A 72,089-nucleotide genomic window follows, 5' to 3' on the forward strand; every position below is an offset into this window, starting at 1 on the left:
ATTGAAAACTAGGTGATGATGATTAAAAAAACAAAACAAAACATAAAGCCAACAAGAAATTTATGGAATCTACCCTGTGTTCATTTTGCTTGCCCTGTCACTGTGTTTGCCTCCCTGTGGCAAGCCTGGCAAACATTCGTGGCCAGTGGTATGGAACAAGCTATCCAGTGCCATGCAAAGGAAAAGCCATTTATTTGGTGACATCTCAGAAGGTTTTTCTCTAGGAACTGCCCAGAGTAGGTGTTTCTGTAATAGGGAAGAATAAATCTGACTCCATATTGGATCTGTTTCTTTAGCTCCAGCCCTGTGCTCTGTTTCCTAAGCTTAGTCAACTGGTTTTGCACCTGTTGTAAAAAACAGTGTTGCCTATAGCCTGAAATATACAGGATAGCCATTCTTAACTTCTGACCTTTAAGGGTATAACACTTTCCCATGCATAGAAATAAAAAGTTGCAGAACAAAGAATAACATTTGTCTTGTTGGAGGTTTACAGGAACATCATGACTCAACCTACGTGGACAGCTGCAAAAACAAAGGATTCTGATGCCAAGAGGTTTGCGACAACCAACCACACCCCTTCCCCTTTTTAGTATAAAAGGAGTCTGAATTCTGACTTAGGTTAAGATGATTATCTGAGACATTAGCCCCCCGTCTTCTTGGTATGCTGGCTTTCTGAATAAAGTCATTAATCCTTGCCCCAACACCTTGTCCCCTGATTTATTGGCCAGTTGTGGGACAAGCAGAACAAATTTAGACTAAGTAACATTTGGAGAAAAGAAATCCAATTTAGTTCATACCATCCACTCGCTGAAGTCTTCCAGAATTAGTAGTGTATATATATATATATTCATATATATATGAATGAGATTTATTTTTAATAAGAAGTTGGCTCATCCAACTATGGAGGTAAAGAAGTCCCATGATCTGCAATCTGCAAGCTGGAGACCCAAGAAAGCCAGTGGTAAAAACTCTAGTCAAATTAAAAACATGAAAAACTAATTACCATAGAGGCTTTAGAAGGAATTGTATCATGTCTTATTTTCAAGTTAATCTTAGATTTCTTTCAAGAATTGGCTCAATAGACATCCAAGGAGGAGGATCACTAGGAGAACAGAGAAAATCCCTGCCTTCAGTTTACACGGCAGACAGTAGTTTTCAAACTTCCTTTCTTGAACAGCAAGCTGGGGGCTGCTACTGTCCACAGGAGGCCGGGGTTATCCACTTTGCCCATAATACTCAAGGGTTCAGAGGAAGTATGGAGGCTGCCCTCTCCCCGATCTGATCCCACTCAGAAATGCCTATGGGAACACAGTGAGTGAGAGTCCTCTAAAATTCATCATTTTTGGAGTAAATGAATGTCAACAAACAGAGTCTGTACTAGAATCAGGTTGTATCAGTCTAGTCACGCCTGCAACCCAACAAGTCTGCCTTGAAACTGGAGTTGGGAGTCACTGGATAGTCTCAATTTTTACAAAATCATGGTCTAATCGCACTTTCATCACTGATACTGCCAAAGTGAGTAGAAGTTAATTAAGCACAGTGGAGTTGGGGCCATGTTTCAGAACCGTGAAGACCAGAATTAAACCCTTCCCAAAGGCATGGCCCTTAGTGCTGCGAGTGGGTGTAGCTGACAGAGCTGCCAACACTCTGTATTGGATGGTAAGGTCTTCAAAGACGTGTCTTACTAGGCAGCTTTCTGAATGTGGCAAGTTATTTAAACATTCTTAGCCTCAGTTTTCTGTTCTGAAAGTGAGACTGCTCTTATTTTCTTGGCAGGATTTGGTAGTAATAAAGGAGATGATCTATGTCAAATCTTTAGCATTGTCCCTAGCATGGCTAGCTCTATTATTGGCAGAGCACATTTTCCTTTAAGTATTTGTTCATGGGCATGATGTCTATGATACGATCAATGAAGAATGATTCAAAGGAATGATACCAGGAGAGGGCATGTAATGTTCCAGCACTTGTGCAAACTTGCTTTACATTTGTCATCAAATCTAACCCTCATCACAACTCTCCCCAATAAATTTAATTATTTTAGTGCTTTGTATTGAACACTGAAGCTCCAGGAATTGAAGTAATGGACCAAGTAAGGATGTGGCATGGGTGGGATTTGAACCCCGGTTTGTGCAAGCTCAGAGCAACTGCTTTTATTATCACAATAAGAAAATGAAGCAGTTGCAGCCTGACCATTGCAAGGAACCTTCTGGCAGCACACAGATGAGCTTCCCTAAGAAAAAGGCTATTATTATTTTTCAGTCTGGAATCATGTTGCTGAAAAATAACAAAACATTCTCTTATGAGAGAAGTCACAGAAGAGAATCTGAATCACATTCTTAGTAAAAATGGATTTTACAAAAATGCCTACCTTCGAAAAAAAAGTGCTAAAAGAAGTAAGCTCCTGATTTGAGATTTACAAATGATTACCACTATACATAAAACTAGATTTAAAAAATAAATTTCTTCTGTATAGCACCAGGAATTATATTCAATACCTCGTAATAACCTTTAATGAAAAAGAACATGAAAACAAATACATATATATATATATGACTGGGACATTATTCTGCACACCAAAAATTGACACATTGTAACTGACTACACTTTAATTAAAAAAAAAAAAATAAGCTCCTGGTGTACAGACATAGTAACAAGCCTGCAAATCGGAGGATTGGTCAGTAGGAGAGCTAGGAGGCCCCCAACCCACCAATGTTGAATTAAAATAGTTCACATAAATCAACAGGCCCTGTTGACTGGAGTTCAGAGCACATCACACACAAGAGAAGGGTAACGTTCAAGCCCTTCTCCATCCCTAAGTCCAAAAAGGACCTTGATTAAGTGTGAGTAAAAGGGAGTACGACGCTAATGAAAGATAAACAAAGTTACTATTTTTATTCTGTTTTGGAGAGGTGAGGTGGGACTGACAACCCAAAATCTCAAACTCTGCCCTGCTCTCTCTCTTTACTGAAGGCTCAAGAAATGAAAAGATGGCTTTGTTGACAGGCCGGCCTCCTCCCCCAACCTTGGCAGAGGCTGGTGTGAGAAGGAAATGAGGGATGGTGTGGACACCCAGTGTAAACACTTTGGTTCCCGTGAGTTCCTAGGGCTAGAAGTTAATGTATTTCTGACTTTAAAATGGACTTAGTCACCGTATTTCAAATGATCCCCTTTGCAGCACCTATAAAAACCTCATCTTGTTAGCGCTTCATCTCTCTCTCATTACCTTCCTGTAGTATATTTTAACTGCTTACATGATTTAGGGAACATTTCTGATCAACACCGGTTTCTTTCTAGGAGATTTTATCAAGTGGATTGAGAACCACATTTACTTCATGAGGGTAACTAAAGGAGAGTAGATAGAGCCATAGATTTTTTCTCTTTCTCACTCCATGTTCTGGGTATTATATAGTACTAAGATACTGCTCAGTTAGTTTTTATCAAATCACATAAAATCTTTCATATTAAATTTTCAACGCTTTCCATTTTTAGCATGCTGAAAACATTTTGCTTCTGTAGTTTGGATAGCTTTGTGTTTTGGATTTTACATTTCTTATTTAATCTGCTTTAAGAGTAATCATTAAAATCCCTCATTACATTAAAACCATTACAAATAAAAATTAGAAAAAAGTCAAACAGAATGTCAAGGGTGCTGACTTAAGGACTACCTCTTTGGATGCTATGAGAAATTGCTAATTTCCACAAGAAATTTAATTATTTTGTCTATAGTTGTCCATAGAGCTGAAAACAGATAGAATAAAGTTCATTCAGATAACTTTGTTATTGTGTTAATAACCCGATTGAAATGAACACAAAACAAGGACCTAGCTTTTAACTGACTGATAGTGAAATTTGATTTTTCTGTTTGAGATTTATCATAGTCAAGATCCAGGTCTAACATACTTTTGTGACAGGAAGATTAAAGACATGGAAAGCTGCCATAATTTTCTCCAAAGTTCTTAAAAGACCACTGTAACTCAGAAAGCATCCACTTTATATTCAAGTACAATGCTAATGGCTTACAGTTTCAGAGATTAAGAATGGTTAGAAAAAATATTACTCCCCAGCTCTCCGTTTGTGTGTCAAGGGGAGACAGGAAAATAAATTTATTCTAAAATAAGCAAGCTTTCTTTCATCTTTTCTCCAGATGCCTTAGCCTTGTAACATTTGCTTTAGACTGAGGAACGCTGTGTCACCAAATTGCTTACATCTTACATTAAAATATTCTCTTCGGACACACAAAAGACTGCGAAATATAAAATGCTTATTTATTGCTATTATACTGCAGCACAAGAATTAACATGAAACGACTTGGTGGGGGAGGAGAGACAAGGCTTGTGCTCGAATCTCTTCTTTTTGCATTTATATTCACTGCCCGATGATGTCATTCAGCTTCATGGCTTTACATGGCATCTGTATGATGACAACTCTCAAATTAATATCTACAGCCTAGACCTTTTACTTGAACTCCAGACTCATACATCCATCTGCCTACTCGACATCACCACTTGGATAACAAACAGGCGTATCGAATTTACTTGTTGAAACTGATTTAACCCCTCAATCTTGCTTTTCCTGCCGCCCTTTCCATCTTAGTAAATGGGAATTCTAGCTCTCCAACTACTCAAATGAGAAAAAAGATCTTGGCTTCCTTGAATGTTTCCCTTCTCTCACTCTCCACTTTTAATTTAGTAGCAAATACCACTGACTGTAATTTAAGAGTAAATCCAAAAACCCATCAATGTCTCATCGCCTCGGCTGTGACCACCTTAGCCCAAGCCTCCATCATCTCTTGCAGGCGTTACTGCAAACCGTCTTACCTTTGTGCTCTGCTTTCCCCCTCGCTCTGTTCTCAACAAGAGTCAGTGTGCCCCTCCTAAGACTTGCCTAATCAGGTCACCCCTTTGCTCAAAACTTCCCAGATGGCTTCTTGTATTGTCTAGAGAAAACAAGAAAATTATTTCAACTGTCTACCAGGCACTGATTTTTTTCCAGCTCTCTCCTTTGCAACCACATCAGCCCTTTGTATGTGCTGAATACAACTTAGTGAAATATTTTTTTAGCACATAGTGAATAGCTAGTGAATGTTATTCTTAGTGAATGAATGAAGGGGAAAAAAAGTCAGGATTGCCTTTAGAATATTTCAGTTGGTCCTAGTCCCTAATATGTTCTCAATTGCTATTCTTTAACTTGTATATTTCTGGTATTATAGTGTACAGATTTAATTTTATACTTTCAATAAATATTTATTGCCTACTGTTTACCAGGGAATGCATGTATTAGCCCTAGTATACAAAGTTGCATCCCATGTGCTCAGTTGACTCAGGAGCTAGAATCTTACACCTGCCTTCTATTTGTACCTTCTTTGCATATGATGCAGAAGAGAAGTACCTACAATGTGTCTAATTATGGACTAGCAACAATTTATTTTAAACAGAGAGGTATACCAGAGCTCCATGGGCTCTTGTTGGCAGCATCAAAATTAGTTTTGTTTGTTCTTCAATCTGACTTGGTTACCAACATTTAAAACTGGGCGGGGGTGGAATGGAAGTGGAGGAGAGTCGTACAAAAATGTGTATCTCCATTTTCTCTTGAAAGATCAGCAGGCCTTGCAATTTGGGGCCTGCTTTGTAGCATTCTGCTGCAAATGAATAGCAGCTGCCTACCTTCAAAGGAGGTTCCTGGCTCCAGATTGTCAAAGGGGCTTGCAACCCCAGGGGGAAGAAGAAAACATGATACAATAGCAATTTTTTCTTTCAAAAAGCTGCTTTTATTTTATAAAGCTTTCACATATTTTGCTTCATGGTATCCTAAAGACTATTTCTTTTTTTTGGAATAAATGGTGTTATCTCCCATTTTACAGCTAGAGGAGCTGAATCTGAAAGAATTTAATGAATTGTCTTAATGACTCAGCTTAAAAGAAACTCATCATCTTCTTCTTCTTCTTAATCACGATCATTTATATTTATTGAGTGCTTACTATGAGCCAAACACTGTCTTAAGCGTCTTTTGTATGTAGATGCATTAATCTTTCCCCAAACTCTGAGAAAATCACTATTCTTCTTCTTATTTTGCAGTGAGGGGATGAATGACTGGTAACAGCAGTAGCACGCCCAAGCCTCGGAAGCTGGCAGTGACTGGGCCAGAACTTGAATTCCGACAGTCAAGTTCGGAGCCCAGTTGTCACCACTGAGCTACAGTATCAGGTTTAACATAGCCAAGCTCTGTCTAGCTCCAAAGACACTGCTCTTTTCACTCACTACAGACAGTGGAGGGCACAGAGTGACACAGTGAACCAAATGTGGATCTTCATAAACACGAGTGGAGAAAAGAGGTTCCTGGAGACAGTGGAAGGACTCTTAGTGTCTTTGTTTTTAGGGGCTGTGACCCTACATGGGACCGTTCCCCCCATGCCCCCACCAGGCCTTGGCCATGCAGTCTGCCTTAGGACGAGCCCAGTCTAAATACAGTGAAGCATCTCTTCAAGGAAACTGCCTCAATTAGAATGCTTTTTTTCTTTCTTTCACCTCTCAATCACCAGTGCCCATATCTGTACCAAGTACCTTGTTGAATTCTGCTTACAGATGATTTCTGCACTGGTTTGAAAATTCACTTTTACAAAACCTCTCCCAAGTTTCTTGATTTGACCAAATTGAATGCTGTTAAAAATGAACACAAAGAGAAAAAATGGGTGTCATGGTCAAGATAAAGATGAAATTGGTGTTAATTGACTGCAGATCCTTGTACACTTAGGAAGAAACAATACGCTCCCAGGTGAGACCATCTTACTTAGGATGGATGTGTCTGGTAACAGATGCATCCTTAATGACGTCTCTCAGAACACAGTTTAGCTGCTGTGAGCCCCTGTTTTCAGTAGCTTGCCTTGCTGATACAGGGAATCTAACCAAACATAAATGCATCATTTTTATAAGCAAGGTGGGCAATATGATACCCCAATCACTTGGTACAAACTAATGCTTATGTTTTCCACCTCCCACATCCATCCAGTAAGGTTTCCCTGCCAGGGCTGCCAAAAGGGTAGAGGTAATTTTTAATTGGCGTAACTCCCCCTAAAGCTCAATTAGAATAGTAGTCTATTTTTTAGCTCAATTTCTTTACCGTGTTTAGAGAGTCAGGATTTTTAACATGTAATAATCAAAACATTCTTCAAATTGGGTCACTCTAGTTGGTATTAATTTTTTCTTTGTTTTTTTTTTCTTTCTTCCTTTCTTCTTCTTTTTTTTTTTTATTTTTTGCATGTCTTTAAACAAATAATGGTCAAGAGATGAACCAAAACCTCATCCGTATGACTTTTGCTTCTCCTTTATCTCCCCACTGCTGCTCATCTCAACTGGGAAATAGATAATCCTGTGAAGAGTCTGTGAAAAATCCTCCAACTCTTACATTTTTCTCTAATTCCATCTTATTCTCCAAATTATGGACATTATAAATAAAACTTTAAGAAATCATCCCTACAATGCTCAATAAAAATGTAATGAATAAGTAATGCATATGAATGAGGATTTCTAATTTCTTCCAGGCATCTCCTGAATCCACATTTTCACCACTGGGAAAATCATTCTAAGTTTGAGTAATTCTATTAGTATGATTATAGTGGCATTCTTAATTAGATGGTTTATTAATTATCTGGGGAAGTAGTAACAAAGTACTATAATCCAGGTGATTTAAAACATCAGAAATTAATTCTCTCACAGTTCTGGAGTCTGGAAGTCCAAAATCAAGTTTTCAGCATCACCTTGCTCTCTCTGAAGAATCTAGGGAAGAATTTTGCCTTCCTTCTTCCTAACTTCTGGTGACTCTCAACAACCCCTGGTGTTTCTCAGTTTATAGACTCAATCTCAGCCTTCATCATCACATGGCCTCCTTCCTTGCATGTTTCTCCTTCTCTGTGTATTTCTCAACATCTCTTTCCTTTTTTTGAGAGGACACCAGTCATTGAATTTAGGGCCCACCCTAAAGTGTGACTTCATTTTAACTCTGTTAACAAAGACTCTGTTTCCTAATAAGGTCATATTTTGAGGTTCTGAGTTGACATGGATTTTGGGGAGACACTATTCAATCGACTGACTATAGATGGGTAGCAGGAAAAGGCATACTAAATTTAAATCTGAATTGGAGATTAGTTAGGTATACCTTCAGTGTGAGCTTTCATGTTTATGTGGCTGGGAGTTTCCAGTGCTTACTGTCCACTGTAGTTAAGGTGTCAGAGGATAAAATTTTCTCTACTGTCCTTGTTTTCATCTTTGTTTTAGGGTTTTCCTAAAGATCCTTTAAATAGGATCCAGCACCTTGTAACCCCCTGTAACACCCTGTTATTATACAGGACCCCGATTGAAGTTGTTTAAGATTTTAGGAAAGAGGAAACATTCTACATTCTCATGGTTAGTTTTCAGTTTTCCACTGAGCCCGCGTTGGGGAATTTCTTCCTCTATGCCAAAGGCTGGAGGGGGTTGGAGTTGCCTCTTTCCCTCCCTCACTAGGGAAGATCTTTAACCTTTAGGGCCTGAAGTGCAATATTTTCTTTCCCCCAGGATTGTTAGGCTTGGTAAAATCCTATTTCTTTAAGCTCTGGTACAATAGTTTCTCTCGAGGGCAGTACTAGTTGAGAACAGAGTGCTCTGGGTATATTTCAAAATGGTTATTTCTCCTCTCCTTCCCGCTAGAAGCATGAGGGTGTGCTCCACAATGAGAGTTTGACAGGGTTTCTAGAGGTAACATTCACAGGTGTGCCCTCCCTCAGTACCGTGTCCCCTTAGAGTTCTTAATTCTCACAGTCGTCTACACTGAGTGTCTAGCAGTTCTTCAATTACAATTTAAACTGCTCCTAAGGATACTGGCTATGCCTGTGGGCTTCTCTCCTTGTCGGCTGTGATTTTCTGTGTCTTCCTGTCTGTCTCTTGTTTCCAGAGTAGCAGTTTGCCTCATGCCCTCAATTCTCTGAAGGATTTAAGAAGAGTTGTTGATTTTCAGTTTTTTTCAGCTTTTTTCTTGCTGTGAGGACAGGAGGATGACTTCTAAGCTCCACATATTGGACTGGAAACCCCCGAGGTCTGAAATGGAGATTGTGATAATTACAGTCAATTTCTACTGTGTGTCAGACTTTCTTATCCTCATAATAAACCAGTCGTATTTTATTATCCATCATCCTGATTGTAGAACTTGAGGGTCTAGTCGGTTGTATAGCTTGTTCAAGAGGAAGAACCTGACTTTGAAACAAAATCACCATGTTCAAATTGTAACTACCGCACTACAGCATGTACACAAAAAGGCTTGTCTCTTGTCTCTACTGAAGAGAACCAGGCTAAGTCTCCTGACCTCGTATGGACGGGAGTTTAATATGTACTAATGTGTACATATGGCTCAAATGTAACATGACTAGATCAAACATGCCATCAAGCCCTTCAGTTACTCTTTCCAAATGCACTGTCTTCTATGAGTAATCATGGAACATGAACTCATGTTTCAGGAACACCCTGACCTCTTGGAAGCATCACACTTCCCCAGCCACAGCCTGCGGAGGGGAAGATCATCCTCACAGCTAACAACGGGAGATCTCCTTGTAGTCCACTTGGTCACATCACCAGCACAAATTAAATCAATGCAACTGTGTGCTGGGCATGGGAGAGCCCTGAGTGGTGATTCTGGAGACCTGGATTCTCACACTGTTCTTTCTCTTCCCATCTGGGCACAGAACACAGATCATAGTTACTCATCTGGGATGTAGATTTCACATGAGAAATATCAAACAATTGCTCAAGTTCTTTTTCAGTGTAAGATTTCTAAATATTGATCTGAAACAAACAATGCCCTTCTCCCTTGAGAAAGTAGGGAAAGCAGAGGGTGGCTTGAAGGGATCTGCAGAGGAAAATGTACATTTTGAAATCTTTTTTACTCGTTGGGAAAACCAAGTAAAGTCAAGGCATTTATGACTACAGTTCCCTGTTCACTGTGTCTAAATCCAGCTCATCACATAGCCACCTCATTCTCTCTTCACCTAACAGTGGATCCTAAAACATTTTACCCCTTTAGCCATAGCTGATATTTTTTATTTGCTTCTTAAAGCAAAATTCAAAACCCACCCTATATTCTAAAAAAAAATAATCCATGTTCCCTAAAGTAATTATCTGTGGTCATAGAGAAGATTGATGTCAAAGGAGAGCATGTGTGTGCTCTGACAATCTCTCCCCTCTAACATGCCGGTATGCAGACATCTAAGGATTCTGGGAAAGGAAGAGCTAACAGCGTGGGACTCAGGGAACCTCTCGAGTCAAAAAGGCTCCAGACCGCCATTTCTTTCCTTTTTTGAGCTCTGTGATTAATAGAACTTATCTCAAGATTGACGTGGTCTTAAGTGAATTCAGTGAGCAGTAAAAGACACTGATCTCCATGGCACTTTCTCATAAGAGAACTTAACAGCAGATGACTGAGTCACTTGAATTGTTGACCTGAGCTGTACATCCAAGCCTGATAATCATGAGGGATTGCTGATTCTCTTAACCCAGCCACTTGGTATTATGGATGCACTTTGTCATTACTGTCAGTGAATATAAATGATAAATGAAGTACTGTAGGAAAAGCAGAAGCGTGGGAAGAAGTTGGTGTGGTGCAATCTAGGGACCAAGTCTTCTCCTTGCTACCACTCTACTCCCTGAGACATGGAGACTCCAGTCGAGGTGTGAGCACAGCAGGACTGTGCCTGAGGCCACCCTGCTTTATCAGGGATGCTCAGGGCAATGACAGAGGATTTTCCAATTCTCCCCCTGCTTGGTCCCTGTTGGTTTCCTCTAGGTACCTCCAGAGTGGAGTCCTTGTCACTGGCCAAATTTCTTTAGTTATGACATGCAGATTCTTTCATGGTTATGAAAAATAGGGCAAGCTGAGAGCCTCGTTTTGAAGAAATCAGCTCCTACGGGGGTTTTAGTGGCCTTGAGTTTCCAGGTAGAACCCCTGATTTCTGCTTAAATCCTGATCAAGGCTGAACTGTATGAATATGCATCTCGAAAAATGGGGCTGACATGAGGATAAAAGGAGTATTCTTTTTCCTGATAGGAATACTGAGTTCAGTTATTTGGCAATTAAAAGATATGTGATTTAATTCACATCCCAGACCAATAAAGTAGGACATGCTCATTATGCTGCTGACCGTTATGTCTTTAAACCTTGTTGCCATCAATGATAAGAACCTGATGTTAATTCTGTGACTAATTATATTAAACATAAAGAATAAAAGGATGGATTCTGGGGCCAGAACACCGGAGTTTAAATGTTGGCTCTTCCACTTCCTAGCTTTATGACCTTGACCATATGTTAAATCTCTGGCCTCTCTGCTCCCTCACCCAACAAATGGGAAGAAGTAAGAGTCTCTACTTTGTAGAGTCGTTGTGAGAACGAAACAGGCTAGTGAACTTAGAACTGTCCCTAGTAAAGGGTGAAGTCCTTAATAGCTCAGTATTATTATGTATGTGCATCTTTTATAAACAAAACTAAGTTTTAAGGTGTAATTGCACCTTAGAATTGCCATTGTATGTAAATGAGCCTCTGAATCTGTCATCAGCAGAGAAGCACCGGCCTGTGGAGAATGCATTCCTGCTTAATGGGGCACCCCTGCATCACCGGATGAATCTGTTCTTTTTCACTAGGAAAGCAACTGGTGGCCATGGCCTGGGTCAGCTGGGACCTGACATCCACACGATCCTGGGTTCTCCGGAGACAGAAGTGGGAGCTCTTCCTTGTTGCCCTGTGCCCAGTATCTGTTAACTGGGAAAGAGGCAGATATATGAGATCCACAGCTCAGCCCTGAGCACAGATGAGAGATTCCCCAGGGAAGTTTTAAAAACCTATTTTCTTTGGAGTCAGGCCTTCTAACCCTGACTTCGTTTTCCCAGCTGCATCTAAATGGGTGTGTGCCTGTGTGTTTATCTTCAGACCTTTTCCCCCTTTCCTCAGAGTAGCAGTCGGGCCAGAGCTCACATTTTTCACCCTGTCTTGTAAAGAGGTGTTTGGGGCAGGATTGTTTCTCTTGTGCTCTTTACTGGACCCACTTTTGTATTTTTTATGATGAGTTCTCTTCCCAGGGCCTCTTCTAAGATGGCAAATTGAGTTACATTTCAGGAGCTGTAGCGATGCGCTTGTAAAGGAGCAGCAAGATGTCTGGGCTGAACTGCTGTCGGACTTTACCTAGCGAACAGCAGCATCAGAGTAATCAGCTTCACCAAGACCCTTGACATCAGCATGTTTTTCTAACATCAAGCTATGAACACCAGCAGAAACTCTGGAGGAAGTATACAATCATTTAAATGGAAAAATCAACAGCCATTTTCACGCAGTCAAGTTTCTAAGTTCTTTCTCCAGCAATAAAGAAATATAAAACATATGAAAACAGAATAAATTTTGTGATAAGATAAATGGTAATTCTTTAATGAAAAGCAATTCATAACCACCCCTTTCCTTTAAAAAGCAAAATGAGAAAGATAATATTTTAGGACTTAAAAAAAATCTTTTGTTAAAGGGCCAATTTTGTGTAAATGTCTGTTAATATGAGCTTTTATCATGCAAAATCCCAAGCTTTCTTTGGTCCATTATCTACAAGTTAGAAATAAAAATCACATGTCATTGAAACCAAACATCTGTTTTTAGGAACTACACTGTAAAACTCCAGAATTGCAATTGCCTTGTATTTTAAACAATCTTAGAATCTCTTGTATGACATAACACTTATTTGTTCATTTCCCAAGTGTTCTTTGACTGCCTGTTAGGTGCTCCTAGTCAGTGATCTAGCTGGAGATGGAAAAAAAAAAAACACATTAGTGACCCTCAAAAATTTCAGGACTGGAGGGAAAGAACCATTTCTTATGACACTTTTTACTGAACTATTTAGCCAGCTCTGCTTTGTCATTAATTTGTTGAAGGTGGGGTCACAGACAAGTCTTAATATTCTCATGGCACCTAACACAGTATGGCAAAGACTAGATGCTCAACTCATGTTGATAAACGCAGTGATAAAGAAATTCATCTATTTGATGATTAATTTTTCTTCAAAGAAATGTGTAATTGTAAGCAGTAATACAGAGATTGTGATCAAAAGCTAGTTTTTAAAATCTCCACTTTCTCTGAAACTTGATTCAGGCCCTCAGTGGAGGCAACTTCCCCCACTCCAGAATACAGCAGATCCCATGACTTTGTCTCATTATTCTTAGGTCCTGTCAACACTCTAAGCCATAAGTAGACTCTCAAAGCAGCAGTTAGCCTGTTCACAGTCAAGGGTAAGAATTTAAGCTTAGACTTGACGTGGGGTTAAATATTTCCTTCCCCCCTTCAGAACAGATTCAGTCTGAATAAGAGAGCACAAATGGAGTCTCCATCTTCTTTTTCAGGTTCAACTCCTGCCTTTCTTGCTAGTTGCCCCTTGCCCCCATCAAGGTCTCTCTAAGTCTGTGTGTTTTGAGGGCTCAATGGGGGAGTAAAGGTGCCCAGCTTGCCTGGCCAGGTTGCATCCTCTCTGGGTCATGTAGATCAGTAACACTGTCTGTTGTCTTCTCTTGTGACACCTGCATGGAATCTTTGCTTGTTTCCTGAAAGAATCTTCTCTACTACAGCTCTCCTTGCTCAGTCTTGAATGTCTGTGGTCTACCTCCTGCTGCTTTCTGCTGCTTCTCCATCACCTGCTCAGAGTCCACAGACAAGATGCAAAGAGAATTCCATACCAGCTCCCTCAGGAGTGGGACCTTCATCTGACTTCAACTGGACTTTTGTTCTTGTGCCTTGACGGTGTATGGGCGATTTTCCTCTACCTTCTTAGGTTCTGTGACTGGTGCCTTTGAATTGAACGGATGAAAGACAGATTGACAGAAGAAAAAACATACAAATTTTATTGACGTTAATATTTTTATGTGGCACAGGGAGCTTCATGGGAAGAAGTAAAAACCTCAAAGGAGTGGTTAGATTTGAGGGCTAATATAAGATCTGCACTATAACTTCTTTGTCTCCTCAATGCAGGAAATAACTTTCGGAGCTTTCTGAGTGTTCCTTTTGAAATCTCCCTTTCCTCCACCACACACACACACACACACACACACACACACACACACACACACACACAAGTGCACACACACGCACACACACTGGGATTGGGTTTAGAAGGTAGCAAGTCTCCCCCTTTGTTATGAAGGGGAAATGCTCTCCAAAGAAATCTCTCTCCTAACTGCCAGATTTTTTTTATATCCTTTATCATGCTGAGGGGTCCCCACGTGGTAGGACAGTTCCTACCTCACACTCATTTTCTTATCGACAGAACTTCATCCTAGGCCTCAGGGTGAACTGAGACAGAGAAGGTCCAGGTCTAAGATCCCCACTGTAGGACCAAGGCAGAGTTGGTCAGTTCCCTGCTTTGCTTTCTCTGAGAGTTACCGTGTGCACAGGGAACAATTTGGCCTTCTGTGCCTGGAAGGAAGAATTCTCCAAATGACATTTACTATTGGAAATGAGCTCTAGGGTAATATCAATTCAGGCCCCCTGAAAATAATGATTATAGAAACTGTTTTGGGCTTGATGATAATGGCTTATGAAGGAGCAATATAAACAGTCCTTCCCATTCATGGGCTGAGAACCTTTCATCCAGAAGAGGGGTAGGAAAATTATAGCCTGCGAGCCAAATCTGACCCATCATCAGTATCTTTAAATAAAGTTTTATTGGAACACACACATGCTCATGTTCTTATGCATTGTCTGTGGATTATTTTGTGCTACAATGGCAGGATTGAATAGCTGTAACAACATGGCCTAAATTGTTTACTATCTAGGTCTGTAGAGAAAATATTTGTGAGCTCTGATGTAGAAGGACTCCCAAGTTGATTACTATGTTAAGTACACAGAAAGCACATCCATGTCCATGGTCCTTCCAGATGCTAAAATGAGGAAAACAATCTATTCCATTTTAATAGTATTTCTGAAGAAGTCTTGCTGCTGCTTCTCTCCTGGAATCCATTTCAGTTGAATTTTCTTGGGTTGTAGTATTTCTGGATTCCTTTGAGTTGTAACTCTTTTTTTTTTTTTTTTCCTTCTTGAAATTGTGGATTTATTTTCTATTTATTTGTTCATGTAACAAATTTTGTTTGAGGACCTCATCAGGTAGGTACCAGCCTAAGTGTCAGGGCTATAACATGAAACGGATCAAGTGGCTTATTCACTCAGGTCTCTTTGGATCTAGTGGAGAGGTGGATCAGTAACCAGACAGTTATAGAACCCTGGAGTAATAACCAAGACAGAGTCAAGCACAGGACATTAGGGAGCTGATGAATGAGGCACCTCATGCAGTTTTGGGGGGCTGCACAGGGGGCACGTGGGAAAGCCTATGAGAAGAAACAGTGCTAAAGATGAGACCCGATGACTGAGTAGACGTTAGACAGCCATGAAGAAATTAGGAAAAGAAAATCTATTTTCAGGCAGAGGGAACAAGAGCTTGAAGATCTAGAAGAAGGTCTGCTACAGTGAATTTGAGAACGAGAACCAGTATTGCTACCAAAACTTCTTTACTTAGTGGAAATCACAGAAAATGATAACATTTATGTGCCACTGTATTACTCAGGGCTTTTCAGAGAAACAGAGCCATCAGGATGTAGATATAGGTATAAACATAGATATACATATAGAAAAATATATTATGAGGAATTGGCTTAAGCAATTATGGAGGCTGGCAAGTCCAAACTTGCAGGGTGGACCAGCAGGCTAGAAACCTAGGAGAGCTGATATGCCGCTGTTCCATTCTGAAGGCTGGCAGGGAGGAGACCTAGGGGAGTCAATGTTCCAGCTTGAATCTGACGGCAGTCTTCTACATAACCAGTAAAAGCTGGTAAAGCAATGAAGTCCAGAGGAAGTCTGCTGGAGAATTCTCCCTTGTTAGGAAGAAGCTAATCCTTCTGATCAAGTCAAGCCTTCAACTGATTGAATGAGACCCACTCACCTTGTGAAAGGTAATCTGCTTTACTCAAAGCCCACTGGTTTAAATGTTAATCTCATGCAAAAACACCCTCCCAGAAACACCTAGAAAGATATTTTACCAAATAGCTCAGCATTCAGTTTTCTGGCCAGGTTGAGATATAAAATTATCCATCACAGCCACCTGAGAGCAAATAAAAGAGGCTATTTCTGGCTCAAACCACTAGCCTGGATATTAGGTCCTCCAGGTTAGGAGGCCATTTGTATTTCAGCACATCTGTAATCCTCCTGCCAAATCAAAAAGGGCTTTATAAGCCATGGTGAGTGATTTGCATTAGAAGAAAAATGCAGACTCATTGAAGAGTTTTATTTTTTGAAATTTTACATTTTATTTAGTAGGAGAGTGTGCCTGTAGGTACATTTAGTTACTGAAAGACACACCACCACCAAGGAAATGCACTTTTTAAAAGTGTTCCCCATACCAGGACAGTCACTGTGTGCTTTACAATCTCACTTATGCTTCACGACACTATGTCCTTAAATAAAAGCAAATGGAACCATGCTTACTGTTGACTATACACTGGCCATTTTGAAGACTATTTTCTTATTAAACTTCACTACCACCCAGGCAGGTAGATACTATTATTCCTTTTTTCAGAGATGAGGAAGGAAGCTCAGAAAGGTTAATTAATTGTTCTAGAATTACAGTCTAGGAAGTGGCAGAACCAGGATCTAAAGGCTTGATTACAGACCTGAATGTATTGACCAGGTGGGGATGAAGTCACGGGTGTTCCAAGGAAAGGAGGCAGCACCGTGTGGGACTGGTGGCGAGAGTAAACATTTCACGTTTAGGGAACGGTGAGAAGTCCGTTTTAACTTTAGATTGGCGCTTTCCGCAGCGCAGCCAAGATATTGATGGATATTACATGACAGATGATTTCACGTTCAAATAAATCTGGAAGATGGGGAGAAGGAGGTCAAACAAATTTACTATTTAAAAAAATTCAGGACCCCAGTGAGAATCTTGATGCATTTTGAGTCTCTAAAATACGAAGTCTATGGTATTACTAAAACCTGTTTGACTACCAAGCTGTAGTGTTAAAGATCAGCTTCTTCCTACCAAGGGAGAAGTGGCTCAGGCAACTTCCACTCACATTCTAGTGCCAGGACTCAGTCACACGTTACTGCATCCCCTGGGGCACATTTTGAATAAGAGCTTCTGCTGAGAATAGGGAGAAAGTACAGTCTGATCTGCCACTGGTGACCCTCCCTGGTCAGGGAAAGTGAGGCACTGCTTGGCCACTTTATTATAACCAATTACCCACAAATAATAAGAGCAAATGATTTAGCTTTTTCAAAATTATTTTTACGATTTATTATGAAATATTTCAAATATTTGAAATTATTATTTTTTTTAGTTCTAAAATGTTGAATGACATGTTATCCGTATTATCAACCACCTATATTCTACAATCAGTGTGGTTTTTTTTTTTTGGTGCTTACTTTCTTTTATAGTTATCCATGTGTCTGTTCCTCAATCCGTCCATCTAAGTTTGTATTTTTCCCTTTTTTGGGGGGAAATGGTTGGCAGAGATGATAATTTATTTATGTTTGATCAAGCTGAATTTGAGGTGCTCATAGGGTACCCAGATGTTGAAATTCAGTGGCCAGAGGTAAAAGCAGATGTCAAAGAGGTAGGGCTAGAGTAGGAGGCTGGACCATAGGAAAAGAGAAAATTTTACAAGGATAATCTATTAAAATACTGAGGAGATAACTGGAAACAAGATCATAAGAAAAATCCAAGTTTACAAAGGGAGCACAGAGGAAAGAATAAATAGTTGCATTAACCAGGTTAGGCTGAATGCTGTTTTAAACTATTGGTGGTTTAACACAATAGGTGTTAAGTTTTTGCTCATGATACAATCCAATGCAAGTCAATAGAGAGCTTCTGCTTGACACAGTCATTGAGATAGTTTTCCTTCCTTTTTGTGAGTCACCTTCCTTTACCTCATCAGAGACCTTTCCATTTGACTTTCAGTAGAGAAGCAAGTAAGAATTGCGTATGGGAGGCTTTTATCAACCAGGTCTAGAAGTGGCTCAGGTAACTTCCATTCACATTCCAGTACCAGAACTCAGTCACATGGTCACATGTCATTGCAGGGAGGCTGACTATTGAGATGTGAGTGTGTGCCCAGGAAGAAGAGATGCACATAGATATACTGGAGTTCCAGCAATCTCCACCACAAGAAAGGATAGTCAGAGAGAAAGGATAGTCAGAGAGGAAGGAAGAGACCCAGTCTTGTCACAGAAGCCAAAGAGAGGTGACAGTTTCCAGTTACCTAAGTTTCACTCTATTATATTCAAATAGCATAAGTTCTTCAATGAAATTTTTGCATTTAACATTTAAGTCGTTATTGGTAATCTCAATAAAAGGAGTTGCATTGTAGTGGCGGAGAGATTGGATCAGGGGATTAAAGAATGAGTGGGAAAATAAGTGAAGAAGGCAGGTATAGATTTTTAACAATTGGCATTGAATGGAAGGAAATCAATGGGATTAAAGCTTTGATCAGTCAGCAGAAGAAAAAAATAATTTTTAAGGGTGTGATGAGCATGTTTTTAAGAGTGAGAAGAAAGGGGGAGAGGGTATAGCTCAAGTGATAGAGTACATGCTTAGAATGCAGGAGGTCCTGGGTTCAATCCCCAGTACCTCCCTCAAAGAAAAAATTTAAAAAAATAGGTAAATAAACATAATTACCTCTTCCCTCATCAAAAAAAAAAAAAAAAAAAAAGTGAGAGGAAAGACAGAGTGGAAATGGTAAGTTTAAAATGCAAGAGAAAATGAAAATGTGTACAGCAAGTTTCCAAACTGAAGCTATTTAAAGTCTAGGTCAACGAATCAACTTTTAAAGGCAAAAGATCACTTTTTTTTCCAGAGATATTTCAAAGCCCACACATAACTGGACATCTGAGATGAAGAGAGGGTAGCCTTTGTTTCTCAAATGAATTTGATTGGTGTTCGAGGAAACAAAAAGGGAAAGTGAGGAGGGTCAAACTTGAATTCTATGTTGGAGCACTGGGGGTTATGTCCAAGCTCTGTGAGAGGGGCCAGTGGAGCAGAGAAGAAAGTTAAGACTGTCTGGAGGAGCCTTGCTGAGGAAGAATAAGAAAGAAAAGGAGTCAAAAATGCTTTGAGATGCTTTAGAAGTTAGACATCCTACTTTTGTAAGATGACATAAAGCGTTTGGTGACTTTTTTGCAGAATCTTGGACCCAAAGGGATATAGGTTAGAGGTCTGGGAATCGAGAATAGGAAGCAAAAAGGCCTCGGAAGGTGAAGATGAAGGATGAATGAAAGGGCTCTGAGTTCTGAAGAGGTTCGTCCCTGAATAAATGACTGAAGGGTTGAGTGGAGATGCTGAGGCAGAAGAGAATGGGTGATTATGCTCTTGGTGTGTTAAAGAACAGTGTTGCTCTCAGTAAAAATGGAACTGCCTGCTTCAGAATGACTTGAATGCTTATTAGATGTATAGATGTCGGTCTGAGAGAAGAGCCTGGCAGTTTGCCTTGCCAGGAAGCTTGAAGGAGATTTTTAGACACTGAGATGGAAAGAGACCATGGTCAGATTCTGGACAAGTGCAGGAAAAGGCAATAAGATACATGGTCCCTGGCCCTTTCTTCCCACCCAGAAATGTGGCTTCCCTTCCCTTCCTGCCTCTCCATCTACCTAGTCATCGGGAACAGCTGCATGTGCTCTGACCACACACAAAGGCTCGTGTTGGCAGGAGATGGGTTCCCACCAAAAAGAGAAGAGGAGATTTCCAAAGTTAGATTTAAGCAAGATGTTTTCCCTTTGTTTTCTAAAATTTTCCAGGAAAAAAGAAAAAGCCCTGATTTAGGTGCTCAAGAAGATACCACACACATGGAAATGGAAGGGTGATAACTGAATTCCCTATGAGTCAGCATTCAGAGGGAAGGCAGGGATTAACCATTTTACAGGGGCTCAGTGGTCTTTCTCTGTTTGACAAGGAAGAAAAAAAAAAACATGCTTTGGAGCTCATCGCTACCCCTTTTCAAAAGGAGAGTGAAACCCAAGTGAAATTGAATGTACCTAGGTTTCTTCTTTGGAACTGGTAAAATCCAAATTGCTCAGTGTTGATCATCGATTCAACTATCTCCTCATGCACATATTTGTGCAGTCACTCAGTACCTTTTGAGTGCTTTCTAGATGCTAAATAACATGTTCTGTGCTTTGGACGAAAACTGGCATAAGGCATGCCCCCCCTCCCCTAGGGTCACACTCAGTCTGGGGAGGAGTCAGGGAAACACCTAAAGACCGCATAGCATGAACCAGCACAGCAGTCACGGAGGTGCATGCAGAGTGTTGAGGCCACCCACAGGAGAGGCAGGCACAGTGCCCTGGGCACGTCCTGCAGGGGGACAGCTTTAGCTTGGGCTTGAAGTATGAGTAGATGTTCACTAGGTGTTCCTTGCTGTTTGGAAAATAAAATGAATATGCAAGCAGGAACATAGTTCTGGCAATTGTGTAGTTGTTTCATCATTTGTGCAAGGATGATTCTTGAGAGGTTGTCATTTTATTATTATTATAGTTCCCTTGACCACAACTTACTGGAGAAAAGCAAGATTAAGATGAAGCAAAACAAACAAAAAGTTGGCCTTCCTTTATCCAATAACCAGCAGAAAGTCAGCTGGGATGTAAAGATTAGCCACAGAGCCAAAATCTAGGTAATGAATTTATGAAGCACCTATCACCTTAGAAGAGGACTCCAGGAGTGAAAGATGAACAGATTAAGTACAAATGGAAAGGATTCCACAACAGGATATAAAGGAACAAAGAACATGTACAGTGATCAGTGGAAGGACTTTGTGGATATAGTTCTCCATCACTTATAGGGTAGGAAGTCACACAGCTGACTAAGGGGAAAATCAGGACTTTAAAAAAAAAAAATGACCAAAGTTATGGAAACAGTAGAATAACCAAAAAAAAAAAAAAATGTAATGTGCTTCGTGAGTGAAATAGGAGAGGCGATATCAGAGTTCTTGTGTTTTCCCCAAAGAGATGATCAGGGTAGCTAAGTCACGCCGGCCAGGATGCTGGGGCCCGGATACCCGGAACTGCCTGCACAAAGAAGCTCACCTTTGACCTCTGCTCTGCGAATCTGGTGTCCCAAGGAGGGAAGCCTTCTTAATGATTGCTCTCAAATTCACGGGAATTGAACAGGAAGAAATTTTTCTTGGCATTCTCTAATATTTTCTCACTTTCTGGTAGATTTTTTTTTTTCCCACCAGAAGAACAGAAAATGAAGGGAACAGAGGAAGTCTCGCATGCATTTTGATTTCACAGCTGCCTACTTAGACGTGACCCCGGAGAAAAAGTCTTCAACACGGGAGCCGCAGGTAGGGGATGTATTTCAGTAACTTTCCCTGGGAAAGAGGGCACTTTATATCTGGCCCCTAAACTCATGTGTGTGTGTGTGTGTGTGTTTAATTGTAAATATTTTCCAAAGTGGTTCATTAAATATTTGCTGACTGGAAAACAAATATTTGGTGATCATATATATTGCAAAAGGGTATTTCAGAGAAGAAATTCATATAGCTGCAAAACAAATATATACACAAATAAAATGTGACAGTTTTTTTCTTTTCCTCTCCAGTAATAAAAACTGTGCTCGGCATCCAAACACAGAGCAGCTATCTTTCCCTCTTCCCATGAGAACCTTGAGGGCTAAATAAAACATCTTGCTCTTAAGAATTAAGGCCAAATAGCCCTCTGATGGAGTGGCTTGCCGTTATGAAACTTGATCCCCACAGGCATGAGAATAACAATTTGCAGAGATGCGAGGAATAAATCTTGGGTGGAAGCGAGGTCTTCATGTCCGTGCGGCGGCAGCAGGAGCAGAGCTCTGGTCCCGGGAGCAGTGAATGCTGATAAGACGGATGCTACCAATTACCTCTGAAAGTTCCTGGCATCTTCGGTTGGGATCAGTGGGGCTTTTTATTTCCCAAAGTGTTTCAGACCACTTCCTATACAAAGACCACAAGTGGATAATTATGGAAATAGATACGGTATTAGAGCTGGAAGGGATCCTAGAAATAATACAAGGCTGGGTCTTCAACTTCACAAATGGGTAACTGAAGTCCAGAAAGGAGTCCTGCTTCACTTAGCATCACAGAGTCTGGTTTTGGCCAAGCCAGGGACTAAGTATATGTTGTGTACTTATACCCTATCCAGGACTATTTCTATTGAATACCTTTTCTTCGCCCAGCAATGGCTTCTATTCATCAAAGAAAAAAAAATATATATATATAATATCCAAATTCAGGTATGTGGCCCTTCAAGATCTGCTGAAGCCTGTCTGTTTCTCTAACTTGATTTCCCTGTGTTCTGCCTTCCCACTTCCCCACCTTCCTGCACCAAGTACTTTTAGTTCAAACCACTTCCAATTTCCTACATTTCCTTTAATACACCATGAGTGAGTTGTTGCTTTTGCCTACAACCCAGGCAGAATTCTTCTCTGTTCAGCTTTTAAGACTCATATGACATCTTACCTCTTTCATGAAGCCTTACCTACTTGATGGTAAGTTGCTTCCTTCCAGGAGTCTCAATAAATATCTCAAAGTATCTGTTCAGGAGCAGTGGTTGGAACAATTTTTAAAAGACTGTTAGTCCTTCCCCTTGAAGGTCAAGATCTTGTCTTACTTATTTCTGTATTCTCTCCCCACTCATCCCCTTCCCTAGCACTTAGCACAGACTCTGACACAGTGTAAAATCTCAGTAAATGCTAAATGAAGGAAGGGGTGAGGAAACCAACTGACTCTGAATTGACAAAAAGAGTGTCATTGACTAAGACATTCATAATCGATTACCCATAATGGTCATAGAGAGAGCTTTTACTGATTATACAAAGTTTGGCCTAAGGTGGCCACATAATTCATTTGGTGTCCTTTTTGAGGTTGTAGCACTGGCTTTAGAACCAGACTTTTTTCTGCTACTTACTAATTAGTGTGTGACAAGTTCATAGATTAATTGCCTTTTATGGGTCTCAGTTACCTTTTCTGTAAATTGACAATAATAATATTATTTAACTCTTAGGGATTTCATAAAGATGAAATGAATATATATACATTGAATATGTATATAAGTTTTCACTCAGAACAGGCATTTGGCGAGGGTCACATAAAAATGAGTTTTTCTTCTTCTTTCCCTCTTTCCCCTTTTCCTTCTTAATATAATGTTATCACTAAGTTTCATAAATAAATAAATATCAATAAGTTTAATAAATATCAAACCTGTTATGGGGTGGGATGAGGGAGAAGCCAAAGAAACACAAGAAAATAAAACATATGTCATATGTTATTAATTAGGAAATATGTCAGTGGTTAAGAGTGCAAAATCTGAGAGATATACCATTTATTGGGTAGCAGCAACATGGTGGTTCCTAGATTAACCCCTTCACAGACGTTATTCAACCCTTGGAAGAACCCTGAAAAACAGACATTATACTCATTTCATAAATTATGTAGGTTCAGAAAAGGAATTTGTCCAAGGTCTTGAACTCAAAGCTATGCCCATCACTCATGGATATCTGACCAAGGACAATTTGCTTAACTTTTTGGTCTCTGTTTTCTCATCTGTCAAATGGGTATAATAATAGCCTATGTATCATGAGTTGTTAGGAAACTATATCAATTATACACGTAAAGTGCCAAGAGCAGAGTCCTGCATATGTGGTTGTCCCTGCTCCAGCAGGGCCAGGCACTGCTGGTCTAACTGCTCTTTTGATAAAGTTATGCAGAGTTTCTGAGAAGCTGCCCTTTTGTATTTCTTCTATTTAAAGAGATGAACAATTATATGAAACTTATATATAATAAAAAGGATAAAAAAGAAGAAAGGAAACTGATTTTGCTCCCTAGATTTAAAACAATACTCAAAACCATCCCTTCTCAAAGGCTGAGATTAGCTAACTGTGTGATTGCATCAATGACTCCCAGATAGAGCATTAAATAGAAATGCGTGTTTTGGCCTATGCAACTACTCAACGCCCAAGGAGAAGTATCTCTCTTTGATGAGTAGGAGAAGGCATCTGCAATGAACAAGTAAGGGCTCTCTGTCCTTACAAGCACATCCATTTAATTTGCCGGATAGAGCGTACAATTGCAGAAGGGACAACTGTGGCACCGAGAAAAGAGGCTCTTTCTTCAATATACTAGATGACCAGAGTTCAACGGCCCAGGTCTATGCCAAGTGCATATGCAGCATCAACTGTTGAGAATGGCTTTTGCCAGGGGGTCAGTTCATCTGTCCCCAAAGATCAACAGGGGCAGGAGAGAACACAACACAATGCCAACACGCACATAAGCGTCTCTGTAGTATGCACTCAATTCAACCAAGGTAGAGGGAGGGTTTCCAGAACAAATCTTTTACATCCGTACCACCCACTTCATTGAACTTGATCCATTACAAAGCTCTAAAACACTCTATAAAGGATGACATAATTTCTTTTAATTAGAGCTTATTAAAAGCTTCTGCTTGGAATAACTTGAGCAATGCAATAAATAACTATAGTATTGGATTATACCCAAAGAATTAAATATCTACAAATTCATACTGATATAAATTTGTAACTGAATAAATAAATGAAGGAAAAGAACAGCTCTTCCTTACTGAAAAATTTCAGTGAATAACTATGAAAAGATTGAAGACATTAGAAAATCACCATTAGAATTCCACAGTAATGATTTCCAAAGACAAGACCCACAAATGGATGCTGAAATGAGTAGGCAAAGTTTAAACAGTAACAGAAATATTTGCATAATATAAAAGTATCTTCTCCAAAATATTTAGTAATTACAAAGGAAAGTGAACAAGTTTACAGTGAGGAATCACAGTACACAGCATCTTAACCAAGTAATCAAGGTTAAGATCATTGCTACTACATATCAGCATTTTAAACTCCTTGTTGTATTGCACTGAAAAGGGCATGTCACCTCTGTGGTATCCTCTTCAATAATGCATGACCTCAATCAAATTATGAGAAAACATCAGACAAACCCAAATTGAGGAACATTCCACAAAATAACTGATCAATACTCTTCAAAAGTCTCAAGGTCATAAAAGACAAAGAAAGACCTGAGACCTGTCACAGATTACAGGGACCGACTCAATATAACGTTGAATCATGAATTAGATCCTAGAACAAAAAGAACACATAAGGAAAAACTGGTATAATCTGAATGAGTTCTGTACTTTAATGAACGGTATTGTCCCAAGTTAATTTCTTAGTTTTGATAAACGTTCTGTGGTTATGTTAGATGCTAATGTAAGAGATATGGAGTGTAGTTGATACGGGGTTCTCTATTCTATTTTGAAAATTCCTGGAAGTCTAAAGTGATCTTAAAAAAAAATTAACTGTTAAAATAAAAGGTTTCTGAAGGAACCATTTTCCATTTGTTATGTAATGTGCCTTCTCTCCCTGGTGCTGGGCTATCTATCAGAAAGGTATTAGTCTTCCTACTGTACAACTGCTATTGGAAGAATAATGTCTTGCCTTTCAAATGTATAGTTATTGAAGCAAAGGAGCCATATTGAAACCAAAAGCTGAGTGAATCATGTTTTCTGCTCTCCTACCCTAGCAAAGATTACTTTCTGTATGGAGCAAAGCGTGTTTTATTTGGTTTTTATGAAATAAGTCACTGAAACAAATACCGGAGCCATAGATAGAAGGGAGTGGGGTAGAGAACAGTGTAATTTTTGAAACAGGGCTCAAATTGGGCAATAACAGAGAAAAGACTTATTGGGCCCCTGAGAGTCTGTGTGAAAGTTTGACTTGGAAATTCCCAAAGAACATTCAACTGAGTGTTAACCTTTTAAGATGCCTGGAAAGAAGGGTTCCATTATAAGTAACTTTGGGAAACCCTTATATATCCCATTTCTTTAATGGTGAGAAGATATATTTGCAATTGCATATTCTCTCTTGGAGGCAGAAGACATATTGCTAATTGCAAGCTATAGGAAATCTTGAGATTAAGAAGACAAAGAGAAACACAAAACTATTTGGTTTTGCTTTTCTACTAAATCCCAAACATTTGAAGGAAGACATTCTTCCTATACCACCTATTAACAGTATGAAGGGCTAGTGTTTCCCAAAGCCTACAGGTTGCCATTCTATTACATAAATTTCCTCTCACAGCTCCACACAGTAAAGGAAGCAAAATTGGAAATGAGAAAGACAATGGTAAGGAGTGTGGTCCTTTCTTCCTATTCCTTTGAATTAAAAAAAAAAAAAACACAGATTTTAATATCCTGTGGAAAAGGAAGCTGAAGATCAAATATGTAGGGAGATGGTAGGCAGCAAAATGAAATTTCATGGTCTGGGAGCATTAATATGCTGTTGAAAAAATCTAATTTCTTTCTTTTTTTCTTTTTGAAGTAAGTGGTAAGAATTGCAATCCCTTTTGTATTCTAGAGTCACAAATTAGGATGGGAATAATGCAATTAATACATAGGAACTGCATATAGATAGGAATATTTTATTAAGCTAACTGACCTGAAATTAACAGCACTTCTCCCAATATTCTGGGTATTGTACCTATTTTCAGTGTTCTGAACACTATCATTGTTGCTATTTTTTTTACTTTACCCCTCCTTACTAAAAATGACACGTAAAATATGCACATTTAATATATTTGATATATACAAAGAAACTTAAACATGAACTGCTATTTCATATACATACATGAGCACATTGTTCAAGGTTAAAAACAGAGTATTTTGTCTAAACTAAAATCAGTGTATATCTTAAGTTGACTACAGGGAATTTTTATTTCCTTTATTTCTAATCATTTACAAGTGGTAGAAATATGACTATGATCCTAATGAAAGTCTCCAATTTTTCTGGAATTTTAGAGGTTATTTTAAACTTTTCTTAAATTTCATCTATTTGGAATAAGAGGAAATGAATAAAAGTTATTAATAACATGAGTTACATTGTCATGGCAACAAATTTTTCCAGGTACTCTGCTCTTAAACAACCATTAACCCTTAGTCTCTATTTATTATTCAAGAGAAATCATTTTTGGAAGGAAAAAAATTGCCTGCCTTCAAAAAGGACAAGACCCTCTATGTAAATTCAAATTCTTTGCCCACAATGGAAATAGCTTTCCAGTCCTAAAATGATTACAATTTGCATTTTTCATATTTTCTTCTTGGTTGTTTTTTATTCTTATGGGATGTGTAACACTGAAATAAAAATTCACCATCCTGGCTGAAGGATTAACTTGAGATTTTGACAAAGACAGTTGTACATCAAAATTTGTGTTCCCATTTCCACAATTTTGGCTGGAAAGTGGTCACATTCTCAGAATGCTTCCCAGCCTGCCTTGCATTGAGGTGGGACCAAGTGTTTAATTCTTATCTGTGGAGTATGAGAGAGGGTGATGTGTTTCGTTTCCATGCCAGTGTATTTATGAGCTACATATACTTCCTCTGTATGGCTTGCCCTTCCTCTGGGGAGATGCAAAGAACATTGAGGCCCCAGTGGACTGAGAAGAAGGCACAGAATGGAAAGAACTTGCATCCTCAAAGCATCACCTGAAGAACAGCCCCACTGACCAAGAACACCTGCATCAGTATATTACATAAGAGGGAAATAAACCTCTATTGAGTCAAGCCATGGGAATTTTGATGCAACTTTTTTAACACCAGGTATTGTAACCCTACCTATTGTTTGATGTCTCACTAGTTGATTGGTCCAAGAATTCATTAAATATGCTAGGAAATATTAGCCATGATAGAATGCATTTATCTATTAAAAGAAACAGGTGTTATTGCATATGGCGGGTGACCAAAACCAATGGGTGACTATTGCTCCTCTGCCACTTTTAGGTTGTGGGCTTCTAAGCCTCATGCAGTGTTAGATCCAATTATTTCAGTTTTGGTACTAAAGCAAGCCCCACAAATTTTACTTATCATACAGTAATCATTGTTAAGGGAACAAAAACATTACTGGCTAAAATTCCTTACAAAGAGAAATAACTTAGAAAGTGAGCAGATTTCCAATAAAATTTCTTGGTCCCCAAAGTAAGAATTTGTGTTCATTTTATGAAATTCAGTCCATTGTCTAGTCTTTCTGTATCATGATTGCTTTGTAACTGGTATCTGTCCTGTTGATCAACTCACCTGATTTAGGTTCTACCTGAGTCATTGATTAAAATATTGAAATAGATCAGAAAATGGCTGAGAAAAGAATTATGTGCTGTGATACTGGAGAATTTCTACAAACTTGGCCATGATTGGTTGGTCAACCCATCACTTCCAAAGATTGTTATACCAATAGGGCAGCCCCATCCACCAACATCTGGAATCTTACCTGCGGCCCACTAGGGGCAGTGTCCTCCCTTGAATATTCCGGAGGGTTCACAGACCTTTATCTCTTTTTAGCTCCCACAAATGGCATTTGCCATCTAATTTATCAGTAAACATAATTTCTCTAGTATCCTGTCTTTGTGTGTGTGTGTGTGTGTGTGTGTGTGTTCCCAGGCTTTTTTAAGATCATCCTTAAACTTCTGCATCGATAGCCCTGTATGGGCCCCGTAACAAGGACGAAACATAATTTCTGAATGCTGTTCTAGCCTCTGGTAATAAATATTTTGCCATATTTGCTGTTTTCAGAGCTTGCTTTGCATGTATGATATTGTATTAGCTTGCCGGGGCTGCCACAGCAAGACATCACAGACTGGGTGGCTTCACCAACAGAAATTTATTTTCTCACAGTTCTGGAGGCCAGAAGTCTAAAGCTGTCACCAGGTTTGGTTTCTTCCTTGGCTTGCAGATGGCCGCCTTCTGGCAGTGTCCTCATGTGACCTTCGCTCTGTGTGAACGCACTGAGGTGTTTCTTTGTGTGTCCCAATCTCATTTCCTTAAAAGGACACCAGTCCGATTGGGTTAGGGCCTGTCCTAAGGGCCTCATTTAACTTAATCACCCTTCAGAAGTCTTACTTCTGAATTCAGTCATATTCTGAGGTCCTAGGGGTTAGGGATTTAAAATGTGAATTTTGGGGGAAAGAGTTCAGCCCAAAACAAATATCTTAAGGATTGGGGTCTCCAGGGAACTCTTCTATAAATCAGTGTTTCCCATAGGTCGTTTTTGGATCATCTGTATCAGAAACATGCTTTAATATGCAGACTCCTAGCTCTCCATTCTAGATGCAATGATTACAAATCACTCAGGATATGATTTGGGAAACTATTTTAAATTAACATCAATGGTGAGTCTTATGTGTTTTATTTAAAGTTGGAAAACAACTGGAATAAAACATGAGATTTTCCCTTGTGGTCTGAACAAAGGGTGGGGGCAGGGTATAGAGTGATTTGTCTTTTGGCTACTGAGTTACTTACACCCATGTCTAAATATGGGTGGGATGACTGCCCACTGTCACTCAAGCTCAACCCTGTCTCCATTCTAACTGATAACTACTTGAGGAGGCCATTGCCTGTGTGCTGTTGCTATGGTAACCCAGAGAGGCCCACAGGCAAGGCTGAGAAGACAGGTAAGCTGCCCAGCTGAGCCTGCGCTGGGTGGGACCCACGGAGGCCTCCTGACCAAGTAACAAGTCAGATCAAGTCCCTCCACTCCAGAGGTGACAAGAAAGTCTTCTGGCAGAAAGTGTGTCACCATGATGCAAGGGAAAGAAGAACAATTAAAAGGAAATCAAAATGCCTCTCCTCCCCCAGTTCCCACCAATCATTTAGTAACAAGCAGGGCTTCATCAGTTCTTGATATCCGGGACCTGAAAACCTTAAGGTGGGTTAGAAGGGAAGTGGTACCTGATTGCTTGGGAGACTGACTGGCTGAGTGTGAGGTGCCTTTAGGCTTGTTCCCGTTCTGTTCCCTTCTCAAGGGTCTAGGGATTGGAATCAAAGGAGTATTAAGGAGGAAAGGAATCTTTTTATCCTTAGTTACAGGATGTCTGCTGTATGGTCTAATTTGGTCCTATCAGTAAAAAATAAAAATGCCTGGGTTCAAGTTTTGACTCGCCACTTACCATCATGATGACCTTGGGGGTCATGACCTTGGGCTGCTCATGATTTCTGGGGAGCAGGGCTTATTCTTTCTTTGGTCACAGTGGTGTTGGAGGGGTTGGGAGTGAATGATGGCTGGCTTAGATGTTTATTTTCTTTTTTATACAAAGAATTAATTTTTTAAGGCAGTCTTAAATTCATAGCAAAATTGAAAGGGAATGACAGAGACTTGCCACATACTTTCTACCCCTGCACGTGCATAGCCTTCTCTCTTATCAACAGTCTCCACCAGAGTGGGATATTTATTACAAATGATGAACCTACAGTGACGCATTGTTATCATCCAAAGTGTGTAGTTTATGTGAGAGTTCAATTTCGAGGTTGTACATTCTATGCATTTAGACAAATGTATAATGACATGCGTCCCTAAATATAGTATCAGCCAGAGTTATTTTCACTGCCCTACAAATCCTCTGTGCTCCACTTATCAGTCACCTCCCACCAACCCCTGGCAAGCTCGATCTTTATACTGTCTTCACAGTTTTGCCTTTTCCAGTTGTATGGTTGGAATCATATAATATGTAGCCTCTTCAGATTGACATTTTTCTAATTATGTAAAATATAAGTTGCTGGCACATGGCAATTTCTGGTCATCATCATTATTACCATTATTATCACTGTTATTATCACAAGTCATATTGAGGAAGCCACCAGTTGCTGGGCAACAGGTTTTAGGCTGCAGTAAACATGGGGAAATCTCCTTTCGGGGAGCTGCACTGATGGGGTACCTGAATAGGGTGCCTGAACTCGGAGCTCTGATTCATTTTGTCACAGTCCTCATGGAAGACATCCCGTGATAGGCACAGGCTGTCTTTATTTCTTTACTTTTCTGGGGAGGAAGTGGTAAGGATGGAAGTGAATAAACACTTGGATATTTCCAAGTATTACTGAACTTCAAAAAAAAAATTAACAGATCACTGTTCAGATTCCTGTAAAGGCTACCAGCAAAGCACAGTGTTCCTGCAATAGGATGAGATATATGCCATTATTTTATTCTATTTCCATGGAATGAGTGCTGAAATTTGAATGACACTTAGAAGGGCTGTTGCCTGATTTATTTCCCCAACTCTGAATTTTTAGGACCATGTTTGTATAGTTTAGTACAGTCTGAGCCTGAAGAGAGTGCCTAACTTGTTTATATGTTTTTTAACTTGGTCTTAATTTTTATGATGACCATATATTTACCCATTAATATGACAGAAACTCAGCGTTAGAATTCAAGGGCATGTAATGGAGAGAAAGAAGGTTCACTAAGGTCTAAGCCACTCAGATGACGAATTCTTGCTGAAGTTTCAGAGATGATCTCTTAACTGGGATTCCCTGAACACTGAGCCTGAAACTGAAGCTAATATTTCAATAGTTTATTTTAGAATATAAAATATTCCCAGGGAACAGAAATACGGGACAGTGAAAGTCAAATACAGAAGAAGCAAAGGCGAAAAAGAAGGTGTTATCCATGTATCAGGCTATGCCCATGGGCTACTGGGACCCAGTGCTGCGTGGACCTTCTACGAAGCTTGGGAGATACGGTTCATAATATTCCCTTAGGAATGAAAGGGGGAATACTTATCTGCTTTTGCCTCCTGCATTGGTTAAAAAATGGCTCCATGAGCATTGACCTCCACACTGAAACACACACACACACACACACACACACACACACACAAACACATACACATACACTTTAGCTACCAAGGTTTAAGAAGAAGGAGAGGGATTTGATGCAGAAAGAAGATTCCTTGTATGGGTGTACATATATGTACCCCTATTTTGCACTGAGTTCCCCATGAATCATGGTGTACATGGACATGACATGGTAGAAGTATGCTCTGACTCTCAATGAGCAAGTCAGAGAAAACGGGTGTTTGTGAAGCAAATCAGGAAATGTTAAAGGCAGACTGTAGGTAAGTAAGTTCCAGAGCCAGGAATACTGACTTAGGCTAAAGCAGTCACGGAAGACTGTTGGGAATGGGGTGCTCAGCCGGCTCCAGAAGGTGAGTAGCCTGCATCGTTCCACTCATTTCCAGCATTAGTCTGGGAGCAATAATAACTATTATCTCTACGTGTTTTTATAGGAATTCATAGCGTACACATTGCTTTCACATACATACATTTTGAAGAACATTTTAAAAACCATTAGCCCCTTTATACATATAAGGAAACTGAGGCTCGAAGGAATTAAGTGACTGACTCATTCCACGTTCAGTAAGTGCAAGAACCAGCAGGAGCGCCAGGTCCTCTGTCTTCTGAGGCAGTGACCTTTCTATGACAGAATCACTCACACAGGATAGAATGCGGCACGAGAGTCAGTCACAACTTACCTGTGGGATTCAGCAGTGCTCAGACGGTGAAATGCTGGTCGCCTGAATTGGGTGGAGCGAAACAGGCTCCGAGGTGTTCACTCTGGTGTTTTTAGAACTAGTCACAGTCCTAGGAATATAATAAACTCTCAATTAATATTAATCACCATTGTTAATAGCATTCCGTAAGTGTGAGGCAAGTTCTAAATGCTTGGGGGTGGGGGAACCTTAAAGAAGATGCATATAGATGAAGAATAAGGGGGATTAAGCAGAAGTAGCCTCTTAACTGGCAAGGACTGACACACTTTCTACTTCTGCACGGGAGGTGGGAGATGGGTGGAGAGGGTCCATGTCTAGTTTTTAACACAAGTAAATGTAGGTGTTCTAGGTTGTAATTCACAGTGGGAGTTTTCAATTTCTGTCTTTTCAATTATTTAAAAGCCATTTATTGTTTTTAGTAAGCTCAAAACATTTTAAGTATGACTGTGAGAGGCGCAAAGCCACTATTCTCAAGTCATGGTTGACAGTCTAGCTAAAGGAGATAAGCCTTGAATGCATGCATTTCTAATCCAAGGCAGTATGACAGTGCTGGGAGAAACTTTCAGACAACATGTGTTAACAGCAGGAGTGAGATGGAACGATTAGCAACTGATTTGTGTTTTTCCTCTGGGATGTCTTCGGAAGCCACCTGTGGCGACAACTGCTGCTGGTCCCCTCGGCAAGAGCCTGTAGCATGAGCTTGTCCAAATCTGTTGCATTTTGCATATTTGAAGAAATCCTATCTGGGCCATGACCAAGTTGGCTTTCTTTCCTCCAGACATCGCCCCTGGGGTGCTCTGCGCAGGGTCCCATACTGGCTCTTAAATCCAGAAAACTGATGAAGGAAAAATCTTTTGCAAAAAACCTGTATAGATCAGAGATCTTGTCAAAATCTGGATTTACGGAGCTGTGGGTATTTATGGCAAGGAGAAAAATCTGTGAATAAATACATGCACATATTTCAAAGGAGTGTTTTGAATATTCTTCTCTTAATTAGTGGTTGTAAATACTAAGCATGACTCAGATTTTAGGGTAAAAGATGGCATGTAAGGAAAGATAAAGAAGATAATTTTATATAAAAGATCAAAGGTTGTATTATACAGGACTTCGAAATTTATCTCAAGTGACCGACATAAATCTACCTTAATATTTAATTTTCATTCTTGCTTTAAAAAATGAACTGATAGTCAAATAACAGAAAACATACATTTCAAAGAATTACATATCCTAATATATTTTAAACTTGTAGTTTTTACTTATAAATCGTTCCCTTTTGACTCATGCGTCTTTATACCAAGTAAAAATCTCAACTATTATGTAGGGAGAAATTAAACAAAGTGATGTTCACCAGACATTCTCTTAAAATTCCTAGGATTCTTAATTGTCAGGAAACACCTGCTTCTTATAGTAACAGTGTGGGTGAGCCTGGTTGTCGAGGTTCCTTTTGGCCAGGAACTTACTACCAGCCTATAGATGGCAGCAAACTTACACATTGCCAGAGTCTAATCTCTCAATTTCTACCTCCGGTTACTCTTTCCTGCTAGCTTTTTCATTATGCAAACAAGCTATATATTATCATTAACAATAATATAATGAAGAGAAAGTCATAGGTTTACTGGGACATAATTTAAGAGACTATTGGAAAATTAAGGGAAAACAAAAGCAAAATGGAAAAGAAAAGTGCTTGAGATTAAGATGAGCAAAAGACAAGAAAGTTGATATTTTCATAGTCACAACTTGTTTTATCGTATTTAATGCTACTGAGTGGGAACCTGGGGACTTCTTTTTTATTAGACCATTTGGCACAATATGTTCTTTAGCACTAAGTTGGAAGATGGTTCCCTATTGTATAGTTTAATGATGTGCCATACTGCCAATAAAGACTTCCTCTTGAAGCGAATGAGCTAGAATTGAGATATTTATGAAGAAGCATAACCAATATGCCTAAAAGAATAGGTAGCAATGACCAATTAGCCATGATGTTAAGTTTCAACGTGTAAGAATCACCTACTGAATGTTCTATTGCCATGGTCTTATTATCTGTTGCCCCATCTGAAGAATCATTACTGCTAAAGGGAGATTTAATTTATTGATGGCAAGACCTAAACCTTTGATATCAGTTGCATTATGTGCATCAGATTTCTTAGCTAAGAATGGATTTCCTATGGGGAATAATAGAGGATAATGAAGATAGAAACAATTACTGAAACTAGGGTCCAGTGATTACCTAGCACACTGATATTTGCATTTTAAGCCCCAAGGAACTGGACAGAGGACATCTGCCTTATTAGCAAGACTTCATGAGCCATAAAGGATTTTGTTTTGCATTATTCATTGTTTAACAAAATGTCATAGGAACCCGTTTGTCTTTTTTAAGCCACGTGTCTCCCAGCAGAAACAGGTGTGTTGTGCAAGTAATATCATCAATATAAAGAAGCACTGACCAAAGAAAGTCCATGAGCGAAGCACGCTTACAACGAAGAAGCTGAAACATTGACAGCTTGGCTGTTAGCATGTAAGTATTGGATACGCAACACTTTTTTTTTGTGTTAGCACCTGTTGAGGTTGAGAATTTAAGCTCTAAATATGATGGTAGACTAGTCAGGTATCAACATCCTAAACTGCTATTTTTAAATGATTATCTATTAGATGAATATCATCCTACTTTTATTATATCCAAGTGCAGACCTGCCACACTTTAATTTATGAGACTGTTTCAAGTGAAATTTAAATTGACTAAACTCACCCTCCTCCATGTTTTATTCAATGCAAGAATGTCAGGGAAATAATAGATGTTCTACGTATTTTTTTCTGATGACAAAAACAAGTGTATCACTTAACATTTTAAAAAAGTTTTCTGTGTTTAAGAAAGCTTCTGGTACACTACATGCACTGGATAAATAAATGTTGGCTATTGTTATTAAAATACTTTTTGAACTTATATAAATCTGGTGAATGCTGTCAATTAGAACAGAATCATTGCTAAAGTGCTGCTAAGCACTTTGAAAACTGCAGCAACTGAATAAATTCTCTCGGAATATTTACTGATGGCAATAAGGACATTTTGGAAAGAGAGTAGGTTTACTTACAGAGCGTCTCCTATGACTCAGGATATGTGCAAAGTTCTTCGCATGTTGTTTTGCAATTGGAGAGACAACATTATGAAACAGATGAAGTCACTGGGAGTTAAATTTACTTACATGAAGCCACAGAGATGGAAAATAAAACAAGTTTTCAATCCTCAGGTATGTCTTGACGCTTAGACAGAAGTCACCAACTCGTAAGCCTCCAGAGACCAAGAAAATGACACATTAACAGATTGGACCAGACGGAGGAAAGTGCTTGGTGATCCTGGACTCCAGAGTTAGGTGAATAATTAAGGAGTGGGGGAGTCTCAGATGAATGGGAAAGGGCACATCCCATATAGACCTTGTCCCTGCCACCTGGTCCCAGAAATGTTGACCCAGAGTTGTTAGATCATCCATTTCTCAAAAGAAGCCAGAAATCCAGATTATTTTTTTTTCCTGTGAAATCTCCTAGTTTTAAAATTTTGGCAACTAATTTGAATGTGGGCAAAAAATTAAAGTAAATGGAATGTGTATCTTCTGGTCACAGACCCACTGCCTTTCAACTTCTGCTTTAGAGGGAGTGCTTGACCCACTTTCATTTCCAAAGTAAAAGGCATGCTAGCATGAAAAAAGAACAAGGGCATATTGGGCCAACTCGACTAAAGAAGACTTTTTTTTTAAGGAAAAAAAATAAAATAAATCTGTTGTGATAAAAAATAACTCTCCTTGAGCCCTCTTCCTTTGACTTCTTATTTCATTCCTTGAGTTATTTTTCTTTTCTTATCTATAGATAGTTCTGAAAGGATGATAAGAATCATGTCTTATCTAGGTCTGGATTTAAGACATCACCTTGGGCAATGAGTGATGAATGGATTCCTAAGGCTTACACATGTTTCATGCAGCATGGAAAGAGCTTGGGCTAGAAGATTAGAAATCATTTTTTTTTTTCTTTTAACCAGGAAGTCACTTTTCTTGTATGGACTCCTGTTTCCTCTTATATAAAATGAAAACTTGGAATTTATCATGTCTGAATAACAAGATTGGTGAGGAATTGCAGAGCCTCATTTTCAGAACCTCCCAGTTGAGTTCATTTATTTGTCTGGCTTTGGAGAAAGGGTCAGTGTTTAGGTCGTGGTGATTAAGGACATGCCTGTGTCTGTTGATTCTTTGATTGATTTGGTCAATACTGAAGATTCACTCAACAATTTCAATCAACCTTTGAGAATCATGGCTAAAGTAAATGGTGAAGGGTCATCCACAAAAGAACTCTTGCTTAATTCAAATTTGATTTCCTACAGTACATATTTCAACCTAATGATTATATATAGGCTGATCATTTACTACCCCTTACAAGTTTTTTGGTTTTTTTTAGTAATTTCCTTGAGCTATTCTGTATTTGAAAGATTTTTGTCAACCAAATAAATGTGTATAAAGAAAAATATAAGTAACCCTCTAATTTTGCATGAATCAAAGACAACAATAATTGAGCATGCAATAAAAACAGTAATTTTCAAATGATATTAAATTGCTTTGTTTAATTTGATGCTTGATATTTAGCTATCCTGTGCTTTTTGTTTGTTTTTTTCTTTTTAATTAGTAAGCACATGCTTTCCTTAGGTAATAACTAGAAGATGCTTGTTGCTACCAAAATTAACATCTAGGCATCCAAGGATCACAGCATGAGAATAACTTCCGTGATCCATGATCTAGACATTAAACTCTACATAACTCTTTTGTCCTCAGACATGTTTCTGAATGCCATTAGTAAGTTTCATCCTTTCAGGGGACATGTGTATATCATTTGAGGTTATGTATTCACTATTTTTTTTCTCATAATATGATGGGGAGAGTTAAAGCCTGCCTTTGAAAGAGGACTTGGATCCTAGGGAATCTGCAGGATTAGCTCTAGACAGTAGAAAGCAGTCAAAGTGGTTATATGCCGCCAACTGGTCTTGCCCCACACTCCCCATAAGATTTTTGACTGGTTCTTTCTTTTCACTCTCTGGCTAGCCAAATGCAGACAGTCCATCACAGAACTCTGTGGCTCCAAGGATCATGGGGAAAAAAAAAACTCCCTTCCTCTTAACCTATAGGGTGCTTTGGGTTGTGTGTGCTGGCAATTACATTGTGTTAAACTCCGGAGCTTTCATGATTTCCTGTGTTAACACCAGCTGTTATTCCTCCTGATTAATAAGATTTCTGTTATTTTCCACTCATTCTGCCCTTCCTCACAGGCTTGAAAAGAAATTAACTCTTGACTTAGTCAATATTCACATGATAGCATTTATGATGCTCTGAGTCTGTGATAGAAGGAATATTTCCTCCATTTGATAGATAAGGGCTCTGAGACTTAAAGATAAAATGTCTTTGGCCAAAGTCATGAAGCTAGTAATTGATGAAGCTGGAGCCCAAATTTAGGTATCTTACCTCCAAATCTTGGCCTTCTTCTCCTAAGATCATTCTATTAATTATAGAAGCTAAAATCTTACATCCCAGATCCTTAGGGTGGGATACAAAAACTAATCAGTGCCAATGGAAGAGGGTCAGCATCTTCATACCATCCACTGGAAAACAACTGCTTTGTACTTCACCTTCTAGCTGTATTGTCCATTTTGTATCCCCCTTTGTCATTTAATCTAATGAGAAGAATTTTATAGGGCAGCATACTGATCATAAAAATTGACAATGTGATCACAGCAGATGCAAGTGCAGCAGAAGCGGTGTCTCATACCATATCGTTATGTGCCTGTTTGTTTCACGTGAGACTCCCCTGACCCACAGTGACCGTGTCCATTTTCAGATCGTTTCAAATGTCATTTTGAAAAAATAAAAGTTTTATCCACATAGAATAAGGATAGAAGACTTTGAAAAATCATTGCCCAAGTTGGCAGCACATGTATATCTATATATACATATATATATATATGTATATATATATATACTGACTCAAAGAACACTTTCACAACAATTGAACCCATTTCTTTGAGTATTTCTGTTAAGATTCATTCTTTAATAATTCTATCTGAATCTATGTTGACAAAGACATCAAATAAAGAAGAATACATTGTTTCTCTATCTGGCACCTCGTACACAATACATAAAAAATTGTTTTTTGAGTTTTTGAAGGGATGAATGAATGGATGAAATAATGGGTCTCAGGCTGGAAACCCTCATTGTAGATCAGCAGGGAGTCAAGTGGACTTTTTGCTTTCAATGTTTTTAGAAATCTGGCAGAAATTGAACATTTTTTCTATAATATTGTTGCTCTAGGTTAAGTAAATCACCGTATTTCTTTCCTTTTTGCCTGGAATTGGATATGATCAATGTGCCATGTTCAATGCCTCATGTTGTGTAGAAACTCTGATTGATACTTGCATGTCTGATTAAAAAGGAAGAAATGGATTAGCTGTTATATAATCAATGTTGTTGAATAGGCAAGATTTTTCCAGAAGTAACTGCTGAAGGTAAACTATATTATTATGAGTGGTTGAATATGTTGTAAACAACTGCATTAAAACAATAGACAATCAAGGAAAATAATAGTGTCTCATTTAACAGATTCCTGATAATTTCTAAAAATTAATGAGTTTATGTATGATTAGTACCCCATTAAAAAGACATGAAAGCAAGTAAACTTATGATTGATACAGGAGAACACATACCTAGTTTGATTCAGTCCAGGACTTGATTCTAAATCTTTATTAGTGCTGCCAGATGTTATTCTGTTCCAGTTTCTAGGGACTTTCTAGTACTGTTAAATTTGAAAGGCAATCCTGTAAAAAAAATAAAGAGATTTTCTCCACTAAAGGTGACATAAGAAGTCACACTTCCAACTAGCCCTTAATTCAGTCTGAATTAGGCACATCAACTGTTGTATCTCAGGGTTGGTAGACCTTTATTTTTTCTTCCCTGAATTACGCATTCCTTTGGGATCTGCGAAGCTTGGTATAAATCTGGAAATCTCACAAAAACAGAATCTCATGAAATTTTCAAGGCTCTATGCCTTGATCAGTTTGAAAGTATGCTGGCACAGCCGGCGTCGACTCCAGCCAAGTCATGGATGTGCAAAGGGGTCCAGCAGTACAGAATGCAAAACAACTTTAGAAAGTAAGTTCAAAGGGTTTCCAAAACTTTGCAGAAGTGGTGCCATAATTTCTGGGCAGTGGCTCAGGTATGAAAGTTCTTATTTCAAATGGATCTGTCCAGTAATTCCTGCACGGCAATTCTAAATGGAAGGGAAGCAAACTCCGTTTTTCCTCAAGGTCACCCAAGAGTATCATTCTCTCCAACATAAATATTACCCTTCCAGTTCTCATTCACTAGGAAAGAAGGCATCAGAAATTAGAATCTACTTGTCTCTTTAATGAAGGAAATCAACAATTATTAGGGCCCTTATTTTGTCATATTCGGTATAAGGCATTTTATAAATGGTATCCCCTTTAATCCTCATGAAAACCTCTTAATGTAAATATTATTATTCTGATGTCACTGAATAGGCTCAGAGAGATTGAGTAATTTATCAATGGTCTGCACATCAATGAGTGTTAGAGCTGAGATTCAAATCTAACTTTGACATGAATTTCCAAATTCTCTTCAGTCAACCAAGAATTTGTTTTGGAGATCACTTTAGAATTTTGCAATGCAATATATTTTTGAAAGATGTTCCTACTTTTTAGATTATTTCTAAAATAGGCAGGTAATTCCTTCTCATTATGAGAGATTACAATGGCTCAAAATCCATTTCCGCAAAATTCACCAGACTCAAGGACCTGCATGTTAATAATCAGAAGCTGAATGACTGTCCAAGCCTTGCAATTTCTAAACAATTTTATGAGTCTTATCAGAAGCAGAAAGAAAATAACTCATACAGTGATCATTGATATCAAATGAATCTTTTTTGTCTTTGCTTTCACTTCTTGGCCTCCTTTCAGAACTTCCTACAGGTCATTTAAGAGAAAATGAATTTTAAAGCCAATAAAAAAAAGAAACAAAAAGTTGGACTCACAGACGTATAAGAATGGATGCACATGGCAGATGGAACTTAAGAGACAGTGAGCAGATATGTGAGAATTAAAAACGCTCCACCTCTGCAGCCCTCACCCAGGAAGCCTTACCCCCGTTGCCCCATAACACCATATACTCCTGGACAGTTAGATTAATTCCAGTGTGCCCTTAGAATCATTATAAGTGACTGTAAGAGAAGGCATTCCATTCATGGAGCATGGAATTTGATGGCATTGAAATTAATTTCTAAGCATCCTGTGATGCCGTGAGTTGATATCAAATTACCAGAGGTCCCATGGGAGCCCAGTAGAACAGAGGGCCCACTGAAATTGAAAACAATGCAAAAAACAGAGCCCCTCAGAGTTACATGGCACCTTAGATATGATCTGGTCCAGATTCTGTCATTTAAAACTGAGACCAGGAAGGTTAAGTAACTTTTCCAAGTTCACAAAGCTGGCAAGTGGCTGAGCTGGTATGAAAAATTCATGGCTATGATTTCAAAGCATAGGCTTTTTAATGACTAGCTCTATTCTTTGGTTTTGAGCAGTTAACTTCTCTAGGATTCCATTTTTTATCTAGAAAATGGAGACGATGACACTCAATTCATGGTGCATTGGAAAGGAGTATAATACAGTGTATGTGAAGGGTGGACCTGAGTACCTGGTCCACGGGAGCAGCTCTGTAAGCCATGGCCAACATTTACAATGGCAGCAGTAGCAGAAGCAGCAACAGTTTAGAGGTAGTGGAATTTGGGAGAGAATCCATGCCTGGAGTTCAGGCGTTAACGCTCAGCTGAATGCCCTTTCCAATAAACCATGTTTTAATTTCCTCAAACAAAATTCATTATTTGTGGAAGATTGTTTGGATAGTTTGGCAGTATGCAATTTGGACTTACTGCTTTTATTAGAAGCTTACATACAATATTTTCCTATGCATGATTTGTGACTGACTTTTTGGGGGAAAAAAAAAGAAAAAGAAGGCAACACACACATTTGGATTTAATTTTTATATCTTCGGATGACTGAGCACATTATCTTCTGCAAGTCATTTTGATCCCATGAACCTTAAGTTCCTCATTTATAAGACGGGGATAAAATGCTTCCCCACTCAAAGCAAAGGATCGTTGTAAGGATTAACATTTGAAACGGATGTGAAAGTACTGTTTAATCTTAATGTGCTTCACTTTCTGCTCTGAATGGAAGGGTTTTATCTGACTGGCAGTCTGGCAGAGTGGCTAGCTCCAACAGCGTATGCCTTTCGTGGGACCCTAGGCAGTTCCCTCATCAGGTCTAAGACTCAGTGTCTACACAGACTTCATAGGGTTATTTTTGAACTAAACATAAGGTGTATAAAATTCCTGGCACAGAGTCCACTTAAGAAATTGTGTGTATTATAATTATTTTTAGTAGACCTGAGAAGAGTCACAGAATCTTTAGTTATATCTGAGACTTAACCCTCTGAGCTGCATGCAATGAAGAGTGAAATTACCTTTTTTCTCATCCCTGGTTTCTATCCAATGCCTAAAATTGTTTCCTGGGGTTCAGAAGCATCAATATATGTGATTCTGAATTTTGAGAAAATTGAGAAAAAGGACATACACCTTTGGAATTTTTGCAAATTCACGACAATTAATAAGCTGGTTAGACTATTCTGTTGGAAACAATCTGCTTACTATAATAAGAATCAGGGGACATTTCGTGCCTGCTGAAGGAGAGCATGAGAAAGCGCTCTGGCCAGGCTAGTTCCTATGGTAATAGCAGCAAAGGAGCAGACACCCTGGGGGCAGTCAGCTATCAGTGTCATGTTGGCTAATAGTGGCAGGGTGACATCTACCCACATGGACTACTTGATTCATGTCTCCAGCCAAAAACTTAATCACCTTGCCGATTCTTCCTCAGTCTAACAGGTAGTAAATGACAGTAATTTAAAACCTCAAACTTTGAAAGTCAATGTGCTGGAGCTCAAAGAGGGACTGCGAGGGAAGTTAAACCCTCTGGGCTTCTTATGAATTAAACTGTCAGTTCTTGTGGTTTATTTCTGTGTGTGTGTGTGTGTGTGTGTGTGTGTGTGTGTGTGTGTTCCAGATGAGTGCGTGCTCTGTCAGGCACAGTGATGCCCTCTTAATGCACCCTTCAAGGAAGGACTTTGTACCCTGCCGTGGAGTGTGGAGTCAACAGATATTTTCAAGCTCTCAGCAATTTCAGCTTCTGAGAGCTGCCTTGCTCAAACTCACATCTTTTCGGGACAGTGATAATCCATTGGTGATCCAGACAGAATTTTAAAGGTTTTTTTTATATTGAAGTATAGGCAACTTACAATATTGTATTAATTTATGGTGTACAGCATAGTGATACACACACACACATATATATGTATATATATTTTATTTTTTGTATTATTGTTCATTATAGATGATCACAAGATATTGAATACACTTTGCTGTGCTATACAATAGGACCTTGCTGTTTACCTATTTCATATATAGTAACTAGTATCTGCAAATTCCAAACTCCCAATTTCCCAATTTATCCCTCCCCACCCACTTTCCCCCCAGTAACCACAAGTTTGTTTTCTATGTATGTGAGTCTGTTTCTGTTTTATAAATAAGTTCATTTGTGTTATTTTTTTTAATATTCCACATATAAGTGATAACATATTTTGATTTCTCTTTCTGGCTTACTTTACCTAGCATGACGATCTCCAGGTCCCTCCATGTTGATGCAAATAGCATTATTTTATTCCTTTTTATAACGGAATAGAATTCCACCGTATAGATAATATCACAATTTCTTTATCCAGTCACCTGTTGATGGACATTTAGGTTGCTTCCATGTCTTGGCTATTGTAAATAGGGCTGCTGTGAACACTGGGGTTTGTGTATCTTCTCAAATTAGAGCTTCCTCCAGATAGATGCCCAGGATTAGGATTGCTGGATCATAGGGTAAGTCTATTTTTAGTTTTTTAAGGAATCTCTATGCTTTTCCATAATGGCTGCATCAAACTACATTCTTACCAACAGTGTAGGAGGGTTCTCTTTTCTCCACACCCTGTATAGCATTTATCATTTGTGGACTTTTTATTTTTGGCCATTCTGACTGATGTGAAGTGATGATATCTCACTGCAGTTTTGATTTGCATTTCTCTGCTAATTAGTAATACTGAGCATTTTTTATAGGCCTATTGGCTACTTGTATGTCTTCATTGGAGAAATGTTTGTTTAGGTCTTCTGTCCATTTTTGAATTGGGTTGTTTGTTTTTTTGTTATTGAGTTGTATGAGCTGTTTGTATATTCTAGAAATTACGCTCTTGTTAGTCGCATCCTTTGTAAATATTTTTCTCCCATTTCATAGGTTGTCTTTTCACGTTGTTTATAGTTTCCTTTACTGTACAAAAGCTTATAAGTTTAATCAGGTCTCATTTGTGTATTTTTGCTTTTATTTCTGTTGTCTGGGTAGACTGACCTAGGAGAACATTGCTAAGATTGATGCCAGAAAACGTTTTGCCTGTTATTATCTTCTAGGAGGTTTATGGTGTCTTGTCTTACGTTTATGTCTTTAAGCCATTTTGAGTTTATTTTTGTGTAAGGTGTGAGGGAGTGTTCTAACTTCATTGATTTACATATGGCTGCCAGCTTTCCCAATATCACTTGCTGAAGAGACTGAATTTTCTTATTATATATTCTTGCCTCCTTTGTTGAAGATTAATTGACCGTAAGTCTGTGGTTTTATTTCTGGGCTCTCTATTCTGTGTCATTGATCGATATGTCTGTTTTTGTGCCAATACCATACTATTTTGATTGCTGTAGCTTTGTAGTATTGTCTGAAGCCTGAAGGGTTATTCCTCCAGCTTCATTCTTTTTCCCCAGTATTGCTTTGGCAGTTCTGTGTCTTTAGTGATTCCATACAAATTTTAGGATTATTTGTTCTAGCTCTGTGCAAATATGCTGGGTAACTTGATAGGGATCACATCAAATCTGTAGTCTGCTTTGGGCAGTATGGATATTTTAATTATATTAATTCTTCTAATCCAAGAACATGGATTATCTTTCCATTTCTTTAAATTATCTTTAATTTCCTTAATCAGTGTTTTACAGTTCTTCACATATAAGTCTTTCATCTCCTTTGTCAGGTTTATTTCTAAGTATTTTACTTTATTTTTGGACATGCTTCAAAATGGATTGGTTTTTACTTCCCTTTTCTGACATCTAATTATTCCTGTCAAGAAATGGAACTGATGTCTGTATGTTAATGTTGTATCCTGCTACCTCGCCAAATTCTTTTATAGTCTCTAGTAGTCTTTCTGTGAAGTTTTTAGGGTTTTCCATATATATTATCATGTCTTCTGCATATAGTGACAATTTTGCCTCTTCTTTTCCATTGTGGCTCTGTCTTATTTATTTTTCCTGTCTGATTGCTTTGGCTAGGACTTCCAAGACTATGCTGAATAGAAGTGCTGAGGGTGGGCATCTTTGTCTTATTTCAGATTTTAGCGGGAAGACTTTCAACTTTTCACTGTTGAGTATTATGTTGTCTATGGGTTTGTCATAAATAGCTTTTATAATATTGAGAATGTGTTCCCTCTAAACTCACTTTGGTAAGAGTTTTTATCATGCATGAATGGATGATGACATTTATCAAATGCTTTTTCTGCATCCATTTAGATGATCCTGTGATTTTTGTCTTGTCTTTTGTTTGTGTGGTGTATCACATTGATTGATTTGTATGTGTTAAACCATCCCTGTGTCCCTGGGATGAATCCAACTTGATTGTAGTGTATGGTCTTTTTTATGTGTTGTTGGATTTGGTTTGCTAATATTTTATTGAGAATTTTTACATCTATATTTACTAAAGATATTGGCCTGTAATTTTCTTTTTTGGTAGTGTCTTTGTCTGGTTTTGGTATCAGGGTGATGATGGCTTCATAGAATGAGTTTGGGAATGTTCCCTCCTCTTCTATCTTTTGGAAGAGTTTGAGAAGGATTGGTATGAGTTCTTCTTTGTATGTTTTATAGAATTCCTCATTGAAGCCATTTGGTGCTGGACTTTTACTTGCAGGGAGGTTTTGTATTACTAACTCTATCACACTTCTATTGATAAGTCTGTTCAAACTGTCTATTTCTTCTTGATTCAGTTTTGGTGGACTGTATATTTCTAGAAATTTGTCCATTTCTTCTGGTTTGTCTAATTTGTTGCCATATTATTGTTCATAGTATTCTCTAATTTTTTTTGTATTTCTGTGAAATTTGTTGTAATTTTTCCTCTTTTATTTCTTATTTTATTTACTTGTATTATCTTTTTTTCTTGGTGAGCCTTGCTACAGGTTTTCAACTTTTGGTTACTCTTTCAAAAAACCAGCTCTTGGTTTGATTGATTTTTTTTTCTATTTTTTAATCTCTATTTTATTTTTTCCCTTTAGTATTTTATATTTATTTTTATTATTTATTTATTTCCTTCTTCTAATTTTAAGTTTTGTTTGTTCTTCTTTTTCTATTTTTTGGGTACTAGGTTAGGTTGTTTATTTGAGATTTTTCTTGTTTTCTAAGGAAGATTTGGATCACTACAAACTTCCTTTTTAGGACTGCTTTTGCTACCTCCCATAGATTTTGGGTCATCGTGTTTTTACTGTCATTTGTCTCAAGGTTTTTTTTTTAGTTTTTTCTTTGATTTTTATCATTGACCCATTGGTTTTTTAGTATCATGTTTAGTCTCCACGCAATCTTTCTTTCTTCCTTTCTCTCTTCCTTTCTCTCTTCCTTCCTCTCTTCCTTTCTCTCTTTCTTTCTTTCTTTCTTTCTTTCTTTCTTTCTTTCTTTCTTTCTTTCTTTCTTTCTTTCTCTCTTTTTTTCTTTTCTTTCTTTCTTATTTCTCTTTCTGTGATTCATTTCAAGCTTCATGTCATTGTGGTCTGAAAAGTTTCTTGAAACAATTTCTATCCTCTTAAGTTTGTTAGGCCTTGTTTTGTGTCTGGGTATGTGATTTATCCTAGAGAAGTAGGGCTCAGGGAACAGTGGGAGAAAATGTGGATACTCTGGATACTCCCATTGCTTTGAGTAACAAAGTTTTTTCGTCTCTTATCCTGGAGTCTCATGTCTTCTGTCAGCATCCATGAAACTGTGACAAATTAATTTGTCACCTTGGAAATAGGGGAAAATCTCAGATTCTTTGTTGCTGTTGATATTTATATATTTAGTGTAAGAGAGCATTTTCTTTCCCTGCTGTGGCCTAAGCAGTTACTTGTAGGTTGGGTCAACAAATGTATGTATTTATATAGAGAGAGAAGCAGACAGACAGAGACAGGAAGAAAGAGACAGAAAGAGATAGATTGATTGATTTTAAGGAATTAGTTTATGCAATTATGGAGGCTGGCATGTCCAAAATCTGCCGTATATATTTCCTTCAGACGCTGACATCTGATTATCCTTCACCCTCTCTAAAAATCGCATCCCTGGGCAGCAGGGAAGAGGACAGTGTAGTATTTATTTACTGGTAAAGTAATTCTTTGTATTGCAGATCTTCTTTTTAACATCAAAATTGTATTCAAGACTATCCTAACAAAATGCTCTAGTTGAGAGCATGTCAAGATGACCAAATTTATGCCTCTTATGACAGCTATAGCTTGGCCACAATGCATGTAATTAAGGTATCAACTTAACAACCTGTACAATAACACAGTTCTCTAAGCAGACTGGAAGCAGTGAATTACGGCAGTTCTGGGTCCTCTCTCCAGCGTTGAATTTCTCGTTTGTCAAGGATTCATATTCATGGCCAGACAGCGTGTCCTTAAGGGATGTGGAGTGACAACTGTCTGCTGGGCTTCCTCTCCTCACCCCGGTCCCTTGTAAGCCTTCTTTCTTCCAGGACCATCCAAGTCTTGCTCCCCTGTGGCACAGCCCAGCAACACTTGATGGCTGACTTTGAAAATGATCTCTGTCTTGGACTCTTTAAAGACGAGGTGACATGTAACTACCAAGCCACATCGACGGTTTCATGGAAAAAATAAGTCATCTGCTGCAGGCACACAGCAAAGTCAGCCTTTCTCTAGAGGGCATCTAATTCTGATCTGAGCTTTTCCCTCATGAGGAGTTCAGACAATACACTGTGAAGTGAGACTAAAAGGCGATATTGAGTAAACTGTTCATGAACTGTCAAGAGTTCAGACTATGAAAATAATATATATCATTTTTTTGTGCAGTAAGAACATACTCACTGCTGCAAAGTTATGTATTTAAAAGCATACACGAATGAGAAAAGCTGATAGAAAATGTCAGCTCTTCTCACAGAGATGATCAGAACATTCTAGAGAAGCAGGTCCAGCATTGGGTTCCTTTCATGCGTCCATGTTGGTCTGTGTGTGCTGCTTGGGAAGCATATGGTGTTTACGTCCTTGTTGAGCTTTAACTTCATTTCTCTCTCTATTGAACTTGCCTCCATAGCACATGGTTAATCTATATTCTCTTTCTCTCCAGCCTGAAGGATTTCTCCTAGGAGAGGACATCCAGCTTGATCCCATTTGTTTTGCTGCTTAAAGATCAGCATGGATGAAGTGGGGTGGGGTGAAGGCAGGCGGGAAGAGCAGGGTAGAAAAATACTATTCTCTTTTTAGCTTTTCCTCTGAAAGATTTAATCTTGGTGGCTAGCTGAGGCAAGAGAATCAGCAGCTCAGTTCTTGCAAAATTCTTTGAGTTGCTATGGGAATTCTTAGCTAAGGGAAATTTGAGGCTTTCAGCAGTGTGTTTTTAGTGAGAATCCCAAAAATCTTTTCCTAAAAGCAATATAATATCAAATAAAATGTGGGATTCAAGTCCTAGACGAGCCACATGGACAAGGCACTACCATGGCATTTCAGTTTCAGCATTTGTAAAAAATGATGATAATAGTAAAATCAAGTGCATATTGTTCTTGTGAGGACTCAAGGAATTGCGTGTGTGCAGAACATTGAACAATTTTTTGCTTAATTATTAGTACTGTTAGTTTAAAAAAGTGGCATTCATGGTTGATGCTTGGTGGGAACAGGACCAGTGAGCACTGGAGGTAAAAAATAAGGTGTTCGTATGTTAGCTCTCTGTGAGCTGGGATGGGTTAGGCTGTTAGGTGTCACAGAAGACAATATTCACTTGAGTCTTAGAAGTAAAATAATGCAAGAGTTTGGTACTCTTAAATCTCAGATATTTAAGGATGTGGGACATTGCGTTACGAGCTCTATTTATCTACTTGAGTGGGCTGTCTTTCTTTCATCTGGAATCACTCATACACACTTGCCAACTTATCTTCCTAAAAACAGAACAACCTTCTGAGGGCAGAGTGGGTTGCATTTCAAATGAAGAAAACAATCACTGTTTATGCTATAAATGTGATCCCATAACAGAATTTAGATCTTCTGGTCTTGTGTCCAACACCAATCCACCAAACTCTTTCTTTTGCATCCTTAAAAAGCAGAACAGAACCATCCTTCTTTGAAGTGTATACAGCTGAGCTCTAAGAAGATCTCCAAAATAGAAGTGAACTAAACTCCAACTTCAGAAAGTCAAAATAAAGAGGCGTTGATGTATAAAAATGATGCTAGCCCTGGAGCAAAGAGGGCTTCCCTCTGAGACAGGATGGATCGCACGCCAGGGCTGAGAAGCTTCCTGTTGCTGCAAGGTATTGTGCAGTTGCTAAGATTGACTACCTAGAGTCCCTTCTGCCTGGGATCATGAATAAAACCATGTGGCACCTTTGATAGGACTGTTACCCTTGGAGCTGGACCAAATTCCATTTGGGAAGCTGCGTTTCCCATCTATTTTTCAATGGCTCTGTATAATTCCATCTTGCTTTAAGTTACTCTGCCATTAATCATTTACCTCATTTCCTCTCATACTTTAGAAACTATAATAATAAAAACTCATCACATAATGGCTAATACACTGTGCCAAGGTAAAACAAAACAAAGCTGCCATTAACAGTGGAAAGATCTTTTAAAAAAAAAAATTCTCATCAGCATCCTGGGTTCATGGAGGGAAAAAAACAAAACAAAACAAAACATTGTCCTATTTTACAAGACAAAATACCTAGAAAACTGTGGGGTCAAGTACTGAAATTGACCTGGTTGATAATCAATCAATAGCCTAATTAATTATTGACTATGTATCTCCATAATTACTGAAGTGTCCTTTAGAATTGAAGGTTTGGACATTTTCCCACTTGCAGTTGAGGAGTTTTAACTTCTACAAATCTATTTGTAGAATTTTACTTTTCATCTTGGTTGTTTGGGCACTGCTATTGATAAGGCATAAGAAGTGACTTTCAGTGTCATTCGTAACTCAAAAATGCCTGCTGACATTAAATCTATAGCAAGAGCTGAATCATCAGCCCCGTGGAAATGCTCCCCGGGTGCACTTCAGCTTGGGGTACTGAGCTCAGAGATGGATTTCAGAGGACATCAAGGGCTGACCATTGCTTATACTCTGTTTAGTTCTCTTTTATTTGCACTTGCCAATTCTGAAACTTACCTGGTCTTAATAACCACAAATTGAGATTTTAACATCTTTTAGCCAAACAGCCCAGATAAATCTATCATTGCGTTTTGTCAGTGAGTTAAAGTGATTTCTTAAGAAGCAAGGCATCATCAAATTTTTGAAATAGAAGAAATCAAGCTGGAATTCAGTCTGGCTCTTCCTCCTTCTCACACACACACACGCACACACATACACACACACACAAACACACACAAACACAAAGTTTGGTGCAGGGGTCACATCTTTATCTACTGCATTGTGGCCAGATTCCCCTCCAGCCTCTGCGGGATCACATCCATTGAGTGCTCATAGGTCACGTCTTTATAGCAGAGCCTGAAGGAGGCAGCGAAACACAGGAAAGGAACATCTGCTTTGGTGTCACACTTTCTTAGTCTCCAGAGATGCTGCTTGAATTTGGGGAGAGCATTCTCACTCTCATTTGTTCTTAATCTCAGAGTTTTTAATAAATATTTGTAAAATAAACATCCCTTCAAGTATTTCAGGACATCTCTATTTTTCTCAAATTATCTCTCTTTATGTCGCATTTGTTTTTTCAATGTCCTTAACAAGCTCCCCTGAGGTCTCTGAGGTTGGCTTTCTGCAATGTGAGAAGCAAATGGTCCAGAATAAAAGGAGTACTGGATTCTGTTCTAGACTCCTCTGTGTTCCTGAACCAACAACAACTAACAAACAAAGAAAAATCAAATAAGGAAATCTTGAGATTCCTCTATGATCAGTACAGTTCCATTGAGATAGCTGTGCTCTGAGTAAACCCCTTAAACTTATCCAGGAACTAGTGATAGTATGTATGGACCGAAGAAGGATGGCAGACAAGGGTGCCGTGGTCATGGACTCTGGGAAAGCACGCATGAAGGCTTTTCATTGTTCCAGTTTGGTATAATCCCTTCTCACTGATAATCATAGAAAGAGGTTCATCCACTGTCTTAGGCTAACAAGTATGTCCTGAACACTGCGTTGCAAAACAGGTAACAAATATCCTGCTTATCTACGCGCATGCTTTTCTGGTGAAAGATCAACCCAGCCTGCTTATGGATTTTTGTTTTTTTTTTTTTTCCTTTAAGCAGACCTAAATAGTTTTATAAGGTCTGTCACTGGAAACCGATATGAAGGAGTGAGAGAAAGAAATCGACCTGCTGCCACAGGAGAGACCTGAAACATTAGATCGTTCCCCGAATGCAGGGACCACTGAGTGTGTCAGCCCATTCTCAGCTCAGCTCTGATGTAGGCAAGAGTGACAGCTGTTTATTGGGACAGAAAACAGAGTATGTACTTTAAAGATCAGCAACATGATGTAAATATTGACTCGCCTCACTTTTTAAGCTGATGAAAGGGTGTTTGTAATGTTAAACCCTCCTTCAGCAAATTGGTCCTGTCAGCACAGGAGGACGGGAGGGGTGCATATTGACATGAGATGAGAAAGGATTTGCCGACAGAGTATTTGTGTGTTTTTCTTATTTAAAATACATGGAGATACTTTATAAATCCCCGTGGAGAAGTAGAGAACCAGGATCTCAATTTCCGGAGCCGCGTGTCAGGAAATTTTCTTACTGTCTTTCTGTTTAAGGAAGGACCTTACTAAATCATGTTTATCCCAGAGAAAGATCACTGTGTTCATATTTTAGCCTTATGATACCCATTTAACGTCCCCAGATGAAAAAGTTTATGTTTTTTCTCCTTTGAACTCTTTCTGAAAGTTTTCAAATTTGATGTTTGAGGAAAGTACCGGAAAGTTAGAAGGTGGCATCTGTGTCCTACTTTTGCAAGTCTGTCCCTCTGAATGGTTACAATAAAATCCTCGTTCTTCATGGTCGAAAGAGGTTTCCGCTGGAGGTAGCAGAGGAAATCCATTTGTTTTCTTGGCTAATTTTACTGACTCATGGGGGCATCAGGAGTCCACTTACCTCAGAGTCTTTTCCTTCTTATCCTTAAAAGTGTAAAGCATTTCCCTGACTCCTGCCTTAAGTCATTGTTGTAAGACTTGATTTAGAAGCGCACAGAGAGTGCAGCAGGCTTTAAAAGGAGATCTGCTAGAAGCTTTGTGGGCTCCTGCACTCAGGTTCTCCGGCCACGCTGCTCTGATGAATGCCACGGGGGCTTCAGGGCACATCCAGAGTGCTACTGTTTTGGGTCCATTTTCAAGATAAATGAATTGTATAACACAGTCAATCAAATACATGCACTCTTTTTTGTCAAAAGGTACAGGAAAAGGAGACTCAGGTTATATACTACATCACTTTGTGCTTCTACCCACCTTTATGACCCCAGTGTGATTCACCACCAGGCAAATCCTGGGTCTAGAGGTAAGAACCCCGCCTCCACCCAATTTTTTGGCACCTATCAGTCTTTGGAAGCCATCCAGCTTCACAGAAGAAGGAGGACAGTATCCTGGGGTAAAGACATATGGCTGCACCGTTGCTTTGGGTGGTACTTCCAATTATTACCAAGTGATGACACACCATCTGGTCAGAGGCTATGGGCAAGGGACCACCAAAGGAGTCTTTCGTGGCAGTTTCTTCTACCTTCTTCTGATCTGTTTAATAAAGCATGTGGGCTTCAACCCTCGCTCTGGATAGACCTCCATCAAATTAGCATTATTTAAGATTGGGCGGTTTGTCAGCTCAAAGTAGAGGGGGCTGGGAAGGAGGAAATTTATAGGGCATACACTTGAGAGATGAGAGACTATCTGCATGATGTTAGGGTAACAGACACACCTGTGGTTAAATTCTGGCTCTGTCATTTCACAGCCTTGAGCAAGTTTTCTAACTTCTGTAGCCTTAGTTTAAAGCTTTCTGTCTCTCATTCTTTTCCTCTCTCTCTCTCTCCCTCTCCATCTATTGCTATCTCTATCATTTCAGCTTCTTTGTTTTTCATAGCATTGGCTGATTTCCATGGCATAGTAACGCCACCATGGTAGAATTCATGCTACTAACGCAGAGCCAGTGAATGTGGATTTGGGACAAGACTTGCATGAATGGCCCTAGGGAGCTTGTGTGAACAGCCTCCAGCACACCACTGGGTGTAAACTACTCCATACAAAGCCTGGTACATACGGCAAGACCAATGAAAGTTTAGTTTGATCATATGGAGGAGGAAGAAGAAGAAGAGGCTACAAACAGAAGGTACAGAACTCTAGACTGTGAGAGGAGAGGCATCTCTTGCTTTTAAGACAGTGGGAGAACTGTGCATCCATCCTGGGATCAGGACCAGGCTCTTATTTGATGCAAAGTTTGGGCAATTTACATCAGACAGAGTCTAGATCATTTGTGGGAGATAAACATTGTCCCTGTCTTTCTTAAGAATGGATTCTTTTAAATGTATTCATTTTTAGAAAAGTGCCAGGTTCTAGGCTCAATTCTGCCAACACAAAGATGTACCTTCTCTCAAACTATTTCAGGGCTACTGGAGAATACAGATGTCTACAGTCAACATGGTAGAATGAATGGATAAGAGATGGAGTCCGTGTCACATGAGTAGCAGAGAGCTCAATTTACGTTAGGAATTTCAAGGCTTTTAAAGGAGAGTGGATATTTTATTCAGTCTTAAGAAAGAATAGGAATTAATGAGGCATCTGAGACAAAGAGAATCTTAGCCTGCCAAGGTGTAGAAAAGGGAAAGAATATTGTATGTTCGGGAACTTATCTTATCATCATCTCAGTGTAGATGGGATGGAGAGTGAGAGTGAGGAGCTTCTATACATGAACATGGAGGGACAAGAGGGGCAAGTCCCCAAGGGTCCTTGCAGCCAGCACAAAAGTATGCCTTTTATCTTTTAGAAACTGCACCACACTGGTGAGTAATGCCATCACATGACTCATGTGGGACCACAGGACACCTTATGGGTGGAGAAGTAATGAGTTTAGCCTCATAAATTTAATGTTTGCTTGAATGGTGTTCTCCATACAACTGTTTCTGCACCAGATTCTCAGGTTAATCATCACCTCCACAGAGAGACTTCCTTCATTGGCCTATTTACTAGTTTTTCTATTCCATAGAGTTTCCAATAAGAACAATTTTCTGTTTTATAGATAGGCATCTCAGCTTCAGGTATAAAGAAGATACAACATTTGTTTTTTTTTCTTTAGACCAGTTTAATTCTGCACTTAAATATCCATCCTACTAGGAGGATGAGAAATTCAAGCACTGTCATTTTGAAAGATTCCTGCCCCAAGAGATCTGGAAAATTCCTGGGGTGAAAGAGAACACAAGGCATTAGGAAGGTTCCTCACATCATGTGACACCCCTCTTCCCAGCCTCCTCTGCGTCGTGCTAAGGGCATGGAAAGATTTGGGGAGAATAGGGTCCAACCTTTCCACCTCTGCTGCACAGCCACTCCTCTTCCAGGTTCTACCACCCCCTGAGAACACGGCTACTGGGGGAGACTTGGTTTCCTTCCAAGAGTCTAGGAATGACCTGTCTCTTCTGATTGAAAAAGACAGTAAGGAAAACACAAAGTGAGCCACACAATTATTTCTTTTAATCTGGTCATAATGTTTTATTTTTATTGCTTTGGGATGTTTGTCCTCATCTGAGTGGACTTTGGGGGTGCAAGTTGTCCTTTGTTTTTCTTGGTCCCGAAGCTACTGGCACAATGCTTGGTGCACAACTGGGTTTTTATTAATATGTGTTAAATAACTGAATTAATTCTTACCCACTAAAGAAATTTTTACTGATGTTATTTTGCCAAATGAAGAAACTTAAATATAATTATTTGACGCTTAGCAAGTACTTTACAACTAAGAAGTTGAAATAATCTTAAATATTCTGGCTAGTCTCACTCACAACAACACATGTGAGTGTTGCTATAAGCATCATGAGACAAAAACTGAAGTGTCAAGGCTTCATATTCACTTTTTCTCTTCCCTTAAATAAGATGTTAGGGTCCCTAACTCATGCTCATAATGAAGCCCTTACATTGTCTACTTCTTAAGAAGTTTGATTTTTTTTTCTTTGTACCTTCTGAAACCAAAATACCACACTACTTTTTTTTTAAAGGGCATGGAAACAAAGTTTTTAAACCCTCCCTGTATATTGAATTTTTTCCATATAAGTGTGAACGATTAAAGATACTGATTTTTTTCTTCTCACAAATTGATGGCCTTAAAATACTCATTAACTGGAAGTTATATGGGTGTGTAGTTAGTCCATAAAGGGTTGACTCATGAGTGACAAGGAGAAAAGTTCATGGTTAGCATAAAGCCAGTGCCATTGACAAGAACACACACTTGAAGATCTGACTCTTATGTTAGAAAAATTTCATATTTATTCATACTCTGACAGCTTCCAACTCAGAAACATCACCTGTCCTAACTTTAAATGATTCAGAGAAAACTGCTGTTCTGGATTTGCTTGTAGGGTCTTGATTGTTAGTATTTCCCAGGTCCCAAACCATTCGTAGGTGCTTCTGTAATCATTACACCAAATTATGTTTGACTATTCCACAGTCATCTACACTAACCTCTTTTCTGTAGTGATCTCTGTTTTATTAGCTTGTAGCTATTCCTTTCTCTTGCAGAGAAATGTAGTGTCATAACAAAGGGCAAACATTTGGGGTTTGGAAAACTCAGTATTGCTGGCAGGGGAATTTGGGCAAATCTCCATGTCATTCAGGGTTTGCTCTCTCTAAGATAATTACACTTCCTCTTGAGGTAGTTTTTAAATTAAAAAATTCAAATGCAGTGGTCTGAAAGTTACTCTGGACAGAGTCCTAGTGATTTTCCAAAAGAAGGGATCACTGGGGTCTTTTCAACTCTCTGGAGGGTATGTGTTAATGTCCATGTCTTTGTCTCAACTGGCCCATCCCCACCATAACATCTCCAACGTGAAGCTGTTGCAAATTAGAATGGCCTTCTGCATTATGTTTTGTTTAGAGCAAGATACTACTCTTAAAATGCTTTTGAATATCACTAAGTAGACATGTTACAAAATATTGTGTAAAGATTAAAGAAATGCTGTTAGTCTGTTATTGTAATCTGTGCTCTGACGGAGGTTCAGAGTAGTAATGAGCAATACATTTAAGAAAAAAAAAAATTCAAAAGTGTAAGAGTATTCAGTTTCTTTTGATCTGTCTGCCCAAATTTTATGGTTCATACTTTTTCTTTTAAGTCTTCAGCCATGTGGCTCAGTGCTAATTGTTATGCTTGATCAAATGTGATTTATGGACGTGTATGTTTCAGCACTGATGTTTTAGAGACTGAGTAACACTATCCAGGGGCTGGCTGATCAGCCAGTAAGAGTGCTGCCCTGGCTTACAAGACGATGATCTGAAATACTCACTTAAAGAAAAATAAACCTTGAAGCCAATAGTGCATTACAAGAATAATTCCCAATATTTAGTATAATATAACACTTGGCACATTTATTCAATTGTCAAGTTAGGCTTTATGTTGAGTTTACAAAGTCTGATGTTTGTAGTTTGTATCTGCATACTTTTCAGTTTTCATACAATCCTATAATAATTCCAGATTCTCAGATCTTATTTGCTTTGGAAAAGTGACTGTCACCATTGGGATATATTAATGTTGACTTTGGATTCCCTGAAGTATTTTTGCCAGGACTCTGGGCATTCAAATACCACAGCGTAGATAATACATTATTTATGGAAAACTGTGTACAGTTTTAATAGAGAAAGACATCAAATAAGCATTGTTTTGAATTGGGAGTTGGATAGTTCAGACAAACACAAGAACTATTCTCTGCAGGACCCTGGCTTTTGAATAGATCTTCATTTCTGTATAAGGTAAGTCTCATTGGTACTGCAAACTTCTTTGATTCAAAGAGACTGATACTACAGGCATACAATAGTACAGACACAGAATTAAGTACTCTTGTAATTTTTAGCTTGTTTCAGTCTCATCTTTCTGTTCCTTAAATATACAGGGAAGATAGTTACCTCAACTAAAACAGATTGAAAGAGACACCAAGCATACGTCACTTAACTCCTACAGAAGAACACAGGGTTGGAGAAACATTATGTAGTTGTTGTAAGTCAACAGCTGAACACCAGTCAAGAATTCAGTTCCCAAGATGCCCATCCTGAGACTTCATTTTGTGAAGAAAGAGGCACCAAGGACCAAGAAGGGGGAGTGATGATTCCAAATTTTGAACTAAGACAAATAATTCTCTGTGTGGCCAATGTACTGTCTACATCCATTTTAAGTGTTTGAATTATGTTGCTAGTTTCACAAGGAAATTTTGTTAAATAAAACCCAACATGACTAAATCAAGCAGAAATCAAGAGACCAAAGCAGGAGAGTGAGGAGAATGGAGCAGAAGAAGCAGAGAAAGAAAAGGCAGCTCTATGGATCAGAGACCACGCTAGAGTAACCAAGGTTTGGGGGAGAGATGGGAAGCTATCAGGAATGCAATCCAAATGCTTGGAGGGCAACAGAAATCTTTTCCATTTTGTGATGCTCTGACAGTTTGAAACAAAGAATGAAACATGCATACAAGGTGTATCCACAGATTTACAGGAACTCTCGAGAGTTAAAAGCACAGTGTCTCTCATTTTCCTGACTGTAAAGATGAGAGAACTGATGTCTAAGAAGTAAGTGTCTCTGGAGGTCACATAACTAATACCAGGCAGAACCAAGCCCTCCAAATCCTGCATTCTTTCCGCTTCTTATACCAGCTTGCCTGCTGGTGGTCTGACGCCCCAGACTGTGTTCTTTTTGCTCTTAGATGAATGACATTTAATTGCCATGTGATTAGTATGGAAAAATATTTTGGCACTCTTCTCTAGAAACCATAATCAGAAAAAATATGAATAACCCTGGTTGGGGCAGAGTCTACACTCCATGTGTAACCTGAGGAAAACACTGTCTCCCTCCTGTAAATGTTACATGCTTTGTGAAACAGCACATCAACAGTCTATCATCTTTATGGTCAACTTCACAGTAAACCAGGATGGCCCATCATAAATGGGAGGAGGCACTTGTTGGGAGGGTGGTTCATGTGATACTTTTATTAGGAACTAGACCAGAGACTGATGAATGGTTCTTTCCTCAAACTGTATTTTTTCAATTTGCATAAATATTGATCATACAGTATACGTGTGCTTCTACTGATTAGATGGACGGTGTCACAGACATTCCCTGTAGACTAGAAAAAATGCACTTTGAAATGAGTTTTATTTGCTTCTTCCTCACCCAATGAGAAATCTCCTTTTTCCCCTTCAACAAATCCAATAAAGTTATTGCCAGAAAACAGAATTTGGAGGGGTGTTCCTTAATTTTACCTTCTTTCTGGCATAATCAGATCCTAAAATCCTAAGTATCAAGGACCCCTTTCTTCCCCATTTTGATTTAGAAACCTAAAAACTAGTGAATTATTGTTGGTTTTGCTGGATACGTATTCTTAATATTTTCACAGCAGGTGTATGTCAAAAAAGCAGAGTAATCTTACAATTTATTGATTTAAATGGAGGGATTTTTGGCATAATAATTGCTTTATCTATGCTTGTTAAGACTCTCAAATGCAAGAATTTCTATTATTATTAAATATTATCCCCACTTCTACAAGGAACAAATTTCCTTAATTGATCTTTTAAAGCACTGGCAATGATATCTCTATTTGTAAAATCCTCTGTTATTTCACACAAGGGTTCCTTTCAATTTTAATGAATCTAACTGTAATTTATATATCACTCTGGAGCACTGCAATTCACATTATCCATGGAACTAATCTCACATTAAAAATCAAAATATTGGGTAATACAATTAGAAAGCATATAAAAGAATTTCAGTCTTTGAACTCAAGTGCAACTCTTCATTTTGATCTGAACGACAGGATTCTCTTTTCTCTAGTTTTCGATCTGAGTCATCTTGAAAAAAAAAAAATACCTAAAACTGCCTTTCCTACTGCCCATAACTCACCCATCATCCTCAGCTCATAAATCGGGGCGTTCACCATTCTCTGCTTCTGAAAACAAATCCAAACTTTCATAAATGCATTTTCTATTGATCCAGTGCTTATGAAAACCCTTCCCTTTTTGCTCAGGTCTACCATTCATACCCAAGTCTTAGATAAATTGCAATTTCAAACAGAGAGGAGCTAAGCTGGTTCAAACAGATTTTGAAAACAGAATCTCCGTTCATGGAAGACAGTTTGAATTTGAAAGAAAGACCTGTCTTGAAAAAGTCTGTTTTCTCAAACCACAGAGTAAGATTTTACGCTATACATTTTCTGGGATGCATTTGGTCAGCGAGAAAAAAGAAAAGAAAAGCTGTTCTGTTGGAACTGAAGTGAGCTCGCAGAAAGTCAAAAGTTCACGGGATGATGCGAGAGCCTAACTAGAGCTTGCTTGGCTGGAGCAAAGAGATGCCACCGCTGAGTGACAAACTGCCTGATTAGAAGAGATTGGGGAGGGACAGGTGAAAGGGTCTTGAAGTGAAGTTGAGCCATGATGGGAGAGGTGGCAACTGTACGTTCTTCATGTGAGGAATGATGTCATGGAGAAGCATGTCATACAGTTCTGTACCAGGAGCCAGTGAAAGATGGTTTGGGACAGGGATAATGACTAAGTGATTCCTACAAGAAATGTTGAGTTCTGGGGTGAGAGTATAAAGAAAGTAGGGGCAGTACAATCATGCAAAGCACTCTTTGGTCAGTGTCCTGGTATCTCTCCAGTTATTCCATAAAACATCCCTTTTTGATAGAGGAAAGCAAACAGAAACACTAGCCCTCAGCCACCAGTCATTTCTGTGAATTTTTATACTGTATCATATCATGCAATGGAATTCAGGTTGGAAATAACTTTTCCCCTAATCTCTCAAAAAAGATAAAGCCTCTATCTCCACGAGAACAGGAATGGTGGCTATCTCACACGGGACGTATCTCTAGTGCCCAACATAGTTCCAGGCGAGCAGTAGGTGTTCACAGAACAAGTTATTGAGTGTATGAATGAAGAAACATATTGTTTGTTAGGTAGAATAAGTGGGAGGCTGAGAACAGTTTTGTTGTCAAGAGGTAATTTGTGACAAGGAAATATCTTGGATATAGCGAGAAGAAATCGAAGAACAGAGCAGTGGACTTTTTGAGTTATTTGTCTTGTATAGTTCAGGACGTAACTGAGTGCAAAGGATTCAGACTGGTATAGGGTAGCTCCAGTGTTCGTGCCTGGGGAGATAGTATACTGGCTGAAAACTTCTGTAAGTTGAAGCCCATCATTTTCCCACGTCGCTCAAGGTGGTATGCCACAGTTTAACAAAGGACTCAGGGAATGACTTCTTTCCCAGTCTAACTTGAGCTGTGAAGTTCACTGGGGACAGGCAAAGTCTTGTCTTCGCCTTTGCCTTTATAATTGGACCACAAGATATTTTATTGACATTGGCAAAACTATTAACACACGCTCATATATACTCACACACAGAATTCTTAATTTAAAAAAAAAAAATTATTTTGGGATAGTATTGCCTTGTTCTGTAAATTTCCACTGTTACTAGCAGCAGCACGTTCTCCTTCAATGAGAAGCTATCTGTTGAAGCAGTTTGTATAGGAAACTCCAATCTATCCAATCAACTATCTTTTTTGTCAATTTACTGGTTATCTTTTACTTTGCATTCAAGCTTTTCACTCACGTAGCCTGAACTTCACAGTTCTGAGTCACAGGCAAAAGCTAAGTCTCTCCTAACTTTCTTATATTCAACTTTGGTTCACAAGCATATTTGAATTTAACCCTTTGGGTGATAATCTATATCTTTGCGTATAGTTGAGCCACAAGAGACAAAATATTAATGTAAATTAAAACATGTTTTAACCATCTAAGACTCATTAATCTTTTCTAAATGTAAAAACTTAAGTCTTCTTTTTTTTTGACTTAACAAATAATTTATCTTTCCTAGTTTGAAACACTTCATCAAAAATAGTCTGGAGAGCTAAACTATGTAGAAGTAGGTTCAGAAATTAAATACTCTATTTATTCTTCCTGTTTTTTTTTTTTTTTTTTGGCTCAAGAAAAGAAAAAAGCTACTTACAGAAATTTACATAAAAATAAACTGTTCAAACAAACAATTGAACAGACAAGATTTTCCCTTTTTAGCCAGAAATAAGAATTGCTTCACTATGTCCCATTGTGATGCTGGATTTATTTAATTCTTCAATAGGTATAGTAATTTTTGTTTCATACATATAAGGCTATTTTATCAAGCATATGCATTTTATCATCCTGGTAAAATTTAAGCTATTGCTACATCAAGCAAACAGATCAGTAAAGATTTGAAGATTTAACAGTATAATTAAAAAGCATGGTCTAATGAACACATACCAATTCTGCAAAGAAAAATTAGAACAGAAGTTCTTTTCAACCACTATGGCAGATTTTACCATTATTTCCAATTATACGGTTCCCAACTGGTTAGAGTATCATTATTCCCAACTATGTCACATCTCCAGATAGACCAGATGTGTGCCCCTGCCCCAGTGTCGAGACTGGTCAATGACTTGCTTTGTCCAAGAGAATGTGAGCAATTCAGGCACAACACAACTGAGAAAAAATCAATAATTTGCTTATGTGGTATGGTTTAGCCTCAAATGTTTCTGTTCTTTGCCATGAGGACAGTATGCCCCAGACAGGTGCTGCTTATTCACCACAGGTTCTGGGAAAAGAAGACACGTGGAGCACAGAGGAGCCCAGAGGAAGTTAACACAACTGGAGCTGATGCTCAGCTCTGAATATAACACGAGTTAATAGAAAATGGTTTTGTTGTTGCTGGAAGCCATGGAAAAGGAGGGATATTTGTTACTATAACAAAAGCTGACCAATACAAGAACACTGAACATATACTTACATTGACTATGAACTAGGATATAAAGTGATTCTCAACACATTTTAAATAATTTTCTCTGACCTCAATGCAATTAATTTAGATAAAATTAAAAAAAAAAGAAACTCTATCTATCTATCTTTGTAACTTGAAAATGACATTGATAAAAAAATGCATGGGTCCAAGAAGAAACTAATGTAATTTTTATTTTAATATGTGGAAATTAAGTACATATCAAAACTGGGAAGGGTATAGCCAAAGGAGTAATCTAAGGGCAATTTTCAGTCCTAAATGTTTACATTAGAAAATAAGAGGGGAGAAAATAAATGAATTAGTTTTTAAGAATTTAGAAAAGGAATGACAGAATAATCAGAGTACAAGGAAGAAAATAAGAATTAAAGCAAAACTCAATTAGGAAACAAAAAGAATCTATAGTCAAAAAAGTTAGATTTTTGAAATGCCAGGAAAAATAGACAAAACTCTGGCATAATTGAGGAAAAAAATGACCAAAAAACCCCCTACTATTATGAATAAAAAAGGGGCTATCGCAGCAGAGAAGACAGATATTTTTAGAAATGAGAGAATTCTCTCAAATTTTCTGCCAATAAAAGTGAAAGCTTATATCTTGCTAAGAACAACTCAAAAAGAAATAGAAATCACAAGTAACTGCAGAAATTGGTAGAATTATCTTTAAAATTATCCCTTATAGCATAGATCAATTCATAAATGAGTTTGAATAATAAACACAAAAATTCTTTTAGAGAAGAGAAACATGTGGAGTGTTTTCCAGCTTATTTCATGTGAGTAATATAATTCAATACCCAATAAGATGCAGCAAAGTATAAGAAAGGAAAATTTAAGGTCCTGTTTCCTGACATTTAAATTTGAGGGGGAAAAAAAAAACCTCCTAAAAATATAGACAGCCCAAACTCAACAGAAAATAAAAACCACATTTGACCTATCTTAGAAACACAAGATATTTTAGTATATATCTTAACTAGAAAATCTATAAATCTTTGTGGATATAAATTTAATGTTAAAACATCAATTACACATGTATACTCAGCTAAAAAATTAAAGAATGCAATTTGCAAAAAGATCAATTTCAGCATTTACGAAAGTATAACATTTTGAACAAAAATCCATAGAAACTGTGTAAGATATGTGTAAAAATTATGAAATTGTATTGAAAGTCACTTGAGTGAACTAATAAATAGAGAGAACATAGTTCATGTTCACAAATATAAAGACTTAACATCAAAAGACACCTGTTCACCTAAGTTTACTATAAAAATTTAATAGAATACTAATCAAAATCAACAAAAGATTTATTATTTGTTTAACTATGAATACAAATTCAATATACCAGAATTCTATTTTTTTGTAAATTCTTGACACAAAACCAAAAATAAAATTTGAAAAATACCATTTATAGTAACATCTCAAATAACAAATGTCTAGAAATAAATCTTTAAAATGTTTCTGTCTGAAATTAAATCATTGTAAAGTAATTCAAAGATCAATACACAGAAGACTTTCAAAAACACTGGGAATAATTAATAAAGAAAATACACCATATTCACAGGCGAGAAGAATAAACGATGCAGATTCGTATTTCCCCCAGATTGTTCATAATTTCAGTGTAGTTGTAATCAAAGCCCATTAGTCACATACAGGGGTGTGTGTGTGTGTGTGTGTGTGCAAATCGACAAGATCACTGAAAATATTATATGGAAATACAAAGAGCTAATAGCTGACATGCTCTAGAAGATTAAAGAAAACATAGTAGGAGGACTTATAAAATCTGTATAAAGTTATTATAATACAACTAGTAGATTATTAAAGCAAGAGTAAACACATACTCACAAAACATACAACATATGATACAAATTTAACCAAGAAAGACTTATCTAAAATATAAAAAAAATTCTACACTGAATAAGATAAAGAGAGACCAAATGGAAAAAAATAGCCATTTACAATGGGAATAATATATATGCCAATGATCGTACAGAAATTAACTCAATATTATTAGTAATTATAAAAATGCAAGTTTAAGCCATGGTTTACCACTACCCATCCACTAGAATAGCTAAAATCATTAACAAAAACAAAACAAAATAATTGACTGCCACATGTTGGTGAAAATATACAATAACAAGAACTTTTATATGCTTCTTCCGCACAAATTGGTCTATTCAGTTCAGCATTTATCTGTTAAACTTTAAATTATACATCCATTGTGACTCATAAATTTCAGTCCCAGTAGAAATCTGGAGAAATGTATGTGTGTGTATCCAAGAAGATTTTTACAGCAATCCATGGAGATGCTATTCTTCATAGTTTCAACCTGAAAACAATTCACACTTTCATAAGATTAACTAAGTGAGGTATATATTCATGCAGTGGAATAACATGTAGAAATAAAAATGAATGAACAATACCGATATGTTGCAACATGGTTGAATTTTTTCAAAACATAATCTTGTTCGAAAGAAGCAAGACAAAAAATAATACTTTATTTTCCCACTAATACAATATTTAAAAGCAATCAAAATTAAACTGTATTACTAAGATGTGCAGCCTCAAATAATAAAAGTATAAAGTACAGCAGGTAAGTGATTATCAATAAAAGTAGCAGGTTGTTTGCATTCAGGGAAAAGGAGATTGTGATTGAGAAGAGGCATTTGGGGGACTTCTGGAGAGAAGGCCATGTTCTTTCTTAGTGTTAGTGTTATAATATTTTATGCAGATGCTCATTCATATTTTATTCACTCCTCTGTAAGTGTGTTATACTTCACAGTAAAAGAATGTTTTAGAAAATGTGTACAAACTTGCAAATTGGAAAGTAGATCCAAGATGTTTTTGAAAAAGCCAGTTTAGGAGGGGCAGACACAAAGACTTATGACAAAGCACCCGAAATTAAGACGATGCAGTGTTTATGCAGAGGAGGAAATACTGACCAACTGAATAGAGGAGAGCTCAGAAGCAGACTCATAATGAGAATTGTACGAAAGAGGTAGCATAGCAAATCACTGAGAAAAGAAAATGTTCAACAAATGTTGATAAAAATGCATTATGCCCGTGTTAAAAATCATCTCTCGCTTCATGCACAAAACCAGATGCATTTAACATTTAAATACCTAAAGAAAAAAAATTGAAGCTTGTGAAAATGATAGATGAATATCTTTCCCACCTCAAGATATGGAAGGATTTCTTAAGCAAACACAAAGTCTGGGCCGTAACTACAAAGACTATATTAAAATTAAATAGTTTGGTTTATCAAAAGATGCCTTTAAAAATGGGAAAAGATAACCTAAAAACCTGGAGAAAATATTTGCAGCGCATTTAATCAACAAAGGATTTCCACATATCAGTAAAGGAAAGGTCAACCATAGTAGACTTGAACACGTATTTAATAGCCATATGAATAAATATCAATCTCTGGTAACCAAGAAAGTGCACGCTGAGGACATGATGAGAAACCATTCCACAGTCATTTGATTGGAGAAAGCTAAGAAGCCTGATATTACCCACAGTCAAGGGGCTGTTTTAAACATTGTTGGTCAAAATGCCAAATCAGTACAGCTGCTTCAGAAAACAATTCAGCACTGTGTTACACAGTTGAAGATTCACATAACCTATGGCTTGCCAAGTCCAGAGCTATGTACACACTCAAGATGAATTGTAGCTCATGTACATAAACGCATTTCCAGAAAAGTTCATAGTATTTATAGTCATAATAATGAGTCAATAAATGATTTTCAATGGAAAAACAGATTTTTAAAAAAATGTGACATATCCCCACAAGGGAATCTTTTACGTCAGTGGAAACAGACAAACTGCAATAAAAAAAAAACAAAAAAGGAAAAACTGTAGTAACAAAATTTGGACTAATAATAAAATTTTTAAAAACTAAACAAAAAATGAATTTTATTGTTTTTATAAAATTTTGCTCAGTTTAGATCTATCTGTGTATATGCATGTGTGTATGATAAATGCATATTGCAATATATATATAAACATATGATATATGTTTGTATATCACACAAACTTCAATGCAGTGGTAATTTCTAGGGAAGATGAGATCTTGAGGATGTGAGATAGGGAAAGAGTACGTCATGTGATGGGAAATATTCTAGTTTTGGAATTGGATGGTAATTCCACTTTAATTTACTGTACTACTGAAAACAAATGAATGAGGGGCTGAATGAATGAAAGACGGTAAAATCTTAAAATTGCTTGCTTAACTGAGTATTAAAATTGGCTCTCTTAGCGCTCCCTTCATCACTTTTATGAGGATTAGTTGTACCATACATTTCTAGCACCAAACCCACTACTTAGAGACTGATAACCAACATGCTCTGGTCTGCTTCCTCTTCCATCACAAAGCTACTTATTGGCCCTCTGCTAGCTATGTAAATTGGGGTAGTTATTTAAGACCTAAAAATCTCATTTTTCTCCCCTCTGTCTAACAATGAAAAATAGTTCCCTTGCCTATTTTATAAAGCAGTAGTGGATTCAAATGAAGCAAAATATAAGGGAAAACTCTACAAACTTGTACACTGCTACTGTGATAGTTTATCAGAATAATACTCATGAAACATCTTAAAGCAGGTATTTATTAGACATTCCACTCGAATTGAACACTAAACATTGTCCTGTGATACATTTAAAGTTAAGCCCATTCATCAGTAAATACACATTTGTTAGCATCTTCTGGATACAAGAGACCACTTGGGGATTGGGAGGCTGACAGTCATAGAAGACAGGTTCTGCTCAGGAAAGGTACCCGGCCAGTTAGGTGGGTGTTGAGCACAGGTACACGCCAACTCTAATCTCCCATGACTGATCCAAAAGTCATCCCCAGTATTGCCACTGCAGCTTCCAAAAGTTATTCTTCCTTTAGTCTCTTTGCTCAGTAAATCCTATTTTAATAGCTCTCGTTTTGACATCTCTGCTTCCCATTCAGAGAGGTTTGGAGTACAGCATTTACCATTCATTAAAAAAAAAAAAAAATGACTAAAGCCCTAACTTCAAGGTTATGTTCCCTTTTGTGTGGATCTATTACTTTATGTGTGGGATGCTGTTTGAATGAATGTTCATCAACTTAGATGTGACATTTTAAACTGAGGTTAGATCATTAGGGATTCTTCACTTATCCAGTGAGAATAAGCTAATTTCTCTCAATCTTTTCTTTTTTTCTTCCATAATATGAATTTGAAGCCTGCCCTTGTTTTGGTTGAAGCAGGCTAAACTTCTTTGACAACAATGATGATACTTCCTGAAGTACGGTGACCGGGACTGTCTCCAAGCAAGATTTTAGCAGGAGGATTTATACTGCTAACAAAGCCTCAGAAAAACCCCGTTGTGTTTATTTCTCTTGTTGCCTTCCCATCACAGTATCTGTACCATTTCTCAGAAAAAAATTTGTCAATTATATTTCAAATGGCAATGAGAACTGGAATAAATTTAAATGTTCCTAAGAGATAGATAGATAGATGGATAGATAGATGGATAGACAGATAGTCATCAGTATCATCCTGAGGTTTTTGCAATAGCTTGCAAGTGAGATCAGCAGATAATTATAATAACTTTTAAATTATTTTCTAAAGACTATCTTCATTCTTTTATTTACTGGTACTAACTCATACTCTACTTGGTTTAATATCTTAATCATACTTCAATTGAGCAGACTTAAAAACAAAACAAAACAAAACAAAAAAGGAAATAGTAAAATAAATGCACTCAAAAATAACATCTTATGAGAAAAATAAGAAGAAACTATTTTTCAAGTGGACTTTGTTCTCTTAAGTATTATTCTAAATTGGTTCCAAGAAGAAAGAGATGTAACCTTTTAAGCAAACACTGTTTCCTTATTTTTAATGTGTCATTAAATTTGGATGTTTAATTTTTCCATTGGCATAAAGTTACTGAATGTTAATAATTTTTTGACTAGGATATTGTACTTGTCAAAATCAACAATTTATTCGAGTGCAGGGAATCCTTCAAGGATGAATACTAAAAGGTCTTACTGAGGTTTTGGTGAAAAGAGGAGCTGAAACTATTAATACTCATTCTAATCCTTGTGTAATCCTCATGTAGGCAATTTAATCTTTTTTTTTACACAGCGTCCTTAACTCTGAGATTAACTGTGAAAGCATAAAGGCCAATATGATATCATCCCTTTAAATTAATACCTGGTATTTAGAGACTAGAAAAAAAGTATTTCTTAGCATATTCATTACCCAGCTAAGAGTCCTTGGTCTCATCTGAAGTATGGCAGGTACTGAGAGCAACACTTTAAGGGGTTCATGCCTCGCAGAAGCAAAGGAAACCAAAACCATCAGATAATGAGCTACTCAGTCAGTAATGGCATGATTAGGATTCCACCTGGTAGCTGGGTGTTAAACCACCTGTCACATGGTTCTACATCGAGACCTGTAGATATTCCTCCTGTCCTACGAGATCTCCTTCTAGAAACTGCATACTCTGAATTTGTCTGAAAAATAATACTATTGCAAAATTAAGATGTTGTGGTGCTTCTAAATATCTCAGCTTGGAATTGTAGAACTTTAAATGCCTTTGGAGATTTCAGGTTCTAGAGACACAGTTTGATGAGAATGTGACTATTACCCACCACAGGTTATTGTTGGCATAGAATGCAAATGGCATTTGGACATGGCAGTTGGACAGTCACATATCTTTCCCCAGTGGCTCCCAGACTTCCAAAAACACTGCTCAGTTTTTAGTAGAGTTTAATATACATTGGTCGGGATGACTTGACTAAATCTCCTGAAATGAAATAATCTTAGAAGTCAGGGAGATGTCATCCATTGCCTACACCCTTAGTAAATCTAACAATAATATTCTGTATTGACTACAGTATTGTCTTTTGTTCTGTGAACTTATAGGAGAACTTGCATATAAACATCTCTGGGAATTGTTATTGAAACTTGACTAATTTAATATATGCCCTATAATATCTTGCCCTAATAATTATGCCCACCCTTTACAAATCAGCCAAAGATGGTGAGTGTTAGAGCCTAAAGGGCAGTTTTTAAAGAAAACTTAGAACAAAAACATTTAAAAGGACAACATGTAAAACACAACAAAAACATTAGGAAATTTAGAACTGAACAATAAATATTCCATTGTCTTCCATGTCGGGAAGTAAGCATTAAGAGGAACTTCACCCAGTCCTGCCCTGGGTCAAATAGCCTGGAGCTGTAAAAATGGAGTTCTCTAGAGGGACAGAACCTTGTCCCTTTTATTCTCTGCTTTCCTAAGATAAATATCTGGAGAACCATCCATAGCCAGGGGGCTAAATCCATCATGTTTACTGTTTCTACTTCAGAGGGTTCCCATGCTTGCTAATCTAATATCATATGATGTCTTTATCCCTGGGTCAAAGAGGGGTAGAAAAGTTTTGAAGAAACATCTACACTATATCCTTTATTTTAATCTCTGCCTTCCTATAAATGAGCTGCTGCTGCTTTTTTTTTTTTTAAGCTTAAAAGCCAATATGTCTAATTTAATCAGCCTCAATCAGGTTGGTAAGGAAAGTAGAAACAGGAATGCTGAGCAGTATAAACTTTCCATACGTGATAATAAAGGAGCAAAGAGATTTCCATTGCAGTTTATGTAGCTCTAGGCAGACCCAGTTTCCACCTCCTTACAGTTAGGCTGGCTAGGCAAAAAGTTTTGTAAATCTTAGGTCATACTTAAAGGAAATGGAGGATTTTCCCAAATTCTAGGTATTCAGCACAGCTTATCATATCTTCATAGCTTTGACAAAGAGGAAGAAACAAATGTGAGTCTTTGATAGTAAGCAGACATCAGTCTTTCGCAAAGGCAGGCTCGATTGTGGCTTAGGGCATGTGCATGTGTTGAAGATGACACTTATTATACTAACATGGACCAAATGCTTAAGATCTCTGATCCTCGATTTTTCTGAAATAGGCTAATAATACCACCTCATTGGCTGCGCGTGAGGAAGAGCAGGTTATTATATATGGCACATAGGAAAACAGCAGCTTCTATAACGAATGTTTGTCACTTTGCCTTCTCCGTATCCTTTCTTCTCATTTAATATCAGAAAAGAACACGCGTTGGTGGGCCTGTACCTCCCCGGACTCCACCTGTTGGTGGCATTGATGGGTCGGTAGTTTGGACACATGTTCCAAGCAAGTCGCTCATACCCCTTATCTGAAATTGATCCATAGCTACAAGAAGGGAAAATGAACTTCATTCTACTGCACCTGTTAAGTTGCCTTTGTGATCCTGAAAATGTTGGTAGTCATAGTCCCATCAAAAGGGTGAGACATACGCGAAGGGAAGCCAGACTGAAAGATGGGTGGGTGTGCTTGGGAAGAAAGGGAAAGGCTTTGTGATCATTCTGGTTATGGCTTCCAGCTGTGCCTGAAGCTATACCTGCCCTTGGAGTTACCAGTTTTAGCATCCAATAAATCTGCCCAACCTTTTTGTTATTTAGCTTTAGCTAATTACATTGGGGTTCTGTCACTGACAGTTGGAAGTTCTGACTCTTATAGTCAATCAGTACTCACTGTTTTTGAGCTTCCTTGGAACCTTACAGCAGTCTTCAACCACATTTTGGTGTAATTAGGATTTGTGAAAAAAATTTCCTTTTTCCTGATTCTGATGGTCATTTTTCTCTCTTCATTATAGGAAAGATGGTTAGTGGAATGACCTCCCTCCCCCACAAAAAAAGAAAAAGAAAACGTTAGTCTATGAAATACTTCGATTATGTTGCTTATCTCAAGTGTGATCAAAATTGTTGCTTTTAGGTACAGAAGACCTAGTAAATGAAGAATACGGTGCTTCTTGTGACGTGATCGTGATTTCTGGCAACTCACCGAGCTTGGTATAACTACCTATTCTGTCACTAACTAATTTGTAACTCTGGCAAAGCTAATTAACCTCTTGAAAGTTCAGTTTCCTTTTCGATAAAATATGGAATTTAAAAATACACAACATTTAAAGTTGTTATATGGAACAATCGAGAAAACGCATACGTGTAACTTAGCTAGTTTCTGGCACAGACAATACCCTCAATAAATGGAAACAATGACCACTGTTCTTGTCCTTCCAAAGGGTGTTACCCATCTGGCTTTACCAACTCCCTCTCTCTCTAACAAGGAATTACTTCCCTGCTTTGGGAGATGACCTGTGTTTATGTATACAAATTACAAAAAAGAAAAAAAAAAACCCACATTCTGACTCTTTTTAACTTGTTCTCTTTATAACTAGGTACTCCATCTCCTCTGCAGCTTGTCTGTTGCTTTTAAGCTGGGTTTACTCGATCAAATACTTCTAACTTAACGTGAGTTTAAAAATGAAATTCAAGCCAGCTGTACTGATTTGGAGTCTTATAAGCATAATTATTTTAGGAGACTCTGTAGAGGTTAACATCATTATTTTGATTATGAATCACATACAGAACACTTTATTTTTGCAAAGAGCTTTGGCATGGTTTTATAATTTAAAGTCAAAAGGGACTCAGTGGGGGATGTGTCACCCATTATAGATGGGGAAAGAAGAGCCAAAGGGAGTTAAACAATTGCGGAGCAAGTCCACCATTAACCAGAGTGTCTGGACATGGGTTTCCTAAGCACTGACGTCTGCACGAGACTGACTCCACCAAGGCAGTGAAAATTCACACAACTGGATATCATTAGTTTGGCTGTTTCTCTTTTTTACCCCTAAATAAACATTTTGGGGAGGGATTTATTTAACAAACAGTCCATTCTGATGGTGGTACAAAAGTAACTTACTTGACAACAGTCCATAGGTTTAAGAAATGAAAGAAACTAGGTCTTGTTGATCTAATAATAATATTTTAAATTATTTAAACTTACTTTGTTTCAGTGTAATGATCTTCATGCATTTGTCCATCATTGCTATCCTGAATTCACTTTAGAACTGCAGGTTTCTCTGTTTACTGCCCATAGCTACTGTCAATTGACTGGGATAAGATCAGTCCTGTATAAAAATTATGAACCTCAGATTATTATTTGTTTTATCATGCTCTATTTGCTTAAATTAGACTTTCAGAAGAGAGAGAGAGTCACATAAAATTCAAATGCTGAATTTTTTTAAAAACCCCATTCAATTGTTGTACATATGCAAATGTGAGGTAAATTAGAAAACTCTCCAGATAGATCAAATATTTTCTCTAAGGAGTTAAAACAATGTTGCTCACAGGGAAGCTTTCTCAAAAAGTGACAATTAATTATCTCCTACTAATATAACTTGAGCAAAGGTGTACATTTCATTCATGGAATGGTGTCACCTGATTTAAAGTCAGATGAGAGAAAATAAATTTCCTCACAAATAT

The 72,089-nt window shown here is 38.0% G+C and overlaps 1 long non-coding RNA gene across 1 annotated transcript; it reads right to left on the reverse strand.

The window, feature by feature from the left end:
• Positions 1 to 12,364: 12,364 nt before the first annotated feature.
• Positions 12,365 to 35,883, reverse strand: LOC141577887 (uncharacterized). Its single transcript, XR_012507426.1, has 5 exons — positions 35,588 to 35,883; positions 32,370 to 32,478; positions 23,377 to 23,452; positions 16,704 to 22,591; positions 12,365 to 13,832 (listed from the first exon to the last, which is right to left on the reverse strand). It is a non-coding gene; the product is annotated as an uncharacterized LOC141577887 (long non-coding RNA).
• Positions 35,884 to 72,089: the final 36,206 nt, after the last annotated feature.

The sequence above is a fragment of the Camelus bactrianus genome, chromosome 6 (assembly GCF_048773025.1).
Source record: "Camelus bactrianus isolate YW-2024 breed Bactrian camel chromosome 6, ASM4877302v1, whole genome shotgun sequence".
Classification (NCBI taxonomy): Eukaryota; Metazoa; Chordata; class Mammalia; order Artiodactyla; family Camelidae; genus Camelus; species Camelus bactrianus.